The 72089-nt window shown below is 53.3% G+C and overlaps 1 protein-coding gene across 1 annotated transcript; it reads left to right on the forward strand.

Annotated features, from left to right (window-relative positions):
• Positions 1–1437: 1437 nt before the first annotated feature.
• Positions 1438–43109, forward strand: LOC144948630 (uncharacterized). Its single transcript, XM_078878241.1, has 7 exons — positions 1438–1505; positions 3518–3619; positions 10291–10462; positions 27898–28059; positions 30961–31025; positions 37802–37908; positions 41514–43109. The coding sequence occupies exons 2-7, from the start codon at positions 3522–3524 to the stop codon at positions 42188–42190; spliced, it is 1281 nt and encodes a 426-aa protein (XP_078734367.1). The 5' UTR covers positions 1438–1505; positions 3518–3521; the 3' UTR covers positions 42191–43109.
• The last annotated feature ends 28980 nt before the right edge of the window (positions 43110–72089 follow it).

The following is a 72089-nucleotide window of genomic DNA, read 5'->3' on the forward strand; positions in this document are numbered from 1 at the left end:
GTGGTGGGAGAGAGTGGGGGTGGTGTGTGTGGTGGGAGGGAGTGGGGGTGGTGTGTGTGGTGGGAGAGAGTGGGGGTGGTGTGTGTGGTGGGAGGGAGTGGGGGTGGTGTGAGTGGTGGGAGAGAGTCGGGGTGGTGTGTGTGGTGGGAGAGAGTGGGGGTGGTGTGAGTGGTGGGAGAGAGTGGGGGTGGTGTGTGTGGTGGGAGAGAGTCGGGGTGGTGTGTGTGGTGGAGTGGGGGTGGTGTGTGTGGTGGGAGAGAGTGGGGGTGGTGTGTGTGGTGGGAGAGAGTGGGGGTGGTGTGAGTGGTGGGAGAGAGTCGGGGTGGTGTGTGTGGTGGGAGAGAGTGGGGGTGGTGTGTGTCGTGGGAGAGAGTCGGGGTGGTGTGTGTGGTGGGAGAGAGTCGGGGAGGTGTGTGTGGTGGGAGAGAGTGGGGGTGGTGTGTGTGGTGGGAGGGAGTGGGGGTGGTGTGTGTGGTGGGAGAGAGTGGGGGTGGTGTGTGTGGTGGGAGGGAGTGGGGGTGGTGTGTGTGGTGGGAGGGAGTGGGGGTGGTGTGTGTGGTGGGAGGGAGTGGGGGTGGTGTGTGTGGTGGGAGAGAGTGGGGGTGGTGTGTGTGGTGGGAGGGAGTGGGGGTGGTGTGTGTGGTGGGAGGGAGTGGGGGTGGTGTGTGTGGTGGGAGAGAGTCGGGGTGGTGTGTGTGGTGGGAGAGAGTCGGGGTGGTGTGTGTGGTGGGAGGGAGTGGGGGTGGTGTGTGTGGTGGAGTCGGGGTGGTGTGTGTGGTGAGAGAGAGTGGGGGTGGTGTGTGTGGTGGGAGAGAGTGGGGGTGGTGTGTGTGGTGGGAGAGAGTCGGGGTGGTGTGTGTGGTGGGAGAGAGTCGGGGTGGTGTGTGTGGTGGGAGGGAGTGGGGGTGGTGTGTGTGGTGGGAGAGAGTGGGGGTGGTGTGTGTGGTGGGAGGGAGTGGGGGTGGTGTGTGTGGTGGGAGAGAGTGGGGGTGGTGTGTGTGGTGGGAGGGAGTGGGGGTGTTGTGAGTGGTGGGAGAGAGTCGGGGTGGTGTGTGTGGTGGGAGGGAGTGGGGGTGGTGTGTGTGGTGGAGTCGGGGTGGTGTGTGTGGTGGGAGAGAGTGGGGGTGGTGTGTGTGGTGGGAGAGAGTGGGGGTGGTGTGTGTGGTGGGAGAGAGTCGGGGTGGTGTGTGTGGTAGGAGGGAGTCGGGGTAGCTGAGCAGAGGCTGTAGTAGTTCGACAGTGCTGGAGCACACGTGTGTGTGTGTGGGGAGCGGTGGTGCAGCGGTTAGCGTGCTGCGATAAGAACCCGGCCACACGAGTTTGATTCCCGCTCACGGCTTACAACATTGATGATTGTCTTGAATCGCTCCCGAGCCTCGCCTAGGTCGACTCAGCATCAAATGAGAAGCCGGTGTGGGGTGTAAATATCGCCGCTACGGAGACAAAGGCGGCCGGGCATAATGTTGGTCATCCCACCCCCTCGTGCGCCGTGCCGGCCTTCATAGGTGCTCGCTAACAGCACTTGCCCCAACAGTTTTAAAGGCTATACTGGGGATCTTTGTCTTTGTATGCGTGTGGAGAGCGGTAGGGTAGCGTTTAGCGCGTGGCGCTATGAATCCTGGCAACACGAGTTCGATTCCCGTTCACGGCCAACGCCAATGATGATTATATGAACGGGTCCTGGTGATTATCTGAACGTTAGCCAGTCAAACCGGTTAGCGTGTTTTAGAATCGATAACCGGTTTCAAGAGACCGGGGCCGTCTCTAGTAGAAGCTTAGTCATGAATGTAATCGTTTCAGGAATGCGCCCATTTATGCAACTTCCGTGCCAGGAGATGTAATCGAACCGGCTTTACCTCTCTGATGACGTTTCTTCATGTTTTTACGAATGTACATTGAGAGACAAAGATGAACACGTGGATTCGAGAACGTACGAAGGCCCGTGGCATGAGTGTATCTCCGCCACCACTTCTACGAGCGTGGTTACCTGTGCCCATGGGCTTCACTCGTTGGTCCCTCCACCGAGAGCCCGTCCCTAAGGTTCCGTCGAATCAGGGCGAGCGCCCGGGGCCCCGCACTTTGGGGGGCCCGCGCTTTGACGCCACGGTGTCAGATGTAAAAGTTGGGGTTCGGTTTAAAGGCGTGGTGTCCGCAACCCTGCCCCCCCCCCCATGGACGGCCATGCCTTCTATCAGTTACTGACTGATTCATCTCATCCACCACCACCACACTGCAGGTCACAACAACGCACTCACTCACCCACCCACTCACTTTTTCACGCACTCACTTCGTCAACTCACTCACGCAGCCATTCACTCGCTCGCTAACTCAATCGCGCGTTTACTCAATCACTTATTCACACACCCAGTCGCTCACCCACACACGCCCTCACTCACCCACTCACCGATTCTATCACCACGTTGCAGTTCCCAGCGCTTTTTTTCTGTTTTTCCATTCACCGTTCCACGTTGGGAATTGATCTCCTATCAACGTCGTCTCTTCCACCACCCCCCCCCCCCCCCCAAGTTCTGACACCGATAACCTCGCTCAATTCAGGAAACGCGTGATCTCTTACGACTCTTACAACGGTGCTGCTTGTTGCCGGCCGTTGCACGTGCAAGCCTTGGGCAGGACGCGTGGCGAGGAGGGATGATGACGACGATGATGACAGTGATTGGTCGATGGCTAAGAATAATGACGGAGTGGTTTTTAATACAGCAGTGGATTGTTGATGATGAGTCTGAATTTCTCATAGTTTAGTTTGTTAAGAAGAATAAACGGAGTGAAATGGCAATCTCGGAGCCGATGTTGATTCCGGGAGAGCTCGCGTGGAAATGATTTCCACATCTCTGAAATGAATGTTGAGTTTGTGCAATGGGTGTTCATTTTGTGCAACATGTTCGCTCACACACATGCACACACACACATACACACACGCTCACACACATGTACACACACGCTCACACACATGCACACACGCACACACACACATGTACACACACGCTCACACACATGCACACACACACACATCGACACACATGCACACACACATACACATGTACACACACGCTCACACACATGCACACACACACACATCGACACACATGCACACACACATACACATGTACACACACGCTCACACACATGCACACACACACACATCGACACACATGCACACACACATACACACACATGCACACACACACTCCCATGGACACACATGCTCACACACATGCACACACACGCTCACACCCATCGACACACATGCACATACACACATACACACGCACACACGCTCACACACATGCACACGCACAAACGCTCGCACAACTCTACACACATGCGCACACCCATATATACACACACACCCATGTACACACACACCAATATACACACATACAAACATACACACACACACTCACACACCCATGCCTATACATTCACATCCATATCATGTACACTCACACCCATGCACACACACAAACACTCCAATGCACAAACACACACGCACACACAGGCGCATGTTCCCCGCGATTCGCGTGAAGGTGTCGGGGCTGATGCCTCACCAGCACTACCACCTCGCCATGGACATCGTTCCCCTAGACAACAAGAGATACAGGTAACGCAGCGTCCTGCACCCTGCACCATGCACCCAGCATTACCCACCCATCATCCTGCACTCAGCACCCTGCACTCAGCATTACCCACCCAGCACCCTGCACCAAGCGCCCTGCACTCACCATTATCCACCCAGCGCCCTGCACTCAGCACCCTGCACTCACCATTATCGACCCAGCACCCTGCACTCAGCATTACCCACCCAGCACCCTGCACCAAGCGCCCTGCACTCACCATTATCCACCCAGCACCCTGCACCAAGCGCCCTGCACTCACCATTATCCACCCAGCACCCTGCACTCAGCACCCTGCACTCACCATTATCCACCCAGCACCCTGCACTCAGCACCCTGCACTCACCATTATCCAATCAGCACCCTGCACTCAGCACCCTGCACTCCCCATTATCCACCCAGCACCCTGCACTAAGCGCCCTGCACTCACCATTATCCAATCAGCACCCTGCACTCAGCACCCTGCACTCACCATTATCCAATCAGCACCCTGCACTCAGCACCCTGCAGTCCCCATTATCCACCCAGCACCCTGCACTCAGCACCCTGCACTCACCATTATCCACCCAGCACCCTGCACTAAGCGCCCTGCACCCAGCATTATCCACCCAGCACCCTGCACTCCCCATTATCCACACAGCGCCCTGCACTCAGCACCCTGCACTAAGCATTATCCACCCAGCGCCCTGCACTAAGCACCCTGCACTAAGCATTACCCACCCAGCACCCTGCACCAAGCGCCCTGCACTCACCATTATCCACCTAGCACCCTGAACTCAGCACCCTGCACTCACCATTATCCACCCAGCACCCTGCACTAAGCGCCCTGCACCCAGCATTATCCACCCAGCACCCTGCACTCCACATTATCCACACAGCGCCCTGCACTCAGCACCCTGCACTAAGCATTATCCACCCAGCACCCTGAACTCAGCACCCTGCACCCAGCATTATCCACCCAGCACCCTGCACTAAGCGCCCTGCACCCAGCATTATCCACCCAGCACCCTGCACTAAGCGCCCTGCACTCACCATTATCCACCCAGCGCCTTGAACTAAGCGCCCTGCACCCAGCATTATCCACCCAGCGCCCTGCACTCAGCACCCTGCACTCACCATTATCCACCCAGCGCCTTGCACCCAGCATTATCCACCCAGCACCCTGCACTAAGCGCCCTGCACTCACCATTATCCACCCAGCGCCTTGAACTAAGCGCCCTGCACCCAGCATTATCCACCCAGCGCCCTGCACTCAGCACCCTGCACTCACCATTATCCACCCAGCGCCTTGAACTAAGCGCCCTGCACCCAGCATTATCTACCCAGCGCCCTGCACTCAGCACCCTGCACTCACCATTATCCACCCAGCGCCCTGCACTCACCATTATCCACCCAGCACCCTGCACTCAGCACCCTGCACTAAGCGCCCAGCACCCGTGGAATTCCCAGGTAGTTTCCTATCCACGTGCTCCTATCCGGGCTCAAACCCCAGCTCCGCTGCGTGAGGTCCGATGAGATCCAGGCGCTAAATCCGGGGCGGTGTTCTGCCGCGCGGACAGTGATCGACATCCAGCCCCCCAGCAGACGGACAGCATTGTACTCTTAGGTTTTTTCGGTAAAGTCACGTAGGGAAAATAAATAAATAATTAGAATAATTGACATAATAATAGAAATGAAATAATAAATTATTATTTTTTCTATCCACGTGTTCCTAAATAATAAAATAATTTTTTTGTTATAGATAATAGACATAATAATAGAAATTAAATAATTATTTATTTTATTTCTATTATTATGTCTATTATTAGTATTGTATTATTTTATACATGATAATAGAAGTAATTTATGAATATAAATGTATTTAATAAATTCTTTTATTTCTGTTATTACGTATATTGTTTTTATTATTTACTTTTACTTTTACCTACGTGAATTTACCGAAAAAAACCTAAGAGTATGAACCCTTGCAGTCACGAAAGCTTCAAATCTAGAATAAATGGACAGCATTGTCTCTCCCGAGGTCTCTCTCGACATCAGATTTTGGGGGGGCTAGCCACCTTTGTGTGCTCCACCACAGTCAGCCCCCCGCTTTCTTTGCGTCTGCCCAGCCCGCGCAGTCAACGTGACCCCCCCCCTCCCTAATTAGCCTCGTCAATTAGCGGCCCAAGTTAATTACCCAGTCGCTTCTTATAGCTCAAGTACATGGGGGAGGGGAGGGGGTATTAAGGCGACCGTAGATGGCCTCATTTTGTTTTCTGTGCACGAGCAAATGTGAATTTCGCGTGTCTGTCCATCCGTGCGTCTGTGTGTCTGTATGTCAGTGTGTCTGTGTGTCCGTCTGTACGGTGTGTCTGTCCATCCGTGCGTCCGTGTGTCTGTCTGTCTGTGTGTCCATCTGCACGATGTGTCTGTGCATCCATGCGTCCATGTGTCTGTCTGTAAGTGTGTCTGTGTGTCCGTCTGTACGGTGTGTCTGTCGATCCGTGTGTCAGTCTGAATGTCTGCCCGTCTGTCTGTTCCACGTGTTCTAGTCGTCGTCAGTGCTCAGATGAGCGTATCTATTTCTCGGGACAAGTTTCGCCAATAAATATCATCAATAAAGCACCATTATTAACAGTGAAACACCCTGCATCGGGTTTTGACTTGTTCAGTCTCATCAGCAGCGATGTGGCCCATTGAATTGACGTTGCCGGAAAGCATTAGGGCGGGTCCCATAGCCGTACGATAGTCTAGATTGGTCTATTTTATTTTTTAAACGAACTAAAAAAAAACGAAGAGGTGAAGGCGCAGCCCTGCAATTTCTTGACCACGCCACTGCCGGGCGAAGAGCGAGCCTTAGAGAGGCCCCCGGGTCGTGGAGGGTTGTTCTTGAACAGTTAGAGGCCTTTGTCTATCCACTGCTGGACGAATGCCTCCCGACGCCGTGTCGACCATACTTCACCACGCGTTCGGTCAGTGTGAGTCGGTAACGCAGTGGTGGGGGGAGGGGCTAAGGTGGGGGGCGGTGGGCAGAGTCGGGACCGGTCCTAATAGAACCCCTCCGTGGTCCAGAGTCGAACTTATGCTCGCAGCACTTCACAGTACAGCGAGCGCATTGCCGCTACAGCGATGGGAACGCAATGAGACGCTGATAATTCGACATCGGCATTCGGAGAGGAAATGCAACCGCGCAGAGACGTGGTGACTCGGAACCGCAGGCCGCGATGCTACGTAAATAATAAAAACAATAGTTGACCAGGCAAGGTCCTGCTGAGCTATGTAGCTCTTTATTTTAGAAGCGACCCGACTATCAGAAATAATAGCTCAACGAGAAACGGCTTATCATCATCATCATCATTATAATCACGGTGACGTTCATAGCAGCCGAATAGTCCAAACGAGCTTTGTTGCTTCTAAATGTGGAGGGGAAAAACAAAACCGGAGGAGCCGGATCGAGAATCCACGCGACCACGAGGAGAGAGAGAGAGACACGCAAACGCCAAATATACAGCAGCACGCGTCAGGATCGGGAACGAACCCACGACCTCCTGCATACCGGGCGAGGGAGTTAACATCTCACCACCGCGACAATATTTGTATGGTTTATACAAAGTTCTAGAGATATCTACATAGAGGCGTGATTTACACACTACAAAGACAAAGATCCACCCCCCCCGTGTAGTCTGAAGAGACTGTAGGGGCAAGTGCGGTTGGCGAGTAGCACCTATGAAGGTCGGAACGGTCGGAACCACGCCCGACCGCCTTTGTCTTCCCAGTGGCGATGTGTACACGCCGAACCCAAGTGCTCATTAGAGGCTGAGTCGACCTAGGGGACGCCCGGGACCCGCTTCAGATAATCGTCACCGGTGTTGGCCGTGAGCCTGACTCGAACTCGCCACGTCGCCGGGTTGTAGCGCAGCGCGCTACGCACTACGCCACCGCTCCCTCTACACACACGCACATAGTTGACATAACAGAATGACAGTTCGTATATCTGCACACATATATAAATATACACAACGTTTATTTTCTCTACACAATATTTAGCATGTTACGCACGTTGAGCAGGGTTCCGTAATTTTCTTGGTTCTTTTGGTAAAGTCACATAGAAGGGAAATAATAAAATAATAAAAATTAAACATAATAAAATACAATTCTCACGACGTTTCGGTCACAACGCAAGCAGCCGTCCTCAGGTGAAGAACAGGTCTGTCGGAAAGACAGCGTCTGAATGAAAGACAGCGTCATTTCAGACGCTGTCTTTCCGACAGACCTGTTCTTCACCTGAGGACGGCTGCTTGCGTTGTGACCGAAACGTCGTGAGAATTGTATTTTATGATATTTTATTTTTATTATTTTATTATTTCCCTTCTACGTGACTTTACCGAAAGAACCAAGAATATGAATCCCTGCAGTTACGAAAGCTTTAAATCGACATCTACGGGTCCCGTAATGTAGCCGGGAGTGCTTTCAGTTTAACACGTGGGCTTTCGCGACCAATATCATCCATAATCGAGGATCGCGATCTAACACAAAACACCGCTATTATGAAAGGGCACTCGCTAATAACATCTGCTATAGGTCACGCAGCAGCAGCAGCAGCAGCAACATTGTTCAACACGCCTCACTTTGCTGATGAGACCCCAAGTTGTCGATGCCGGACCGGAGGCTTTCTTGGTTGATCAAATCTCCTGCCGCTGGATCACATTTGGTCTGAAAATCCGATGGACTTAAACACATGTTTTATCATTTACGTTTTGCGTATGAGTATATATGTATATGCGGTATATGCAGAGACAGAATTTAAGTGTGCTATAACATGAAACTCAGCATATTCGTCACTAATACTGGGATCTAAGAAGGGGGGGGAAATATATAAAGGACACACGAAGTTTCGGGCCGGACATTCTTTATAGCAAGACGCACGTGCTGTGAAGAAGGGACCTTGTTCGAAACGTCGCATAATATATGTGTGTTTAATTAACGTTTTTTTATTTATAAAAGCCAAGGTGTTATTGATCAATGTGTCAGGCTGCAATGTGGATTGTGTTTATATATATTACGCGCGATATGGCTCAGCATGATCACATTCTCTCCTCTCGTATTGGTATAGCTAATTCGGTTACGGATCATTTATTTTAATTATTCGAAAAAAATATATCAGCAAATCTAAGCAGTGTCGACAGACTTTATTTGAAGATTAAATTGTAAAAATAATATAATCGCGATTGTTAAAAAACACGCGCAGACACGTACACGCGCGCGTACAGTATACATGAACAAAGACAAAGATCCCCCGTATAGCCTCAGCAGACTGTTGGGGCAAGTGCTGTTAGCGAGGAGCCCCTATGAAGGCTAACACAGCACACGACGGGATGGGTGGCCAGCACCACGCTCGACCGCCTTTGTCTCCCCAGTGCAACAACAACAAAGATCCCCCGTATAGCCTTAGCAGACTGTTGGGGCAAGTGCTGTTAGCGAGCACCTAGTAAGACCGACACGGAAAACGAGGGGGTGAGTGGCCAGCACCACGCCCGGCCGCCTTTGTCTCCCCGGTGGCGATGTTTACACACCGCACCAGGTAATCATTAGCGGCTGAGTCGACCTAGGGGAGGCCCAGGACCGGTTCAGATAATCGCCACTGATGTGGAGCGTGAGCGCTACCCACTACACCACCGTTTCCCAGTGCACACACGCACACACACTAACGTTAATACACACATCAGCGCACGCACACACGCACACATATATATAATCTCACGCACACATACACACGTCCATACACACACATGTGCATATCAACGCACGCATATGTATTACGGTCCACGTGTACATCGCTCAAGCCGCTTCATTTAAGAAAAACGCAGTTGACAATGTAACCAAACTTGACTTTAAGCTTTCGTGACTGCAGGAATTCATCCTCTTTGGGTCTTTCGGTAAAGTCACGTAGATAGGTTCAAATAAAATAATAATAATAAATATTTATTTGCTTATTTTATATTCATATATTTTTATTAATTTGAACCTATCTAGGTGACTTTACCGAAAGACCCAGCGAAAATGTAATCTAACGTTACCGAGAAAATCTTTAACTCCAACGACAAGTCCATCTCTTTGAACGTTGCTCTGCTCAGACGAAGGATCATTGTCCGAAACGTCGGCCTGAATGTAAAGCAGCGCTAACGACGACGCGCATGATGGGGATGCATCATTACACAATGCTCGCCAATGCAGCTGGACGTTTTACAATGCACACATTGATAAGATCTACGGATTAAATGCACCACTCTACAAATGTAAATTTAGATTATTACGGTACTGGACTGCATATAGAGCTATAGGAGACGTAACAAAGACACCCCCCACCCCCCCAGTGTAGCCTGAACAGACTGTAGGGGCAAGTGTTGTTAGCGAGTAGCACCTATGAAGGCCGACACGGCACACGATGGGGTGGGTGACCAGCACCACGCCGGGCCGCCTTTGTCTCCCTAGTGGCGATGTTTACACACCGCACTAGCTACTCATTTGCGGCTGAGTCGACCAGCATCGGTTCAAAATAATCGGCGCCGGTGTTGGCCGTGAGCGGGAATCGAACCCGTGTGGTCGCCGGCTTCGTAGCGCAGCACTAACCGCTGCGAAAATCGCTGCTCTCTATCAACACGCGCACACGCACACGCAGGTACGTGTACCACAGCTCCAAGTGGATCGTGGCTGGCAACGCCGACGCGGCACCCCCTCATCGCCTCTACCTCCACCCGGACTCTCCGGCCTCGGGGGACACGTGGGCGCGCGGAGTGGTCAGCTTCGACCGAGCGAAACTCACCAACAACGAGCTGGATGAGAGTGGACACGTAAGTGTCCCGTCGCACGCGCACGGCACGGCCAGAGAGAGCCCACCCCCTCTGCTCCCCCTGCTCCCCCCTGGTCCCCCCCTGCTCCCCCCCCCCTGCTCCCCCCTTGCTCCCTCACCCCCCCTCCCCAAAGAAGGTCCCATCGCACGCGCACGGCACGGCCAGAGAGGGCCCACTCACCCTGCTTCCACCCCCCTGCTCCCCCCCCCTGCTCCCCCTTCTCCCCCCTTCTCCCCCCCCTGCTCCCCCCTGCTCCCCCCTGCTCCCCCCTGCTCCCCCCTGCTCCCCCCTGCTCCCCCCTGCTCCCCCCTGCTCCCCCCTGCCCCCCCCTGCTCCCCCCCTGCCCCCCCCCTGCTCCCCCCCTGCTCCCCCCCTGCCCCCCCCTGCCCCCCCTGCTCCCCCCTGCTCCCCCCTTGCTCCCTTACCCCCCCCCCCGCTCGAAACGGTCTCGTCGGGGTGACGTGATGTTAACTGTCTCGCCTGGTATACTGGAGGGCCGTGGGTTTCGATCTCGACCCTGACGCCTGCTGCTGTATATTTGTAGTGTGCGTGTCTCTCTCTCTCTCTCCCCGTGGTCGCGTGGATTTGTATCCGGCTCCTCCGGTTTTTTCTCTCCACATTTAGAATCAACGTCACACGTTTAAGAGTATTTATTTGGCTGCTATAAATGTCCGCGTGATGAGCCAATTATCGAGGATTCGCTTGTGGCCAGGTCGCTTCAGGAAAAGAGCCATATAGCTCAGTGGGCCTTACCTGGTGAAATAAAATAAAAATTATAAAAAATGTAGTTTATAGATAAGGGGGGGGGGTTACACAAAATAGCTCCCCCCACCCCCCTCCTCAGCCGCCCGCCCCCTTCCCAAAGAGGGCATCCACCACGTGGCATTGAAGCCTCGGGCCCCTGCGGGAACTTCTGGGCTGTGCTTGTGCAGAGCACGGGGCTCGTGCAGCTGCGAGCTCCTTCTTGTTGTTGCAAGTTCCTTGCTCACGCGATCGAGGGGCCTGTTGATGACATCGTCGCTACGTCTACACAGTGGGCAGTCTCTCGGGCGAGCTCTCTTCCCTGCCTCCTCCCCCCCCGACGCCTTCAAAATAAACCGGCAGTATTATATCGGACACCGTGATGTCGAAGCGCGGGGCCCCCCCAAAACGCGGGGCACAGGGCGGTCGCCCCGATTAGCCGTGCACCCTAGGGACGGCTCTGCATTCATTCAGCTACCAGTCTCCCCTTCACCGGTTACCGAGCCCTTCGAGCGACGATGTATCCGTTGCAAGCATCACTTTACGTTTCAACAGTCGGTATGATGATGATGATCTCTCTGGTTTGGAGCGTTCCCTGATCCACGTGTTCCTCTCGTCTGTCGGCCACCCACCCAGCATGCATCTTGCCCTTTTTTCTTTGCACATCTTTAAAAAAAAAATATTCCGCTATCTTTGCCCGTTATCCACGCTTCTTAATCCATACGCTCGTGGCAGATATTAGTGACTGAAAACTTTCCTCACCGGATACGTGATAGAATTTCTTCACTTTCAAATAATACAATTTTCTTCCCAAAAGGCGCGCCGTTATTAACTCACTCTGCCCATCCATCATCCCTCCGGGGTCGACACAACGAGCACCAATTTGTGTGGAAGTTACACAGCGGTTCATCCTATTTATCCGACGGATAAACTTGCCCGCGGCTCCAACGGAGACCCGCGGAATTTCCACCACGCCTAGCCGAGGGCTATAAAGAGGGGATGACTGTAGCCTCCACATCTCAGTTAAGCAAGATTTCATGTTGGCTGTGTGTGTTTTTTTAATGTCTTCGGTGACTGGTGCTAATTAGTGCTGTCGACGCCACGGCTTGCCAATATCAGCGCAACAAGTGTAATCATACACACGCGTGTGTACGTGTGTGTACGTGTGTGTACACAAGACCAGTGGGGAGCGGTGGCGCAGTGGTTAGCGCGCGCTGCCTTTACGAAACTCCTGGCGACCCGCGTTCGATTCCCGCTCACGGCCAACACCGGTGACGATTATCTGAACCGATCCTGGGCCTCCCCTAGGTCGACTCAGCCTCAAATTATTAACCACTATGGAGACGAACGCGGGTGGTGCTACTCGCTAGCAGCACTTGCCCCGACAATTCGTTAAGGCTATACGGGGGGTCTTTGTCTTTGTGTACACGGGGTCTATGCAACACCGTGCCACCTTAATTACCTCCCTAATATTAGCTGCAGACGTAAGGCTAGCCCTGACATTAAACCGTCGCCATGAATCACACGAACGCCGGCCTCTCCCGTCTCTAATCATAGTCCAGCGTCCCACGCTCACAATAACTCAGCCCTAACCCTCGAGTTGACAGTTCATCCTATTTCTAACCTCACTGGTGCCCAAGTGCAATTAACAAACAAATGCACACGCACACACGTGGCCTATCATCGCATTCGTCAATAACACCACGTGGCCATAACGTTGTGAATGCAATTAGCGACGTTTCGGGCAATGCCCCATCTTCAAAGCAGATCCATAGCACATACGTCGATTGCTCGCTAACAGCACTTGCCCCTACAGTCTATGAAGGCTACACGGGGGGTCTTTGAAGGCTTCTCACGCGGCGCAAAGGGGTGGGAGAGACGCGATTGAGTCACGCGATGGGCAACTGTTAAAGCGATTCGTTTAACACGTGAGATTTCGCGACGTCTATCCCTCCTATTTAAGGAACGAAACGGGACGATGTATCCACAAGTTTGGCTATCCGGCCATTGATGCCGGTTGTAATTACTGGCGAAACGTCGTGCTCGGATTGCAAATGTTGCGGATGTACTCTCCGACACACCGGTGTAGTGCTGTACTAGTAACGAATTGGCATGTTCTGTTTACGTGAAAATCTTCGCTAATTGGCTGTGTCGGGTTTATATTTACGCGATCTAACCCCCCCCCCCCCCCAAAAAAAAAACCCGAAATGATGGATGATATTGCTCGTGGAAGTCTCCGACATGTGCAACCTTGGCTCTCTGTGCGCGTCGTGAGTGCTCACGTGGAGTCATTGATTTACCCCTCCCCCCCAACACTATTTATTTGACCTTTTAGGCGGGCATACATTTCACGTCTGTCAACAGGTGTGTGTTGTTGTATATGTGTGTGTGTGTGCTGTATATGTGTGGAGCGTCAGTGGAGCGGGCGGCGCGCTGCGCTACGAATCCGGCGTCCCGAGTTCGAATACGGCTCGTGGCCAACACCTGTGACGATTGTCTAAACCGGTCCTGGGTCTCCCCTAGGTCGACTCAGCCTCAAATGAGTACCTCGTGCGGTGTGTGAACAGCGCCGCTAGGGAGACAAAGGCGGCCGGGCGTGGTGCTGGCCACCCATCCACCCTCTCGTGTGCCGTGCCGGCCTTCATAGGTGCTGCTCGCTCACAACACTTGACCCACTTCCGGCCGCCTTTGTCTCCCCAGTGGCGATGTTTTTACACACCGCACCAGGTATTCATTTGAGGCTGAGTCGACCTAGGGGATGGCCCAGGATCGGTTAAGATAATCGTCACTGGTGTCGGCCGTGAGCGGGAATCGATACGTACACACAGACATGCATGCATACACACATATACCATACACACATATACCATTCATACACACAGACACACCTCTACATAAACATCGCGATACACACAGAGATACAACATTGTGTACTGTGTGTGTGTTCTGTGTGTGTGTACTGTGTGTGTATTGTGTGTGTACTATCTATGTACTGTGTGTACTGTGTGTGTACTGTGCTTGTGTGTGCACTTCAAGGCCGTAATTATAATATTCATATATGCTCAAAATGTCCCCCCAATATATAGCTATCAAAAATATTAAAAAATAATAATTGTTATGCTATGTAAATAAAAATAACAATTTGCTAAACCTTGGCCACAATATCTGGAATTGCCTTCATATAAATCGATGCATAGATATCTGTTTATACGATTGTGGTTATGGTTGTACTTTATTAATCCCTAATCTCTGCCATTACATATGTAGTGGTGGTATTGACGTGCGCCGACTGTGACAGTGATGGATCACGGGGCGGCGCGGGGTGCGGGGTTGGGCACGCGTTGTGGGCGTGGTGTGGACGCGCGCGCCGGGAGTGACAGATGACGAGGCGGCGCGGAGTGAGTGGTGGGGCACGATGAGATGTGGGAAAAGAGGATCGTAGCCGGCACCCGGTGATTGGTCGAATAAGTGGGTGCTCGCAGCGACGTCCGCAGGTGGGGTATAAAGGGGGACGCGCGAGAGCACTCGGGGAGAGTTACCCAGTTGAAGACCCGAAGACGGAGCTGAAGACCTAGTGAAGCCGAGTAGCTAAGTGGCGTTAGTCGCCGAGTAGCTAAGTGGATGTTGGTCATCCGAGTAGCTCAGTGGCGTTAGTCGCCGAGTAGCTAAGTGGATGTTGGTCATCCGAGTAGCTCAGTGGGCGTTAGTCGCCAAGTAGCTAAGTGGGTGTTTGTCACCCGAGTACTAAGTGGATGTTGGTCATCCGAGTAGCTCAGTGGCGTTAGTCGCCAAGTAGCTAAGAGGATGTGGGTCATCCGAGTAGCTCAGTGGGCGTTAGTCGCCAAGTAGCTAAGTGGGTGTTTGTCACCCGAGTACTAAGTGGATGTTGGTCATCCGAGTAACTCAGTGGGCGTTAGTCGCCAAGTAGCTAAGTGGGTGTTTGTCACCCGAGTACTAAGTGGATGTGGGTCATCCAAGTAACTCAGTGGGCGTTAGTCGCCAAGTAGCGAAGTGGGTGTTTGTCACCCGAGATACAAAGTAGGTGTTAGTCACCTGTAACCAAGTTTGATAAAATAAAGAGTGTGTTACCCGTGAAGTCGTCTCCCGTGGAGTTACTACATTACAACTGGCGTCAGAAGTAAACCTGTCTTCAAGAAGTATGGACACAAGGAAGACTACCCGTACCCACGAGCGAGGTCGGGATGACGACTGCGTACCGGGGACACCGACCTCGGGAGTAGAGGACGAGGAGTTGCCGCCGATGCAGCACTTCGCGGTGATGGCCGACGCTCCGCTTGCCTCCGACACCGGCCTCCAGGACGCGCACGCCCGCTTGGCGGAGTTGCTACTCGCCGCCGCCGCTGTCTTGGCCGACATCTCCGTTCCGGCGAGCGGAAAAACGGCTGCGGGGGTCGTGGAGGAAGCGACGGTGGAGGATTCCCGCCAAAGGGCGCTTCGCGCCAAAAGCCTGGAAGTTGCCGCCGTTTTTGGGGGGCCGCCACCGATTGGCGGGAAAGACGGACGCCACGTGGCCGGACACCTCCGCGCAGCGCAGCCCACGTCATCGGCGCGCGCCGGAGCCCTCCATTTTGCGCCTGACAACCGAGCCGACATTTTACACAACTCCAGCGGAGCGCGGGAAAATCTCTCCGACGTCGACGACGATCGGGTCCTCCAGCAAAGATTGCCCGCGCTGTCGGCGTTCAAGGCGGATGGGGGCGACTGGGGAGCCTTCCAACGAAGGTTCCTCGCTCATCAGGAGATGTCGGGGTGGTCCGACACCACTGCCCTGCGTGCGTTGCCAGCGATGCTTGACGACGACGCGCTTGCAGCCTTCACATCTGCTGCAAGGTCGTCCCGCTCTACGCTCCAGGCCGCACTACACCTGATGGCGAAGGTGTTCGGGCCGCCCTCCACGTGCCGCCACCAGTTCTACGATCGGCGGAAGGTGGCTGGGGAAACGACGCTAGCCTACCGCACGGCACTGCTCGCCTTGGCGGACGCGGCTTTTCCCCGCATGGATAAGGAGGGGAAGGACGCCATGGTGACGGAGCAGCTGCTGGTGTTGGCCCACGAGTTGGGGGTCCCCATCAACGTGGCAGACGAGATGGAGATCTGCTCCCTGGCGATCGCCACGAGCATTCACGCGTACGAGGTCCTCAAACGCAAGCCGGGGGTCGTCTGCAAATGGCCGGGGAATGCGGCACTGGCCGCCACGATCGCCGAACCTCAGCCAGCTGCGGTGCAGGAGCGGGCCTTCGCTGCACCGTGTCCGGGGGAGTGGAGAACGGGAGGTCGTTCGCCCACACGTTCGCCCCGCAAGCTGGAGCAACCGAAACCTACGACGTCCGTCGTCTGCTACAACTGCGGCCTTCGGGGTCACGTCGCAGCCGGGTGCCGGGCCCCGCGTCCGCGCATCGCAGGACCACGTCGGGACGACGACCAGGGCCACAAGTCGTCCCAACAAAACCCGGCAAGTCGCGGCACCTCACACGTTCGGTCCACAAACACGGCACATTCGGGTCGCCGCTTCGCGGTGGGGGGTTCGCGGCTGGGTGCCGGGGGTTCAATTCGGCGGGGGGGGTCCGTACGCGGCCCGCAAGCAGTCGAGTGGTCCGAATTGGCCCACAGGATCGTGGCTGCGTCAGCCGGGTCGTCCGTGGTAACGGGGTTCATTGACGGGGTTGAGGTCCGGGTGCTTGTTGACACGGGTGCGTCGGCCACCATCATCTCGGACCTTATTTATAACATCCTTCCCGTCCAAAGTAGACCCCTTCTGCCGGTAGATGTGCCATTTTATGCGGCGAATGGGGGATCCCTGGGGATCATCGGCCAGATTCGGGCGACTATTTGCATTGGGGACATTAAATTAGCGGGCCCTATTTTTGTATCATCATCGCTGGCCGTTCCCTGTTTGCTAGGTACGGACTTTTTGTCAAAAATGCCCATCAAAATTCTTATTGATCAGGCCTGCATAGAGCTTCCGTCAGGTCGGCGGGTTGCCTTCTTGTCAAGCCCTATCAAAGTGCGCACGGTTTGTGCGACGGTGCAGGCGCTGGCGACTCACACTGTACGGGTACCCCCGGGATCGCAAATGTTAGTACCCCTTCGGTTCAGGAAGCCACTCGAGGTGGGTGCGGAGGCACAGGGGGTGCTGTTGGGGCCGTCAAACAGAGCCAGTAAGGGCCTCGACTTAGCGGTTGCTCAAACCATGGTGAGAGGGGACAGTGAGCCGTTCGTAATGGTCCTGAATACGGGGTCGCGGCCGGCCGTAATTGCGCAGGGAACGGTGCTGGCTCACGCCGCGCCGCTGCCCGTTGAGGAACGGCTCGTGACTCAAGCAGATTTTACTGTCGAGTCGCATCCTCAAAGTGATGAGGGGACTGAGTGGTTGGACTCGCTGTGTGCGGGTTCTGCTAACTTGTCCGGGGTGCAATTGGGAGCATTGAGGGGTTTGCTCATCGAGTTTGCTGACGTGTTCAGCAAACATAAGTACGATATCGGCTGCACTGACCTGTTGCGCCACCACATAGCTACAGGGGACGTGGCCCCTATTCGTCAGAATCCTTTCCGGCTCAGCCCGGCCGAGAAGGAACATGTGCAATCGGCGGTTAATGATATGTTGGCGGCCGATATCATTTCGCCCTCTTCTAGTCCGTGGGGTGCTCCTATTGTCCTAGTAAAGAAACAGGACGGGTCCTTGCGATTTTGTGTCGATTTCCGCCGCTTAAACAAAATCTCGATGGCGGATGCGTATCCGCTCCCCAGGATGGATGAGTCGCTGGATGCCTTGGCGGGAGCGCAGTTTTTTTCCACACTCGATCTGCTTTCTGGATTTTGGCAATTGCCACTCGATAACGAGTCTAAACCTAAAACTGCTTTCCGCACACCTGGGGGCCTTTTTGAATTCAACCGTTTGCCCATGGGCTTACATTCCGCCCCCGCCACGTTCCAGAGACTCATGGAATTGGTTTTGTCAGGCCTCCAATGGGATACCTGTTTGATTTATCTTGACGATATTATCGTCTTTAGTCGGACTTTCGAGGAGCACCTCCAGCGACTGAGAGCGGTGTTCCTCAGGATGCGTTCCGCTAAGCTAAAATTTAAACCGGCTAAATGTTTTCTGCTTCGGGAATCTGTCAGGTATTTGGGCCATATCGTGAGTCGTTCAGGGATCTCGACGGACCCTGCTAAGACGCATTGCGTCAGCTCATGGCCAACGCCAACCTCGGTCACGGAGGTTCGTAGTTTCATTGGTTTTGCCTCCTATTACCGTCGTTTTGTCAAGCAATTTGCCACCATAGCCAAGCCCCTGCACGCTTTGACGGCTAAGGGTGTGAGGTTTCACTGGGGGGCAGAGGAGGAGGATGCGTTCTGCTCCCTCCGTGACGCTTTGGTGCAGGCTCCCCCCTTGTGTTACCCCGATTTCACACAACCGTTTTTGCTTGACACGGATGCCAGCAATACGGGTATCGGGGGGGTGCTCTCACAGTTGGTCGGGGGGGTTGAACGGGTGGTCGCCTACGGTAGTAGGGTTCTTTCCCCCGCAGAACAACGCTATTGCGTAACTCGTCGTGAATTGTTAGCCATTGTGTTTTTTACACAGCAATTCAGGCCGTATCTTTACGGCCGTCATTTTACGGTCCGGACGGACCATGCGGCTCTACAATACGCTATGCGCGTGGCGCAGCCATCGGGCCAATTGTCCCGATGGTTGGAGGTCCTTCAAGACTACCAATTCACGACGATTTACCGAAAAGGGTTGCGGCACTCAAACGCGGACGCCTTGTCGCGGTTGCCGCCGTGCACGGACTGCACATGTTTGTTGGGATCAGCGCGGTGCAAACCCCCGGTCGCCGGCGCCCCGGGAGTTGCGCTCGCCGCCACTGACACCCCGGGAGAGGACGCCCCCACGGGGAGGGATTCGCTGTTGTCGTTGCCCCTCATTGAGTGGGGCCGCCTCCAGATGTCCGACAGCTCCCTACTTACGCTGCGTCGGAAAGTTGGCGCTCCCGAACAAGGGGAGGCGCGGGTCGGTTCCTGGGTGTGCAGACAGGGCCTGTTGATGAGGTGGGACAACATGTCCCGGCGTCACGTGCTCGTGGTGCCTGTTGCTATGCGGGGTAGGATTGTTCTGGCAGCTCATGAACGGCTCATGCATCTGGGTTTTCACAAAACGCTCGCCCTAATCCAGCGAGACTATTATTGGCCGGGGATGGGTAACGACGTGGCGAATATTCTTAAGGGATGCGTAGAGTGCGCCAAAAGGAAACCGCCACCATTGGCGGCTAATCCACCGCTGCAATCCATTCAGGTTTCGCGTATAAACGAATTGGTAGCGTTGGACATCTTGGGGCCCTTTCCGGTTACACCAAGGGGAAATAGGTTCCTGCTGGTTGGCGTGGAATACTTCACCCGATGGCCTATGGCATGGCCGCTCGCCAACCAGTCGGCTGCGGCGGTGGCGGACGCCTTTGTCCAGGGTTATGTGTTGGACAAGGGCGCCCCCGAACGCTTGCTGACGGATCAAGGGAAGAATTTTTCGAGCGTTTTGTTGCGCGAGGTGTGCGACCTGTTGGGTACAAAGAAAGTGCGTACTTCCCCCTACCACCCGCAGACTGACGGGATGGTTGAGCGTCTGAACAGAACGATTACGTCTATGTTGTGCCAACAGGTCTGCGACGATCAGGTTGATTGGGACTTACAGGTGCCGGGGGTACTCGCGGCCTATCGAATGGCCCCTCATGCGGCGACAGGGTTTTCCCCATTTTTTCTTATGTATGGGCGGGAGGCCGATCCGGCCATGGACGTCCAACTGGGGATTTCCCAGCCACGTGCAAAATCTAAATTGGCAGACCACATCAAATTTAATATCGCCAAATTGACTGAAGCGCGGGAGGGGGCAAGGTTGAATTCGCGGTCGCGGCAAATTGCAAACGAGAAATTGCATGAGCGGAGGGTGCATACGCATGATTGGAAACCAGGCGATAAGGCCTGGCTGCATTGTCCACACGCACCGTTGGCTACGTCCCCCAAGTTGTTGAGACCTTGGAGGGGACCGGTGGAAATTGTGCGGGTTGCACGGCCCCAGAGTATACAGATTAAATGGGGGAAACGCCGTTGGTATGTGCACCCCTCCCGACTGAAGCCCTATGCGGCACCGTGTGACCCCATTCTGTGCCGTGACGACCGGGCGTGTGATGTGACCGTCGACTCGGGGAGGGAGGTGTCGCAGGCTGATCCTCACTTGTCTCCACCTGACCCACCCCCAGGTGCCTCGGGCTTGACGGCTGCTGACCATCGAGAGCCTGAACCCCGGGGCACGCACGAGTCCTCGATGCCTGGCCGATGTCTTCCTGAACCGCCGGCACCACCGGACGTTCAACCGCGTCTGGTGCCGTACGACGGACCGGCAAGGCGGACTCGGGCTAGGTCTCAACAATTTTCATGAGGACGGGTTTTGTTTGTGCTCTACACCGAGCTCGCCCGGTGTTCCCCTCTGCCGGGATAATGTCCCGTTGTAGGGACGCTCGGAAGAAAAGGGGACACTGCACGAGTCGAAAAAAAAAAAAAATTCCATTTATTTTTTTTTGTATACACATTGCTATTGTCACTCGCCGGTTTGTATATATTGTTCTGTTGTCGCGGTGGCATTGGTTGAGGGTTGCGGATGGTGGTGTTCGCGTCGTGTTGTGTTGTTAGCTTAGTTGTTGTTCTTGTTGTTGTGTTGTGTTACGGGGCACACAGGGAGGGTTTGTAATTTTTGTAGCAGCCGGGGCGGCTGCGAGCTATGTGGTAGGGGGTGATGTAGTGGTGGTATTGACGTGCGCCGACTGTGACAGTGATGGATCACGGGGCGGCGCGGGGTGCGGGGTTGGGCACGCGTTGTGGGCGTGGTGTGGACGCGCGCGCCGGGAGTGACAGATGACGAGGCGGCGCGGAGTGAGTGGTGGGGCACGATGAGATGTGGGAAAAGAGGATCGTAGCCGGCACCCGGTGATTGGTCGAATAAGTGGGTGCTCGCAGCGACGTCCGCAGGTGGGGTATAAAGGGGGACGCGCGAGAGCACTCGGGGAGAGTTACCCAGTTGAAGACCCGAAGACGGAGCTGAAGACCTAGTGAAGCCGAGTAGCTAAGTGGCGTTAGTCGCCGAGTAGCTAAGTGGATGTTGGTCATCCGAGTAGCTCAGTGGCGTTAGTCGCCGAGTAGCTAAGTGGATGTTGGTCATCCGAGTAGCTCAGTGGGCGTTAGTCGCCAAGTAGCTAAGTGGGTGTTTGTCACCCGAGTACTAAGTGGATGTTGGTCATCCGAGTAGCTCAGTGGCGTTAGTCGCCAAGTAGCTAAGAGGATGTGGGTCATCCGAGTAGCTCAGTGGGCGTTAGTCGCCAAGTAGCTAAGTGGGTGTTTGTCACCCGAGTACTAAGTGGATGTTGGTCATCCGAGTAACTCAGTGGGCGTTAGTCGCCAAGTAGCTAAGTGGGTGTTTGTCACCCGAGTACTAAGTGGATGTGGGTCATCCGAGTAACTCAGTGGGCGTTAGTCGCCAAGTAGCGAAGTGGGTGTTTGTCACCCGAGATACAAAGTAGGTGTTAGTCACCTGTAACCAAGTTTGATAAAATAAAGAGTGTGTTACCCGTGAAGTCGTCTCCCGTGGAGTTACTACATTACACATACAATGAAACAAGAAAAGGTTAAAAAGAAAAAAACAGAGCAATGTAATACAATACACTATTAGACATTATTGTAAAAAAATAATGAAAAGTCCATCCAATATGTTAGTGAATTTTTTAATATTTTAGGCAGGAAATGAGTTATCAAAATTATATTTTTTTCTGGGGGGGGGGACCCCCAGACCCCCAGACCCCCTAGAATATTTGGTCCCCACCAATGTTGACTCCATGGCTACGGCCTTGGTGCACTGTGTGTACTGTGTGTGTGCACTTTGTGTGTGTACTGTGTGTGTACTGTGTGTGCACTTTGTGTGTGTATTGTGTTTGTACTGTGTGTTTATACTGTGTATATGCTGTGTGTAATGTGTGCACTCTGTGTGTACTGTGTGTGTTCTGTGTGTATTGTGTGTTTGTACTGTGTTATGCTGTGTGTACTGTGTGTGTGCGCCATGTGTGTGTACTGTGTGTGTGCTGTTTGAACTGTGTGTTTATACTGTGTATATGGTGTGTGTAATGTGTGCACTGTGTGTGTGCTGTGTGTACTGTGTGTTTGTACTGTGTTATGATGTGTGTACTGTGTGTGTGCTGTGTGTACTGTGTGTGTGCGCACTGTGTGTACTGTGTGTGTGCTGCTTGTACTGTGTGTTTATACTGTGTATATGGTGTGTGTACTGTGTGTGTGTACTGTGTGTGTGCTGTTTGTACTGTGTGTTTATACTGTGTATATGGTGTGTGTGTAATGGGTGTATGTGCACTCTGTGTGTACTGTGTGCGTACTGTGTGTGTGTGCGCCTGTGTGTGTACTGTGTGTACTGTGTGTGTGCTGTTTGTACTGTGTGTTTATACTGTGTATATGGTGTGTGTGTGTAATGGGTGTATGTGCACTCTGTGTGTACTGTGTGTGTACTATGTGTGCTGTTTGTGTGTGTACTGTGTGTGTGATGTGTGTACTGTGTGTGTGCTGTGTGTACTGTGTGTGTGTGTGTGCGCACTGTGTGTGTACTGTGTGTACTGTGTGTGTGCTGTTTGTACTGTGTGTTTATACTGTGTATATGGTGTGTGTGTGTGTAATGGGTGTATGTGTACTGTGTGTGTACTGTGTGTGTACTGTGTGTGCTGTTTGTGTGTGTACTGTGTGTGTGATGTGTGTACTGTGTGTGTGATGTGTGTACTGTGTGTGTGCTGTGTGTACTGTGTGTGTGTGCGCACTGTGTGTGTACTGTGTGTACTGTGTGTGTGCTGTTTGTACTGTGTTTATACTGTGTATATGGTGTGTGTGTATGTGTACTGTGTGTGTACTGTGTGCGTGTCAGGCAGCTGCCTCCAAGCGCGATTCGCTTTGTGCGCATTTAATTTTTTGGAACGCATCCACTAGCGCCGCATAGAGCGAGGCGGGGACACCTCCAACCGGTTCCACACCGCGGGATCGAGGGAGCGCAGCAAATGGAGAGCGCTCGCGTTCGCGTTCGCCAACACTGAAGAATGCGGACTTGTGCTGCGTGTTAGACCTTTAAAAGGGTTCTCTTGTGTTGCCTCGCAAAGCGATAAATTCAAGGCTTCAACGCACGGCGTATACCGTGCCCCCCCCCTCACCTCTACCCCCCCCCCCCCATTTCACGTTGTTATTAATATTGTTATTAATAATAATATTACGCGCACCGAGCGAGAGTATATATTACTGTGATTGTAGGATATTAATTGTTGCGCAAATAAACTTTGCACGTGGGTTTGAGCCGCGGCTAAGGAGTGTGTTCTCAAAGCCCGGCTTGAAATGAAATGTCTCGTTCGGCCTTGGCAGTTGTTTGTTTATTTCATTATTTTGGAATCCCGGCTAACCATAAATCAAACCCGCAAGTTTTAAAACGCGCCGCATTGCGCCGTGCGAGCGATATTAGCGCGTATAATGTCTTAAGTATGTTTCATTGCGGTGTCATTTTTCCATCCACTGCTGGATGAAGGTCACGATAAGAATTTAAAACTGCGAAAATCAGACGAGTGTTTACAATTGTAATTCTTGCTATAGTCATATACTGTAAGGCCAACCCTCGGATCGCGGATGGCTGAATAGAAGACATATCGATACCCAATATGTATTAATCACACGTTGTAGGTAGGTGTGTGCGTGTGTGTGCGTTACGAGTGATAGTGCAGCGGTTAGCGCGCTGCGCTATGAACCCGGCGACACGGGTTCGATTCCCGCTCACGGCCAACACCAGTGACGATTATCTGAACCGGTCCCGGGCCTCCCCTAGGTCGACTCAGCCTCAAATGAGTACCTGCTGCGGACGGGCGGGGTGCTGGCCCCACCCACCCCCCTCGTGTGCCATGCCGGCCTTCATAGGTGCTCGCTAACAGCACTTGCCCCTACAGTCTGTTAAGACTATATGGGGGATCTTTGTTGTGCGTTACGAACCTGGCGACCAGAGTTCGATTCCCGCTCACGGCCATCACCAGTGACGATGATCTGAACTCCCCTAGGTTGATTCAACCTTAAAATAATTACCTGTTGTGATGGGAAGACAAAGGCTGCCTGGAGTGTTACCCGCTACCCACGCCCTCGTGTGCCGTGCCGGCTTTCATAGGTGCTGCTTCCTAGCAGCACTTGCCCCAACATCCTGCTAAAGGCTATACGGGGGGGGGGGGGATCTTTATCTTTGTGTATCTGTATTCGCGTATGTGTTTGAGAATATGTGTGCATACGAGTTGTCTGTGTACATGAACACACACACACGCACGTAAGATACAATTTTTGACAGTCAATAATCAATCAACTGCTGTGTATATGCGTATCCGTATTAATATTTAGACGTGAGCACATTTATACATCAGTAGCCTGATGGGACCTGAACCGTGACATTTCACGGCCGCGCTGTAGCTCGGTGCCACCACCACCAACAACAACAATAACAACAACAATAACAACAACAATAATACTCATAACAGCAGCAGATGTGTGAGAAACGAATAACTCTCACTTGACTCTCTCTCTCGCTTTAGACGAATAACTCTCACCACCGGGGCACTCGTGCGTGACCTCTCGGGCGAGAACGTCTCTCATAATGACCGTGTAATTGTTCTCAGAAGGCGGCGCGTGTACGTGCGTACCCGCACACGTGTGCGAGTGCTGTGTGCTGTGTACGTGCGTAACCGCACACGTGTGCGAGTGCTGTGTGCTGTGTACGTGCGCGTCACACACGTGTGTGTGTGTGCTGTAATACGTGCGTACCCGCACACGTGTGCGAGTGCTGTGTGCTGTGTGCGTACGCGTCACACACGTGTGTGTGTGTGTGTGCTGTGTACGTGCGTAACCGCACACGTGTGCGAGTGCTGTGTGCTGTGTACGTGCGTTCCATACACGTGTGTGTGTGTGTGCTGTGTACGTGCGTGCGTGCAACACGTGTGTAAGTGTGCGCTCGCTAACACAGCACTTGCCCCAACAGTCCGTTGAGGCTATTCGGGTATTCGGGGGATCTTTGTCTTTGTTTGTATAGGTGTGGGGAGCGGTGGTGTAGCGGTTAGCGCGCTACGCTACGAACCCGGCGACCCGAGTTCGATGCCCGCTCACGGCCAACACCGGTTACGAATGATCTGAACCGGTCCTGGGCCTCCCCTAGGTCGACTCAGCCTCAAATGAGTACCTGGTGCGGTGTGTCAAGGCGGCCCGGCGTGGTGCTGGCCACCCACCTCATTCGTGTGCCGTGCCGGCCTTCATAGGCGCTCGCTAACAGCACTTGCCTCATCAGTAAGCGCGGGTTATACGGGGGATCTTTGTCTTTGTTTCGTGTATGTGTAAGCGTGCGAGAGAAATGGAGAGGGTTAGATGGGGGGGGTAGCTAATGGCCAATGACCCCGAGGCTCAATTAGCGGCACCGCTTTGCGTGTTTTGCGTGTGAGGTGTGCGCGTGAGAGTTCATAAACGTGGGAATCGGAGGCCCTGGGTCAAAATTCCCCCGCACTGCGCCCCCCCAACCCCTCCCCCCCCGGAATAACCCCCCACTACCCTCCTCCACCCCCTCCCCACCACCAATACCGACCCAGTTCCCCCCCCCATCCCCTACTCACCCACCTACCCCACCATCGTACCGCTGATGATCACCGTGCGTGCGCGTGGCTGTGGCGCTTTGTCCGATGCGGCGTTCGCGTCGTTAGCACCCACGCGCCGTTCCAGGAACGCTGTCCGACGTTTCGCTGCACGTTCCGGTCGGCGTCTTCAGTTCGACCGAATCTTGCTCGGCTCGTCAGATAGTGGATGCTAAGCAGGCGTTGAGCCTGGCTAGCGCCTGCTCGGGTGCTCACCGTGCGAAAACGAGCTTGTTAAAGAAATGCTGAGCTACGTGATGGGCAGTGGAGGACACAATCCAACGTTGTACTGCACTACGCTCCAACGTCTATGCTCCCCCCACCTCCCCATTCACCGATCCGCACTTGACACCAGCGTAGTAAAATTTTGATTTAAAGCTTTCGTGACTGCAGGGATTCATCTTCTTGGTTCTTTCGGTAAAGTCACGTAGAATGGAAATAATAAAATAATAAGAATTAAACATAATAAAATAATTCTCACGAAGTTTCGGCCACAACGCAAGCATCCGTCCTCAGGTGAAGAACAGGTCTGTCGAGAAGACAGAGTCTGAATGACTCTGCCTTCTCGTTGTGGCCGAAACGTCGTGAGAATTATTTTATTATGTTTTATTTTTATTATTTTATTATTTCCATTCTACGTGACTTTACCGAAAGAACCAAGAAGATGACCAGCGTAGTAGTGAAGTGTGGTGGTATCACGCACGCGACCCCCACCCCGTGAAACGTTCATGGATCACCTTCATCCAGCAGTGGATCGAGCACGTCCGATGATGAATGCTGCGCGCTACTCTCTCAAGGGGGTGGAGGACAAGGATTTGCATTTCACAGTGGCCCTTGCTTAAATCTCGTCTCGAGCAAAACGTCGAGTTCCCCTGCTGCAGTTGTCGCCTAGGGGACCACCTCGTGGCAGCTGTCTCTGGTACGGCACAAAGTGAAAGCAGCAATCCAGATGTGACGTCAGGCACAGAGTGCATCGACTTGCTGAAGGGGAATTACGTTTGCAATATTTTCAGTGCCTCGTCACTTGATAAAGGAGTTCCCTTGGTTTGTGTGCGGTTTTTATCATTTTTGTTTTGCTGTTGTCATTTTGGTGAGCTGGTCGCTTGAGTTCAGACCTGGGTAAATAAAATAAACTTGAAATATGAACTCACTCCCCCACCATCTCACCAACCCACTCACTCATTCACTCACCCACCATATCACCCAACCACTCATTCACTCACTCATTCACTCACCCACTCACTCACTCTTTCAATCACTCTGCCATCATCTCACTCACCCATCATCTCACCCACCCACTCTTTCAATCACTCTCCCACCATCTCACTCACTCACCCATCATCTCACGCACTCTTTCAATCAATTTCCCACCATCTCACTCACCCATCAATCATCTCCCCCACTCTTTCCATCACTCTTCCACCATCTCACTCACTCACCCATCATCTCACGCACTCTTTCAATCACTCTCCCACCATCTCACTCACTCACTTACTCACCCATCACCCACTCACTCTTTCAATCACTCTCCCACCATCTCCCTCACTCCCCCATCATCTCACCCATTCTTTCAATCAATCTCCCACCATCTCACTCACTCACTCATCCACCATCTCACTCACTCACCAATCATCTCGCCCACCCACTCACCCACTCTTTCAATCACTCTCCCACCATCTCACTCACTCACTCACCCATCCACCATCTCACTCACTCACCAATCATCTCGCCCACCCACTCACCCACTCTTTCAATCACTCTCCCACCATCTCCCTCACTCACCCACCATCTCACTCACTCACCCACCCACCCATCCACCCCCCCCTCTCGCAAAGGACACTCGTCCTCTCCTCTCGCGTTCTCCCACCTCGCCTTGGCGACGCGAATTCGCCCTTGAACCTGACTCACGGCACCGTCCGCCTGCCCTCCCCGTGCCCCGCGCAGATCATCCTCCACTCGATGCACCGCTACCTCCCGCGTGTCCACGTGGTGCGCAAGGAGGCGGGCGGAGCGCACGCGGTGCCGTGCCCCACGGCGGACAACAGTCGCGCCTTCTCCTTCCCCGAGACGGTGTTCACCACCGTGACGGCCTACCAGAACCAGCAGGTGGGGCAGCAGCAGCAGCGGCAATACAAACACCAACAACAACACAGTCAACAACAACACTACCACCAACAACATCAACAGCAGCAACAACAACAATACCAGCAACAACAACACCGGCAACAACAACACTACCACCACTAACAAGAACACCAACAACAACACCACCACCAACAACAACACCACCAACAACAACACCGTCAACAACAACACTACCACCACCAACATCAACAGCAGCAACAACAACAATACCAGCAACAACAACACCGGCAACAACAACACTACCACCACCAACAAGAACACCAACAACAACAACACCAACAACAACAATAACACCACCATCAACAACATCACCAACAACACTACCAACAACAACACCACTACCACCACCAACAACTTCACCAATACCAACAAAATCACCAACAACGCTACCAACAACAACACCACTACCACCACCAACAATATTACCAATACCAACAACATCACCACTACCAACAACAACACTACCACCACCACCAACATCACCACCAACAACATTACCAACAACACTACCAACAACAACAATATCACCAATATCAACAACATCACCAATATCAACAACAACACTGCCACCACCAACACCAACATCACCACCAACAACACCACACACAACACCACCAACATTACCACCAACAGCAACATCACCACCAACAACAGCACCACCACCAACAACAGCACCACCACCAACAACATCATCACCACCACCAACAACATCATCACCACCACCAACAACATCATCACCAACAACAAGAACATCACCAATGCTGCCAACACCACCACCAGCACCAACAACACCAACAACACAAACGCCTCCTTCCACGCCTATGCTCGCACCACCAAATCCACTATCAACAACAAAAGCACCACCACCAACGAGATCACATCCGCCACCACCGTCTCCACCACCACCACACCACCACCACCCCACCACTACACCACCACCAACCACACCACCACCACACAGGGACGATGGGCTGAGCCTCCAGCATTCTAACTCGCAAACCCGTGGCATTGCGAGCCGCTCGCAGCTCGAACACTGAGCCACTGGTACACACACACAAACACTATATATATACTATATACACACTATAGGGGCCGTCCATAAATGACGTCACGCACCTGGGGGGGGGGGGGAGGTCAGACATTTGTGACGATGTGTGACGAGGGGGGGGAGTGTTTGAGAAATGTGACGTCACATCAAAATGCGCAACTTTAAATTAATATAGACAACACGTTCTACTTAATCAAATTTACTTTTTAATAGATGTTTTCTCCTACAACATCAGAGTGCAGCGCCACATGAAATACGCACTACAATGACAATAGTTTAAAGCGATCTGAAGCATGTTTTATTTGGGGGGGGGGGCAGAGCTTTGTGACGTCATATTTAAGGAGGGGGGTCTGACTTTTTGTGACGCCGTGTGACGAGGGGGGGGGGGTCAAAAATCGTCAAAAATCGCGTGACGTCATTTATGGACGGCCCCATATACATTATAAATACACTATATATATACCGACTATATACTGGACATCTGCATTCCCGCAGTATAAATACGAATTATGATTAGCACGCTTGGCTACTTACAGCGCGAAATAAATTCTACATTCATATACATGCAATATCTACACACCGCACACATACACACACTACATACACACACTCTATATGCACACTAAATATATACACACACACACACACGAAATAAATTCTACATTCATACACATGCAATATCTACACACCGCATACATACACACACTACATACACACACTCAATATGCACACTATATATACACACACACACGGCCACACATGTATCCGTGTATTTCATTACGAGACCTCCTTTGCCAGTAGCAAGATATAGTAATAGGTTTTTACCCTTTTATCTGGCAACAAAAGTGACACCTTTATACAAGGGATCATTTACACCATTGGAACCTCATTTGCCAGTAACAAATATTAGAATTGTTTTTTTACCCTTCTATCTGGCAATAAAACTGACACTTTTTTTTTTACAAGGAGTCATGTTTGCATATAGCACAATACCTGCAGAAGGGTAAAGGCGCAAAAAAAGGTGTCAGTTTTGTTGCCAGATAGAAGGGTAAAAAACCAATTATCATATTTTTTACTGGCAAATGAGGTTCCAATGGTGTAAATGTTTACCCGAGCTCTCATACTCTGATGGTGCATTGTCTTTGAGTTGTGCGCCTTTTGGCGTCATCTGGTCCAACCCATGTGAGACTAGGCTCTAAGGAAATCTGTCTCGGGTGTGGACCAATCAACTTCAAGGACAGTGCATATATTATCAGAGTTATATTTTTTGTTTGTATTATGGCTGCAGGTATTGTGGTCTATGCAAACATGACTCCTTGTAAAAAAGGTGTCAGTTTTGTTTCCAGATAGACGGGTAAAAAAACAATTATCACAAGGGATCATGTTTGCAATAACCACAACACTTGCAGTCAAAATGCAAACAAAAAAAGACAACTCTGATAATGATATGCACTGTCCTTGAAATTGATTGGTCCGCACCCGAGACTGCTTTTCTTAGAGCCCAGTCTCACATGGTGTTGGACCAGATGACGCCAAAAGGCGCACAACTCAAAAACAGCGCACTACCAGAGTATTGAGAGCTCGGGTTAAGCATTTTCATTATGAGACCTCCTTTGCCAGTAGCGAGATATAGTAATAGGTTTTTACCCTTTTATCTGGCAACAAAACTGACACCTTTATACAAGGGATCATGTTACTATACCCGTGTATTGTTCATGAACGCGGCGGCGTGGAAACGCCCGCGCTCGAAGCGACGTCCACAATCGGCGCGTCTCACTCGCCCCTTCCTCCCCCCCTCCCTCCCGCGATGTCAGATCACGCGACTCAAGATCGACCGCAACCCGTTCGCCAAAGGATTCCGTGAGTCCGGACGGAATCGGTAAGGACTTCTGCCATGGATCGGTTCCATCTCTCTTCCACCCCTCCCTTCGACCCCCCCTCCTCTCTCTACGCAAACACTCCGCACGCCACCCCCCCTCCCCTCCCTAAAATAGAAGGCTGAAGGCGCAGCCCTGCAATGTCTTGCCCACTCTACCGCCGGCAGAAGGGGTCTCCTCTCGATTGGCCGGACGTATTGGAGAACGTGAACATACACACATCTTACCCCACCAGCCGTGCCCTGCACCACCGACTAATTCGCAAACTTGCTGACCCATGCCTCCCATGAACAGTCTCTCTCCACTGTACAGTAGATATCCACGGTCATTTTGTTCATCCGCTGCTGGATGAAGGGCGCCCTACGACACGGCGTCGATCTTGGAGGGGGAGGAGTTGTTTGACCATACTTCACCGCGGCTGGCGCGGTGCGGGTTCGTGAAGGATTTAGGAAGGGGGTTGCCCAGCACCGATCAAGAAGATATCAGTCGACGATGATTTCAGCCTCGGGGCCGTGAAATTGAACGTGGGCTAAGGCATCGTTCGTAGTGGATGCTAGAGTTGAAGCTTTCATGACTGCAAGGATCCATACTCTTTGTTTTTTTTTCGGTAAAAGTCACGTGGGTGAAAAAATAAAACTAATCAATTAAATCACGACGTTTCGGTGGCAACACAAGCCTCCGTCTTCAGTTGGAACCGTCACAGCAATATTACTGTATCAAGATGATATAGCAATTGATACAGTAATTTTGCTGTGACGGTTCCACCTGAAGACGGATGCTTGTGTTGCCTCCGAAACGTCGTGATTTAATTTATTTGTTTTCTTTTTAAACCTCCGTGTCTTTACCGAAAAAACCAAAGAGTTCGTAGTGCAATTGTGCTAATCACTGCGCCACCGCTCCACCATCCACCACCACCCGTTTAACACTCGAGAGAAGTATTATCATAATTCTTATTGTTATCGTAATCCTGGCCATCATTAAGGGAGGGTGAAGAGTGCAATGGGGATGACGTCGCTCCCCAGCTGTTGTTATCAGCTCTCGTCAGCTCTTACCCTGATCCCCGCTTTGACAACAGATCGCAAGCGTGCCCTTATCGAGCCGACAGCCTTGAAACCAAAGGTGGCACAGTCGGGTTTTTTTTACAATCGGGTTTAATTGTCTTTTGATATTAAACCCGATCATCTGAGATTGGGAGAAATCCGGTTTAATTGGTTCTAATTGTAGAACTGCACTTCGCCAACTTCTCAACGATGAGCTTCATCCATTCCAAGCTCAGGAACTCACTGGCGCCCACGATTGTGGAGACGAAGCTCGTGTTCCTCACGACCAACCTGCCCGCCGCATTCTACGACTACCTCGTGCCCGATGGCCCCGAGTACGATAGCAGCACCGACGAGGAAGCAGCCAAAGCCTTGGATCAGAGTTTCGTATTTATTTAACCAGCTTTTAATTCCCCGAAATCGGGTTTAATTGCATTAAAGAAAAAACCCGATGCCTGCCGCTGGAAAAATCGGGTTTTTTTTTCCACCCATGGCTTGAAACGGCCGGCGGCTCTGCGAGCGTTGCGCTTGAAGCGGGGCTGCTGATGAGACAGCGGATGTCGAAACTGCTCCAAATGTTTGCTCGTGTTAGAACGAGTGCCGCTTTGGCGGTGTCGCGCCGGGTTGAGAACTAAATTTCGATTTGAAGCTTTCGTGACTGCAGGGATTCATCTTCTTGGTTCTTTCGGTAAAGTCACGTAGAAGGGAAATAATAAAAATAAAACATAATAAAATACAATTCTCACGACGTTTCGGCGGACGCTGTCTTTCCGACAGCCCTGTTCTTCACCTGAGGACGGCTGCTTGCGTTGTGGCCGAAACGTCGTGAGAATTTCATTTTATTATGTTTTATTTTTATTATTTTATTATTTCCCTTCCACGTGACTTTACCGAAAGAACCAAGAAGAAGGGTCGAGAACTGGCCACGAGTCCGACGCAGGATAAGAAATGCTGTCATTGGCGAAATGTCATCGCTGCAGAAGGAGTAACTGTTGTAACCTGAACTGGTCCCAAAGAGTTACCACCGTAGCAGTAAGAAAGAGGTTGCAGGTAGAAGAAGACGATCTGATGATGATGGTGAAGCGGGCAGTGCCGAGAAGGGAACTGGGTACGATTTGGACACCTGTGTGTAGGATGGACAGCGACAGGAAGATGTCACGTTTGTTGTTCGGAAAAAATGTAAGGAAGGTTAATGATTGGAAGACCTTTGCAGAGATTGGTGCCACAAAGACGTGGCCACGACTTGAGCATTATGGGCATAAGGCAGAGAGGAAAGTGTAAATAAATGATTAAATGTGTAGGAGATACCTATGGGATATCTGCCCATGGATCGTGATGATGATGATGAAGTCTGTGGTGGCTGATGGAATGTAGGGGAACAAAAGTGCCTTAAATTTGTCACGTGGAGGGACAGATGCAGGCGAATTACTTTTGGTGTGGCCGACACATATCAGACACAAATCCAGACTGTTGGGGCAAGTGCTGTTCGCGAATGCCAGGGCACACAAGGATATGGGTGGCGAGTACCACACCAGGCCGTCTTTGTATCCCCAGTGCCGATGTTGTATACACACCGTTAATGTCGAGGAAACGCAGGACCGGCTAGAATGTTGGCCGTGAACGGGAATCGAACTCGGGTGGGCGGGGATTCGTAGCGCAGTGCGTTAAACACTGCACGACCACTCCACACACATACACATAGTCACACATATACTCATACACAAGCAGCGTACTTAGTATATTTGTATATAGCAGTGTATATACCAGACGGTTATCACTTACGCTCACGTACACTTATAAATATACTCGTATAGGCATAGATATATATACAAAAGTGGATTGACAAATTACTGTAAGCATATATGGGTATTCATATATTCACTCATATACACACGTGCCCGCATATTATCGTACATATATACATACACACACACAGATACACAAAGATCAAGACAAAGTTCCCCAGAATGCCGTGAGCAGACTATTGGGGCAAGTGCTGTTAGCGAGCACCTATGAAGGCCGAAAGGGCACACGAAGGGATGGTGTTGCCAGGACCACGCCCGGCCACCTTTGTATCTCTCGCGAAGATGTATCCACATCGCAACGAGGTACTCGTTCGAGGCTGAGTCGACATAGGGGAGGCCCGGAACTGGTTCGGATAATCGTCACCGATGCTGGTGGCCATGAGCGGGAATCGAACTCGGGTGGCCGGGATCGTGATCGTGGCTGAGCGAGCGCGAACCGCTGCGCCACCACTCCACGACTATCGTATGAAATAAAAAAGTATTGTTATAAAATAGTAAATAATTATATAATGTGCGATTCTACATTCTCACACAGGGGGGTGGGTGGGCGGGGGGAGACGAAACACGCTTCCTCGAGCCCAATTAAGGGCTAATTAACATTGTTCTAAGCTCCCCGAGTTATGAGTTCATAAGTTCATATTGTTACACTCAGACTACGCGGCCGCCTTTCAACCGAAGCGCACAGACACTTAGGCAATGCTCGGGCCTCTAGGAATTTCATCATCGCCATCGCAATAATCATCATCACCATCATCACCAGCCACGGGATATTCACATATCCGACCGTGACCAATTAACGAATTTTGTACGCGTTTGAAATCGTTATTATTTTTTTTTATTGCGGTGCAAACTGTGATTATCTCAAGTCTAATTTGCTATAGAAGGTTCACAAATGCAGTTGATAATGATGGCAATGCAGTTGAAGTTGTTGATTTTATTGATTCATGTAGGAGTTGATGATTCATCGGATAATGATGGTGATGATAGTGGTGATGATGATGGTGCTGATGACGACGACTATGAAATGTATTATGTTGATGATATTGTTAATGATGACGGTGATAACATTGAAGATGATACTGACGATGATGCAATTGTTGATGAAAATCAACAACCGATCATTAAGATGATGATGTTCATGAGTCGATAATGATTACATTGTTCATAATCAGAAGTTTATTTCTCCAGTAATGCCCGTTGAGCTAAGCAGCTCATTCTCAAGGGCAACTCGGACGACCGATGATGACAATCACGTTAGAGGTCGCTGCCAATTCAACAACTCATGCACGTTGCTGCTGCTGCTGACATAGACGATCGACGGATATCCGATTTGAACAATGAGACCACGGCGATCCGTTCGCGAGAGACACGTCGAGAGCCCAGTCGCTTCGAATCGCTCCCCCCCCCAGCCAGCACGCCAACTCCATAACCCCGACAGAGCCACAGCCGTTCGAACTCTCTGCAACTCGACTCCGTCTCTCCGCATTCCACCACCCCGCAGACTCCGTCTCGTGTTTTCGCAGCGCGCGCGCCACCCTGAGCCCGGGTTTATCGATCTGTGCGGCCCACCGCCTCGGATTTGGTGTAACTCGCCGCGGCATTCCATCAACTTTAAAGAAGCCCGCTTAGGCGAGGAGGCAACTGCCGAGTGTTTTTGCCGCCGCCGCCGCTAACTAATTGGGTATAAGTATGACTTGTAAAGGGGCTGAAAACTAACCCCGCACTGCCCCCGAGTCGCTCTCTCCTACTCGCTCCCCTCCGCACACACACACATACCCCCCCCCCACCCTACCCTACTCACTCACCCACTCACCACCCCCCCATCACCCCACCACTAGCCCACAACACGCACTCGCAGAGCTGCTCCACAGCCACCCACTCACCCACCCACCAGGACCTAGAGACAAAGATCCCCTGTATAGCATTTAACCGACTTTCGGGGCAAGTGCTGTGAGCGTGAACTCCGTGATGGACGTACGTTGGGGCCAGGGGTGGACAGCGCTACTTGCCGGCCGCCTTTGTCTCCCCAGTGGTGATGTTTTACGCATCGCACCGGGTACACATTTGAGGCTGAGGCCCGACCACCGGTTCAGACAATCGTCGATGGTTGATCGTGACCGCGAATTGGGTTCGATCTCGAGCGGCTGACTTCGTAGCCTGCCACTGGACTCCCACTGCCCATTCATCACATCGACAAGGACACAAAATGACACGTAGCAGGCGACGTTTCAGGCAACGGTCCCTTCTCGTGTAAGCGCGTGACTCATCGCCAAGCTGTTCGTTGAGTACGGTTCATTGATTATCACGTGCATGTCGAACGATTTGTGATCGACTCGTGTACATTCTCAAGTTCGTTTTGGAAGGGATGGAGAAGCCGCGGTTCGGACCAAAATTACGCGTCGAAGAATCAGAGGGCTCGGATGTTTTGTGAGCGCAAATGACGCAACAGTCAACGCGTTCGTCAGAACACGAGCACCGTTACTCGAAACGTCGCCTATTACGCAGTGGCATCTTTCTAAGGCCACAGTGGTGATATTGGCGAGCGTGTTGTTGAAGTTGTTGTTGTTGTTGTTGTTCTTAATTGTGGTTGTGCGCCACTCTGCCAATGCAGCAGCAGCGTTGGCAGAGATCCACGCAGCTGCTCGGAGTCTCGCACACACAAAGACAAATACAAAGAGCCCCCGTATAGCCTTAACAGACTGTTGGGACAAGTGCTGTTAGCGAGCGCTAACCGCTACACTACCGCTCCCCACACGCACACGCACACACACACTGACTCACACACTGACACACACACTGACACACACACACTGACACACACACACTGACACACTGACACACACACACACTGACACACACACTGACACACACACGCACATCGTCAGTTGACCGGGTAAATTCGCCTCCCGTGAGTGTGACGCTGAAGCCAATAAAAAGTTGGACCAAGCTCTCTCTCGGTTGGCGCTATAATTAATACAATATACCGCAGACGTAGAGAGTTTTCCGAGACGAAACTCCTTCGTCGGGGGGGGGGGGTTAGTATCACTCGGTGGTTAATTTTACGCGTAAAACCAAAATTAAATGTCGTGGAAACCCTCCACCACCCGACTAGACTGTCACGTTCACTACAACGATATGCTCGTGAAAATGTACAAGTGCCAATCCAATGCATGGAGTCAAACTTCTGATCGATAAAGTTCAAATCTGCGCACCGATGGCCCATTAGACAAGGGGGTCGGCCAACAGACATATGAAGAGGAGACGAGTTTATTTTTCGAATTCGGTAGTAAACCAAAATTAAAAACAACAACAACAACAACAACAACAACAACTCAAACTCAAAATATTTCAAGAGCCGCAATGCAACTGTGGTGAATACGAGGCGTTGGTGGTGGGTCCCCTAATAACACAAATGTCACGATTGCAGTCACCTTAAAGAGCTGCATGCGGTTCTGAAGTTTCAGGTTCGCTGACTCCCCCCCCTGTCCTAAGACTTTTCATCAATGGATTGAACGCCGATTAAGCGTCAACATTCGACATTGGTGTGAATTAATTTGGGCCCAAATCTATTCGCTAATACGTGTATTGGATCACTGTAATATATGATGTACATTTATATATATGTGTGTATGTGTATATTATGTATACATGGGTAGCGGTTACCGCGATTGTGCTACGAACCCGGTGACCCACGGCCAACGCCAGTGACAATTATCTGAACCGGTCCTGGGCCTCGCCTAGGTCGACTCAGCCTCAAGCGAGTACCTGGTGCGCCTTGTAAACATCGCCACTGGGGAGACAAAGGCGGCCGGGCGCGGTATTGACCAGCCACCCCCTCGTGCGCCATGCCGGCCTTCATAGGTGCTCGCTAACAGCACTTGCCCCTACAGTCTGTTGAGGCTACACGGGGGATCTTTGTCTCTGTGTGTGCAGCACGGGTCTCGAGGCGCTGATGGACAGCTACACGCTGTGGCGACCCCCCGGGCGAGCGCTCTCCCTCGAGGAAGCGGCGGCGGGCGGGCGCCTCCACGCCACTCAAGGTGGGGTGGGAGCAGCCCCCCTCCCCTCCTAGCCCCTCCCCTCCCCTCCTAGCCCCTCCCCTCCTACCCCCTCCCCTCCTAGCCCCTCCCCTCCTACTCCCTCCCCTCCTACCCCCTCCCCTCCTACCCCCTCCCCTCCTACCCCCTCCTCTCCTACCCCCTCCCCTCCTACCCCCTCCCCTCCTACGCCCTCCCCACTTACCCCCTCCCCTCTCCACTACCCCCTCCCCTACCCACTACCCCGTTACCCTTCCCCTCGGCAGAACAACCCATCCGCAACAATCCAAAGCGACCACGATCACCACCACCTAGCACCACTAACTCACGCCACGAGCTGCCCTAGCACGCACTCCCCCCCTCTCCTTCCCCCCACCATGCCCCATCCCCCTTTGCCCCCCCCCACCACCATCATAGCCTTTCACCCCTCCCTCATCTCCCTTTGCTCCCCCGCCCCCCCAATGCCACCACCAACCACAATCAATTCTCACCACCAACACCACCACTCTTCCCCATCCTTTAGCCAAATCACCAGACCCCCATGTCGAACTTGCTGCCAGTTAACCAGCGACAGTTCGTGACCTTCACTGCAGCAATTGCACCCCCCCCCCACCTTTGGTTCGCAATCGTTAAACAATGTAGGGGTTTGATGACACAAAGTAACACCATTGGAACCTCCTTTGCCAGTACGCCTTTTGGCGTCAAGTGGTCCAACACCATGTGAGACTAGGCTCTAAGGAAAGCTGTCTCGGCTGTGGACCAATCACTTTCAAGGACAGTGCATACATTATCAGAGTTATGTTTTTTGTTTGCATTCCGACTGCAGGTATTGTGGTCAATGCAAGCATGACTCCTTGTAAATAAGGTTTCAGTTAAAAGGGTAAAAAAACTATTATTATATGACACAAAATAAGTTGTAACTTACGTGACCGTGCTTAATTTGTTTATTATTCACCTTCTATAAAAATCTGGCCATGTCCCGCACCCCCAGAAAGGGCTTCTCGCTCCCCCCAGGGAGTGCGTGCAGCCCGGGTTAAGAACCGCTGGTTTAGGGACACGCTTGATGAGGCACCTCCCCTTGCAAGCACCACGCTCACCACCTCCCCACCCACCCACTCTCCCCACCGCCCCACCCACCAACTCTCTCCATCTCTCCACCCACCAACTCTCCCCACCTCCCCACCCACCCACCCACCCACTTTCACCACCTCCCCACCCACCAACTCTCCCCATCTCCCCACCCACCAACTCTCCCCACCTCCCCACCCACCCACCCACTCTCACCACCTCCCCACCCACCAACTCTCCCCATCTCCCCACCCACCAACTCTCCCCACCTCCCCACCCACCAACTCTCACCACCTCCGCATCCACCCACCCACCACCTCCCCACCTACCAACTCTCCCCATCTCCCCACCCACCCACTCTCACCACCTCCCCACCCACCCACTCTCACCACCTCCCCACCCACCAACTCTCCCCATCTCCCCACCGACCCACTCTCACCACCTCCCCACCCACCCACTCTCACCATCTCCCCACTCACCAACTCTCTCCACCCACCCACCCACTCTCACCACCTCCCCACCCATAACTCTCCCCATCTCCCCACCCACTAACTCTCACCACCTCCCCACCCACCCACCCACTCTCCCCATCTCCCCACCCACCAATTCTCCGCACCTCCCCACCCACCAACTCTCACCACCTCCCCACCCACCCACCCACTCTCACCATCTTCCCACTCACCAACTCTCCCCACCTCCCCACCCACCCACTCTCACCACCTCCCCACCCACCAACTCTCCCCACCTCCCCACCCACTCACCAACTCTCCCCACCTCCCCACCCACCCACTCTCACCACCTCCCCACCCACCAACTCTCCCCACCTCCCCACCCACCCACCCGCCCACCCACTCTCACCACCTCCCCACCCACCCACTCACCCACCCACCAACTCTCACCACCTCCCCTAGCAAAGCACCACTCTCCTCCCAAAATCCTCAGGCAGCCAAAACAACTCTAGTCCCACGGCCACTCTTATCTGGGGGCCTTTGAAGAGGGAATCATAAACAATGGAGTCCTCGCGTGTGTGGGTCTGTGCGTGCGTGGGTCTGTGCGCGCGTGTGCCTCTGTGCGCGTGCCTGCGAGTGAGTTGTCCGCCCTAACGCCATCCAGAGGCTTCAGTTGTCGCCAAGTGACGACTTCATTTCGGCGGAGCGGTCGTGGAGTGGTCAGCGCACCGCGCTTAGTACCGCTGTGTAATCATCAGAACTGGGAAGACAAAGGCGGCCGGGCGTAGTGCTTGACGGCACTACCCGCTCGTGTGATGTGGTGGCCCATATCACAGGCGCTCCCTAAAAGCACTTGTCCCAACAGGCCGTTGAAGGCTATACGGGGGATCTTTGTCTTTGTGTGTGTGTGAATTGCAATGCATTGTGCGGAGCGGTGGCGCCGTGGTTTGCACGTCACACAACGAACCCTGCGGTTGTAAGTTCGATTCACGGTCATGGCTAACATTCAGTAGCCGGTGATATCCTCATCGTCATGATGTTTCTGTTAATGATGCTGATTATACACTTTGTAACACAATTTTTGTTCATGGGTACTAAGTGTTATATTTTTTATTGCGTATGCCTAACAAGTATAGATAATGGCTATTATTCCCCACAAACTTTGCTTCTGTGACCAGGGCTTTATGTGAAGGAATGACACAAATGCACACCACGTTTTCTCATTGAAAATAGGTAAATTTCAAAATATCAATGTCCTGGTCACAAAAGCAAAGTTTGTGAGCAATAATAGACATATTCTATACCATTGAGGCATAAGAAATTAGGAAATAACACTTATTACCCAGGAAAACACTTTATTTATTATACAGTGATTAATCGTAGTTATAATAGAAATGTTGACAATAATATTGCTGCTGCTGCTGTCACAGTTGTTGCTGATAACGATAATGGTGATGATGGTTCTTTAGAAAGTGTTGATTTTGTGGATCGGGATAATGATTTTGGCTCATCACAAATCTGTTGCTGCTGCTGATGGTGGTGGTGGTAATTATGGTGATTATACTATGATTTATGATGGATAATATTATATTGGAAGTGTTTTTGTTGATGATGATTCTATAGATGATTGATGCTGGCTGTAACTGCCAGCGAAACGTTTTCGCTCTCCAACACCGCACGGGTGCTGCTGCCGATTCTGCTGCCGCGGCAATAATTTGGCCACGTTTGTTCATCACGTGGCCACTTTGTTATTTTGCTGTTCCGGGTGGCTGAGGGTGGACGACACGCATCCACACTTGAAAAATAGCTGGAACGGCTCAATGGGTTCATTACTCGGATAATACATTTCTGATTCTAAGCATTTTACTCACGCAGCGATCTGACCCAAAATCAATCAGTATATTGTTTACGATGCTGCTGATGATAATTCTGTCAATGATGGAAATAATGACACTGATGACGATGATAACCAAGATACTGCTGCTACTGATGATGTTGTTGTTGATTATGTTGTTGTTGTTGTTGATTATGTTGTTGTTGTTGATGATGTTGTTGTTGATTATGTTGTTGTTGTTGTGCCGACGTGAGCAGCCAGCCTCCTGGACGCCTCCCTCATGGCCTCCGGCTTTGGAGCAGCACCACCACCGGGCCACCACCACCACCACCACATGTTCTTGCCCACGATGGGACCTGTGCACATGGCTGGCTCTCCACACCCGCACGCCCACCACCACCACCATCACCACGCCGCCGCCGCCGCGGCTGCCGCCGCCCAACATCACCACCACCAGCAACAGCAGCAGCAACAGCAGCAGCAGCATCAACAGCAGCAGCAGCAGCAACAGCAGCAGCACCAAGCTCTGCTCGCCGCCCACCACCATCACCACCACCACCACGCGCACCAGCACGGTCCATCTCACGGCGAACAGCAACCTCGTTTTTCCAGCCTGGCTTCTTGCTGCGCAGGAGGGGCAGGAGTAGGAGGAGGTGGCTCGGTCGGAGGGCAGACAGCAGCAGCAGCTGCAGCAGCAGCAGGAGGATGCACGGACAGTTTTGCGAGCGCGCTAGCCCTGCACGGGTCACGTGCCGGACTGCAGCACCTGGGGCTGCCCCGCTTGGGTCTTGCCTGCAGCATCAGCCGCAAGGACGTGGCGCAAGCAGACGACGGCGCCCCCATGTCGTCGTTCCAGCCGGCGCTGCCGTGTCTCATGGCCCAGCATGCAGCGCACGGGGCTGCCCTCAAAGACTTCTGCTCCTTCTTCCCGTGAACTCGTCAAGCAGAATTAGCACACCGCCTCCTTCTCTGCACCCCCCCCACCACCACCGGCTACCATCGCCCTATGTCTCCTCTAGCCCCACACCTACCCGGCGCGTGAGACCCATCGGCCGCACGCACGGCCTTCTGTTGGGGTGCGGGGTGCATGTCATCACCAGCGTCGATACGGGCAGAACTCTGAACCCCGGCGTCGACACTCAGTTGTCTCATCAGCAGGATGATTATTTCGTGTCGCGTGAAGCGGTTTTGTTTAATTTGATTTCTGTTGAAAACAATTTTGGGGTCGGAGTGTGGCTGCGAGCGAAATGAAATTGTAATGAGTGTAAAGATAATTGCGATTGTGTCACGTTTTGTGGACGCTGTTTGCTTTCATTTTTTTCCTCCCACTGGCACAACCAAGCCCGGCACGGTTCGGGTGAGGCTAGGTTGCTTTTTTTCCCACTGCTAATGACGTCACGCGCAATGAGCGAATCGAGATGCATGTGGACGACGTGAGAGTGACGCCGTGTCCTCACGACGTACTGACAATGAAAAGTATTAACCCCGCCCCCTGGCCCTGCTCGGCCCCGAGCTAGATTCAGATGTCTTCTTGTGAGGCCAGCGTAGCACGGTTTGGTTCCGGCTCGTAATCACCAACCGCCACCACCAACCATGAGTTCCGCCCCCCGTGCTGGCTTGGCTCAGATGTGCCAGTGGAAAAACCACCACCTGTACCGTGCTGGCCACGTACTGGCTCGGTTCAGATGTGCTAGTGGAAAAGGGGTTGCTGTCATACTTGCCAACGCCACCAATTTACGCAGTAGGCTGCCGATGGAAAAAATATATATATACATATTTTTTAAACCGTATACTGATTTTCAAAGCTAATCAGACCATTTCATACATTGTTTGAAAAACGTACGTCTAATCAATTTTTGCTTTGAAAATCGATATGCGGTATAACGGACGAGTTTCAGGATTTTAACATTTCGGATTTAAATAAAAGAATATTGTAGGATCAAAATAAAATTTGATATTTTTTTTACATTTCCCCAATGTGCGAAAAGTAAAAAAAATACGCGTCTGCACTCACGATAGTGACCTCACCCCATCCATTGTGACGGCACCTTTAGGCAAGAAAGCACGTGTTTGCCAAGCTAGTGACGTCACTTCCGTTTTTTTTGACAAATCAGAAACACTATGGGAACCTCATTTGCCAGTAAAAATATGATAATTGGTTCTTTACCCTTCTATCTGGCAACAAAACTGACACCTTTTTTACAAGGAGTCATGTTTGCATAGACCGCAATACCTGCAGTCATAATACAAACAAAAGAACATAACTCTGATAATGTGCACTGTCCTTAAAGTTGATTGATCCACACCCGAGACAGCTTTCCTTAGAGCCTAGTCTCATATGGGTTGGACCAGATGACGCCAAAAGGCGCACAACTCAAAGACAATGCACCATTGTCTTTGGTGTCAGTTTTGTTGCCAGATAGAAGGGTAAAGAACCAATTATCATATTTTTACTGGCAAATGAGGTTCCCATAGTGTAGATGCTTGCCCCGAGCTCTCATACTCTGATGGTGCATTGTCTTTGAGTTGTGCGCCTTTTGGCGTCATCTGGTCCAACCCATATGAGACTAGGCTCTAAGGAAAGCTGTCTCGGGTGTGGATCAATCAACTTTAAGGACAGTGCACATTATCAGAGTTATGTTCTTTTGTTTGTATTATGACTGCAGGTATTGCGGTCTATGCAAACATGACTCCTTGTAAAAAAGGTGTCAGTTTTGTTGCCAGATAGAAGGGTAAAGAACCAATTATCAAATCAGAAACAAGCAAAATAATAAAACAGTTATAATGGATCTAAATTGCACTTATGGGCCCGATAAAAAAAAATAGATTTCGAACCGATACGAAAATGTGGAACACGTCTCTAGCAAGCGGTGAAATGGGCCTCAAATGTTTGGCATCGGACCCCTTGCGTCATCGGAGGAGTTGACGAGTCGGGGACTCTTCGGCACAAAGACTCGCTCAGAATTGACGAGCGACATGCGGCGCTGTCAAGTTACCAAACATATGGGGGGAGGGGAGGTGGGGGAGGAGGGGGTGCTGGTTGACTGGTGTGGTTACGGTTAGAGGGTTAGAGGTAAGGATAGTTGGCGAGTGTGGTTAGGGTTAGGGCTAGTGACTGATTGGCTAATCTGGTTAGGGTCAGGGCTAGTGACTGATTGGCTAGTGTGGTTAGGGGTAGGGCTCGTGTCTGATTGGCTAGTGTGGCTAGGGGTAGGGCTCGTGACTGATGGGCTAGTGTGGTTAGGGGTAGGGCACGTGACTGATGGGCTAGTGTGGTTAGGGTCAGGGCTCGTGACTGATGGGCTAGTGTGGTTAGGGTCAGGGCTCGTGACTGATGGGCTAGTGTGGTTAGGGGTAGGGCTCGTGTCTGATTGGCTAGTGTGGATAGGGGAAGGGCTAGGGACTGATTGGCTAGTGTGGTTAGGGGTAGGGCACGTGACTGATTGGATAGTTTGCTCTGCCTCCTGTTCGCAATGTGCCCCTCCCCCAATACCAACGATGCAGTTTTGAATTTTCATTCTCTAAATTTTGTGAGTGGCCAATCACGGTGGCGCGAATTCCATTCGCCCGCAACAAACACGTGTAATTTGAAAAACAAAACCGATATTGAAAAATAATGAAGACACTTGTATAGGAAAGTAAAATCCACAATAACAACAACGTCATCGTCACCAATGATTGTCAGCGCATGTGTAAAAAAATGTTTTTGGAACTTTGTCTTTTTTTTTAAAACGAACTTATGCCACAAGGGGCGTGGGGAGAGATCCGATGCGATCGGGCAGAGATAATTTTGCATGAACCTGACCTGGATATCCCCCCAGGAGGTCACCGCTAGCATCCTCACAAAGGCCCCGAGCTGTCGCGACCATGGTTAGGCCACAACCACAACACGACCAACAACGACACCAACAACAACGACACCAACAACCACGACACGACCAACAACGACACCAACAACAACGACACCAACAACAACGACACCAACCGTCTTCTTCTCACGCTGCGTTGATCACGAGGGTGGGGCTTTGTTAAGAGTGGTGTTTTGTTGATTGAGCCAGGTGTTTGACCAGGTGTTTAACCAGGTGTGTAACCAGGTGCTTAGCCAGGTATTTAAGAAGGTGCTTAGCCAGATCACTGCGGGTCGGTGGAGGTGAGGGGCTCAGTTGTCGGTACTTAGGACCCATCCACGTTGAGTAGGGCTCGTGTCTGGTGTGCTAGGTGTTGATACGTCAACTGAGTACGTAAACTGAGTACAGTAACTGATACATTAAGACCTAAAGCCAGACGGATGATGATGATGATGGAGACCTTGAAGCGTTATGTGCTTGTCCGCGCAACATTTTTACTGTCTGGCATAGGGAAGGAAGCGATGGCGAATAGGTGATGATGGTATCAATCAAAGCAATATATTGACAACAACAATGGCTTCAACAACATAAACAACAAGAACGATACAAAAACAATGGCAATCAACAACAATAACGATCAATAACAATGGCAATCAACAACAATAGCGATGAACAACAATGACAATCAACAACAATAGCGATGAACAACAATGACAATCAACAACAATAGCGATAAACAACAATGACAATCAACAACAATAGAGATAAACAACAATGACGATGAACAACAACAACAGTGAACAGTAGCAATGACATCACCAGCATCAACAACGCACACTGAACTCGCTTGGAGCCGTTACGAGAGTGGAGCGCCGTTTAATTGTAACGAGTTTATCGATATTAATTATTGTTTAGTTTTGCAATTTCTGCGCCCCCCCCCCCCATCCACGTCCCCGTCTTCCCCTCCACCTCCTGTTTCGTTTTTTTTGTATATTTAATGATTTAATCACAATAAATAACTGAACGTGGTTTTCAGGGGCCCGTCTGATGGGTGATTGATCCCGCTTGAACATCTTGGAGGCGAAGCATGCTTGAGCCTGCTTAAGAGTACTGCACCTACCTGGATTCGACTACTGGCTGTGCGTACCAGGTGGCGTATGCGTGTACTGCAACAGGGGGGGGGGGGGGGCACGGCAAGAGATGGAAGTACAGCAGAGGATTATTGAAGCTATCTGTGTGGATCTTTGAGCGTCACGCACCTCGTGTGCCACCGGGCAGTGCTGGGGTTTCCCCCCGGATCGTCCGGTGTTCTGTTCCCACGCAAAGCTTCATGGGATTCCTGGCCCAAACATCCCAATGGTAGCAGGGCCCTCCTTGAAAGGGAGTGCTGAGACTCAGCGAGGCATCTTCATCGCTCTGTCATCTCACTGGTCTGTATGTTAGCAGCTATCTCGCTCTCATCGAAATGTATTGTTCATGTAAATAATCTGTATATCTTGTATCCAACCCTCCCAGCTTTATCTCTCGTGTTTCTCTATTCCATATAAGGTCACACACAGAGACCCACAGAGTAGAGACCCACAGAGTCACACAGCAGAGACCCACAGACTCACACAGCAGGAACTCACAAACTCACACAGAGATCCAGACTCACACAGAGACCCACAAACTCACGCAGCAGAGACACACAGACTCACACAGAGATCCACAGACTCACACAACAGAGATCCACAGACTCACACAGAGATCCACAGACTCACACAGCAGAAACCCACAGACCCACGCAGCAGAGACCCACGAAGCAGAGACCCACAAACTCACGCAGAGACCCACAGACTCACACAGCAGAGACCCACAGACTCACACAGAGACCCACAGACTCACACAGCAGAGACCCACAGACTCACGCAGCAGAGACCCACAGACTCACGCAGCAGAGACCCACATAATCACACAGAGACCCACAGACTCACACAGCAGAGATCCACAGACTCACACAGAGACCCACAGACTCACACAGCAGATACCCACAGACTCACGCAGCAGAGACCCATAGCCTCACGCAGCAGAGACCCACAGACTCACACTAATCTATTCCTGTGTATGGCAGCAATATGTTCAAGGGCTACACGCCACTGTGGAGGCCTGCTAGCAACGACTAGAGCGCTTCGCGAGAGAGTGGAGTTTTTGCTTTTCCTCATATGAACCGGTCCTGGGCCTCCCCGAGGTCGACTCAGCCTGAAATGAGTACATGGTGCGATGTGCAAATATCAGCGTTGGGGAGACAATGTGGCCGGGCGTAGTGTTGGCCTCCCACCCCCCCCCCCCCCTCATGTGCCGTGCCGGCCTTTAAATAAGCTCTCTAACATAACTTTACTGAACATCTGTGAAAAAAGACAGATTTGTAGGTCATTCGATTCCTCCAGGATAAATACAAGATTTTGATTCTGGCTTACCGCAAAAAGTCTATTAAGGCTTTAGGGGCCGTCAATAAATGACGTCACGCACCTAGGGGGGGGGGGGTCAAAAATCGTCCAAAATCACGTGACGTCATTTATGGACTGCCCCTTACGGAGAATCTGTGCCTTGTCTTATATAGGTGTATATATATATATTTTGGAGAAGTGGTGCGGTGGTTAGCGCGTCCTGAATACCTAACCAGCGTGCTGGAAAGTGTATTACCGCACCCGGCACACCACGTTCAGTCTACCGCCTTTCACGACGGCTGTGCCCTCTATTGTCACCACCACCGCCACCGCCACCACCACCACCGCCACCGCCACCACCACCACCGCCACCACCACCACCGCCACCGCCACCACCACCACCGCCACCGCCACCACCACCACAACGCGCGTCTCCAGAGTCCTCGGCACGACGCGCGCGTGTGCCTCTCGCTCAACTCTGAACCCGGCGCGCAAATTCAGCTGTCAGCTACCACCAGCCGCAAGCATCTCAGCCACCCACCCCATCTACCCCGACACCCGGCCGCCTCCATCACCCCCCCCCCACCCCCCCCCCGAAACCAGAGGCGCAAACGCGCTGAGCTTTGCCGCAGTAGCGGTGACTGTGCCCGATTTCGGAACATTTTGGGGGGGGGGGGGGGTGGAGAAAGGTGGCAACCGGGCCCAGCAATCACTCGGGAAGCGTTCGTCGAGTTGGAATGGCAAACGCTGCAGCTTGCACAGTGCGGGCTGCGTGCCCTTCCAATAACTCACTCACCCCCATCTCATGCTCTACCCCCAACCCTGACCCACACACTCCACCCCCATCTCAAGCTCTACCGCCAACCCTGACCCACACACTCTACCCCCATCTCAAGCTCTACCGCCAACCCTGACCCACACACTCTACCCCCAACCCACCCACTCTACCCCTAACCCACCCACTCTACCATAACCCACCCACTCTACCCCTAACCCACTTTACCCCTAACCCACCCACTCTACCCCCAACCCTAACCCATTCTACCCCTAACCCACCCACTCTACCCCTAACCCACCCACTCTACCCTAATCCACCCACTCTACCCCTAACCCACCCACCCACTCCACCCCTAACCCACTCTACCCCTAAGCCACCCACTCTACCCCTAACCCACCCACTCTACCATAACCCACCCACTCTACCCCCAACCCTAACCCACTCTACCCCTAACCCACCCACCCACTCCACCCCTAACCCACCCACTCTACCCTAACCGACCCACTCTACCCCTAACCCACCCACTCTACCCCGAACCCTAACCCACTCTACCCCCAACCCTAACCCACCCACTCCACCCCTAACCCTAACCCACTTTACCCCAACCCTAACCCACCCACTCTACCCCTAACCCACCCACTCTACCCTACCCCTATCCACCCACTCTACCCCTAACCCACTCAACCCCTATCCACCCACTCTACCCCTAACCCACTCTACCCCTAACCCACCCACTCTACCCTACCCCTATCCACCCACTCTACCCCTATCCACCCACTCTACCCCTAACCCACTCTATCCCCAACCCTAACCCACCCACTCTACCCCTAACCAACTCTACCCCCAACCCACCCACTCTACCCCTAAGCCACCCACTCTACTCCTAACCTCTTCTCTAGCTTCCTCCACGTAGCACAGCCCCAAACCTCAACAACTGCAGCAGCAGCGGCGGCGGCGTCAGCCCCATCACCCGCACACAATCCCTTTACCCCCCCCCCCATCCCCCGCTCTCTCTGCCACCCTCCCCACGAAGCGGACCTAGGGGAGCGCCGCAATTGCATGCCTGAGCGGAGAGAGCACGTGTCACGGACAGTCACGAGTCCCTGTTGCTCTATTAATGGGACGGACGAGGCGCGGGTGGGAGGAGGAGGGGGGGGTGGAGGTCACGCAAGGGTCAAACAGGACTGTCGGAATCCCTCTGGGAGCCGGCTGCAAGCAAGCCTGTGTACGTGTGTGTGTACGTACGTGTGTGTGTGTACGTGTGAACGTACGTGTGTGTACGTGTGTGTGTGTACGTATGTGTGTACGTGTGTGTGTGTACGTGTGTGTGTATGTACGTACGTGTGTGTATGTGTACGTTTGTGTGTACGTACATGTGTGTGTACGTGTGTGTATGTACGTGTGTGTGTGTACGTGTGTACGTACGCGTGTGTGTGTACGTATGTGTATGTACGTGTGTGTGTACGTACGTGTGTACGTACGTGTGTGTACGTGTGTGTACGTGTGTGTGTACGTGTGTGTACGTGTGTGTGTGTACGTGTGTACGTACGTGTGTGTACGTGTGTGTACGTGTGTGTGTACGTGTGTGTACGTGTGTGTGTGTACGTGTGTGTGCGTCTGCGTACGTACGTGTGTGTACGTGTGTGTGTACGTGTGTGTGTTCGTGTGTGTACGTGTGTGTGTTCGTGTGTGTACGTGTGTGTGTGTACGTGTGTGTGCGTCTGTGTACGTACGTGTGTGTACGTGTGTGTGTACGTGTGTGTGTACGTGTGTGTACGTGTGTGTGTGTACGTGTGTGTGCGTCTGTGTACGTACGTGTGTGTACGTGTGTGTGTGTACGTGTGTGTGCGTGTGTGTACGTACGTGTGTGTGTGTACGTGTGTGTGCGTGTGTGTACGTATGTGTGTGTGTACGTGTGTACGTGTGTGTGTGTACGCGTGTGTGTGTACGTGTGTGTGTACGTACGTGTGTGTCTACGTGTGTGTGTACGTAGGTGTGTGTACGTGTGTGTGTACATGTGTGTATGTCTACGTGTGTGTGTGTACGGACTTGTGTGTGTATGTACGTGTATGTGTACGGACTTGTGTGTGTGCGTACGTGTGCGTGTGTGAGCGCGCACGGGGAGCGGTGGCGCAGTGGTTAGCGCTACGCTGAGCTACGAAACCCGGCTAACCCTAGTTCGATTCCCGCTCACGGCCAACACCAGTGGCGATTATGTGGACCGCACATGAGCCTCCCCTAGATTGACTCAGCCTCAAATGAGTACCCGGTGTGAAGTGTAAAAACATCACCACTGGGGAGACAAAGGCGGCCGGGCGTGATGTTGGCCAACCACCTCCTCGTGCGCCGTCCCGGCCTTCATAGGTGCTCGCTCACAGCACTTGCCCCAACAGTCTGTTCACACTACCCGGGGGAATCTTTGTCTTTGCTTTGTGCGCGGGGAGCGGTGGCGCAGTGGTTAGCGCGCTGTGCTACGAACTGGGCTGCCACGAAATTGATTCCCAGGCACGGCTGACGTGTGGCGAGTGCTACCTGGGCCTTAGACCATTCCCTGGGGATGCAAATGCGCGTCCGTGAGTGGTTTTGGCGTGTTACGTTCCGGCTTGGATAGCACGGGTTGCTGGCGGACAGCACTTGTCCCAACGGTCTGCGAGGGTTATATGGGGGACCTTTGTCTTCGTTATGCATTTGAGCGTGCGCAGTAATTGTGTAATTGTGTTAATGAATGTACGCCTGAGTGTATGTGTGTACGTGATCATGTATACGTGCAAGTGTCGGAATGTCTGTGTATGTAAGTGTCAAAGCATGTGTGTGTGTTTATGTATATACGCATTCGCATGTATGTGTAATTATTAATGCACGTGTATAGCTTAATGTATCTATATGCAGGTCGTATGCGTAATTGTTCATGTATTTTAATGTCCGAATGTATATATGTATATCTACATGTGCAAGCGTTAATGTACGTGTGTTTGTATGTATGTATCTAAGTATATCTGCACGTGTAAGTGTTCACTTATGTGTGGAAGTGCGTATGTAGATGTGTATGTCTGTATCTATAATTGTATGTCTGCAAGTGTTAATGTATGTAAGTGTGTAAGTGTTAATGTACGCGTGTGTACGTGCGTGTGTGTACGCCTGTGTATGTGTTGGTCCCTAATGGACCGGCCTGCTGATGTAACAGCTTTATCGCCCGCTCATCCCCGAGTTTCACCACTCACCCTGCCCACTCCTTCCTCCCTCCCTCCTCTCCCGCCCACTCACCAAGCCACGCGCACTGCTCAATCATCATCAGCAGCACTTTCATCATCATCAGCAGCAGCAGCACTTTCATCATCATCATCATCAGCAGCAGCACTTTCATCATCATCAGCAGCAGCAGCAGCACTTTCATCATCATCATCAGCAGCAGCAGCACTTTCATCATCATCATCAGCAGCAGCAGCACTTTCATCATCATCAGCAGCAGCACTTTCATCATCATCATCAGCAGCAGCAGCACTTTCATCATCATCATCAGCAGCAGCACTTTGATCATCAGCAACAGCAGCAGCAGCAGCAGCACTATACCCTCATGATCGTCATCACCGCTACCAACGTTATCACTACCATCATCATCACGAACGAACATCAGGAAAATCACCAGCATGGTCGTCATCATCATCAGCACCACCACCACAATCACCAACACATCATCAATACCACCATCATCATCAGTACCACCATCACCACAGTCATCATAATCATCACCACTACCACAATCACCAACACATCATCAATACCACTACCACCACCATCAGCATCATCAGTACCATCATCACCACAATCATTATAATCATCACCACCACCACCACAATCACCAACACATCATCAATACCATCATCATCAGTACCACCATCATCACAGTCATCATAATCATCACCAACACCACAATCATAATCATCATCACCGACAAATCACCACCACCATCATCAGTATGAAGAAAGACAAAGATCCCCTGTATAGCCTTCACAGACTGTTGGGGCAAGTGCTGCTCGTGAGCATGACCCATGAAGGTCGGAACGACACGCGAGGGGGTGGTGTGGCCAGATCGACACCCGGCCGCCTTTGTCTCCTTATTAGTGATTTTTACCACACATTTGAAGGCCGAGTCGCCCTGAACCGGTTCAAAACGATTCGTCACTTGCGTGAGCCGGTGACAGGAATCGAACTCGGGTGGCGCGTGCTGCTACCCGCTACACTACCGCTGCTACCACCCACATCGTTACCGTCAGCAACACCGCCACCACAATCATCATCAACTACGACTACCATCATCATCATCATTATACTATCAACATCACCAGCACATCGTCGTCATCATCATCAACCACGGTTGATTGGGCCCCGCGCGTCATGGCCACGGCAGGGTGACGCGCCCGTTGGCCGAGTGTTTTTGTAGCGAGAAGTTCACTCCTCGCTCCTCGCTCTCTCCGAGAGTCCGTGGCCAAACAGAGGAGCGTGGTCAGGACTTGCCCCCCCCCCTCAACTCCCCCAAACCCCCCCCCCCTCCCGCCACCCTACCCCCCACATGCCCCCCACCATCACCCCCCCCGTGTGCGTGGTGTGGTGTTGAGTGACATAGCAAAGCAGACCGAGTTCTCGATATTTGCTCTGACCACCGCCGTACTCGCGCCGTGCACCCCGCGAACACAGGCGTGATCCATTTATAGATCATAATCATCAGCAGCAGCATCAGTAGCCAGGAGCCATGATCAGTCCACTGCTGGATGAATTCCTCCCACAATGCTGCCGACAAACCCGAACACGACACCCTTTCTCTCGCTCCGCGCGCGTCAGGGACATGTAAATTCAGAAACTGCAACCTCTACCCCAGCCCTCGGAGCGAAACGTCGAACTTCAGGGCCTGAACAAAAACAACAAACAAGAATAACAACGCTCATCGAATACAGCCGCACGACTCCTCACTCACCCACTCACTCACCCACTCACTCACTCAACCACTCACCCACCCACTCACCCACTCACTCACTCACTCACCCACCCACCCACCCACTCACCCACCCACCCACCCACTCAGTCACTCAATCACTCACCCACCCACTCACTCACCCACTCACTCACTCAACCACTCACCCACCCACTCACCCACTCACTCACCCACTCAGTCACTCAATCACTCACCCACCCACTCACTCACTCACTCACCCACTCAGTCACTCAATCACTCACCCACCCACTCACTCACCCACTCACTCACTCAACCACTCACCCACCCACTCACCCACTCACTCACTCACTCACGCACTCACTCACCCACCAACTCACTCACCAACTCACTCACTCACTCACCCACTCACTCACCCACTCACTCACTCAACCACTCACCCACCCACTCACTCAACCACTCACCCACCCACTCACTCACCCACTCACCCACTCACTCACTCACCCACCCACCCACCCACTCACTCACCAAATCTTTCACTCACCCACCCACCCACTCACTCACCCACCCATCCACTCACTCACCCACTCACTCACTCAGCCACCCACTCACTCACCCACTCACTCACTCAACCACTCACACACCCACTCACCCAACCACTCACTCACTCACTCACCCACTCAGTCATCCACCCACCCACCCGCTCACTCACCCACCAACTCACACACCCCTCACTCACTCACCCACCCACTCACTCACCCACTTACTCACTCACTCAACCACTCACTCACCCACCCACTCACTCACCCACCCACCCACTCACCCACTCACTCACCCACCCATTCACTCACTCACTCAGTCACCCACTCACTCACCCATCCACTCACTCACCCCTCACTCACTCACCCCTCACTCACTCATCCACTCACCCACCCACCCACTCACTCACCCACTCACTCACTCAACCACTCACACACCCACTCACCCAACCACTCACTCACTCACTCACTCACACTCAGTCATCCACCCACCCGCTCACTCACCCACCCACTCACACACCCCTCACTCACTCACCCACCCACTCACTCACCCACTTACTCACTCACTCAACCACTCACTCACCCACTCACTCACCCACCTACTCAACCACCCACTCACTCAATCACCCACCCACTCACCCAATCTTTCACTCACCCACCCACTCACCCACTCACTCACCCACCCATTCACTCACTCACTCAGCCACCCACTCACTCACCCATCCACTCACTCACCCCTCACTCACTCACCCCTCACTCACTCACCCACTCACCCACCCACCCACCCACTCACTCACCCCTCACTCACTCACCCACCCACCCACCCACTCACTCACCCACCCACCCACTGACTCACTCACCCACCCACCCACTCGCATCGTGAGGTGTGAGTGAGGGTTCCATTGGGGTGCACTTTGAGAAAGCGTCACCCGACACGCATCGCCCCCCCCTTTCTAGTAACCCCCCCGCCCCCCGAACCCTAACAGCCCCTCCCCTCCAGCCCCCCAGCAGCCCGTCCCCCCGCCGTGCCGATTTTGGCGGGGTATTGCCTTTCGCGCACCTTTTTTAAATGACATTGCGTGTGTCATCGTATCACGGCGCCGCATAGATTAATACCCTCCCGAAAAACTCTCCCCTCTGAGCTTGGCAAATTCCTGAGTGGGGAGCGGGTGATGGTGGTGGGGGGGGTGGGGGGGGGTAGTGGGGGGGCTAAGTTCTCCGATGTCGCTTCTGTCTGCGTCAAACCACCACCCCCCACCACCACTCAGTCCCCCTACCCCACTCCCTCTCCACAACTCCTCACCACAACCTCTCCCCTCACTCCCCACTCCCCTCACCCCTCACCACAACCCCTCACTGCCCGATCCCCTCACCCTCACCACAACTCCTCACCACAACCCCTTACTCCCCTCACCCTCACCACAACTCCTCACCACAACCTCTTCCCTCACCCCCACCACATCTCCTCACTCCCCACTCCGCTCACCACAACCCCTCACTACCCCCTTCCCTCACCACAAACCCTCACTACCCCTAACCATGGCCACTCACTCCCCCATTCTCTCACCCTCACCACAACCCCTTACTCCCCTCACCCTCACCACGACTCCTCACCACAACACCTTACTCCCCTCACCCTCACCCTCACCACGACTCCTCACTGCTCACCACAACCTCTTACTCCCCTCACCCTCACCACGACTCCTCACCACAACACAGCCTCACCCCCCCGCTTCCCCTCGCGACATTTGCTGGAACATAGAGGAACGACGCGAATGATTGAGGGCGCATGATGGGCGGTTGAATATGAAGGCGACACGGCATGTTCCATGTGCCGTGAAAAGGCACGCGATCTGATTTGCTTTCATACAAATCCGCTTTAGGGGCCGTCCATAAATGACGTCACGCACCTGGGGGGGGTCAGATATTTGTGACGATGTGTGACGAGGGGGGGGGGGGTTGAAAAATGTGACGTAACATCAAAATGCGCAACTTTAAATAGATATAGACAACACGTTCTACTTAATTAAATAGACTTTTTAATAAATGTTTTCTCCTACAACATCAGAGTGAAGCGCCACATTAAATACGCACTACAATGACAATAGTTTAAAGCGATTTGAAGCATGTTTTTTTTGGGGGGGCGGGGGGGGGGCAGAGCTTAGTGGCGTCATATTTGAGGGGGGGTCAAAAATCGTCCAAAATTGCGTGACGTCATTTATGGACGGCCCCTTATGCCTGTGTGTGTGCGCGTGTTTGTGTGCGTGTCTTGGTTTGTCTTTGGAGGAGCGGTGGTGTAGCGATTAGCGTGCTGCACTACCAAACCAGCAACCAGAGTTCGTCTCCGGCTCAGTAAACCGTCGTTGCTGGTGCCTCCCCTAGGTCGACTCAGCCTCAAATGAGTACTTGGTTTGGTGGTGTAAGCGTCGCCACCGGGGAGACAAAGGCGGCCGGGCGTGGTGTTGGCCACCCACCCCCTCGTGTCTCAGTGTGCCTGTGGATGTATGCACGCAATAATCATGAGCGTCGTTGTGGAGAAAGTAAATAACCACGGAGTCAAACGTACGGAGACGCTTTGTCTGATTGTCTATTTTGCAACGTTTCTTCTCCACAGTGACACTTTGGTGGTTATCTCGCCTTATGCTTTATAGAGATTTCTTTTATTTTACATAGAACCGGGACCGCCCCCCCCGTATCTAACGGAGAGAGCGGCCATGGCCATAACCCAACAATTAATGTTGAAACTCGATCGATCGATCGACCATTCCTGAAGCTCACGATACTCGCATCGAACCGCGTGCGCAAAAGAAATCCACGTAGGTCGTGGCTTTTCTTCTTCTCGATTCGTACATGTTGTATGTAATGGGCAGGGAGAACTCGCGACTCCTCCAGCCACAAGAGGCCGCTACATTGACCGAGCACCGAGCCAGCCCGAGGTTTTGGTCGTGGGGGACCTTTGAAGTGGGGACGTTTCATCTCTTGATTTCTCGTCTTGCGAACGATGGCAAGATGTGCTCGCCACTCCGAGAGGACTTCAGCAAGAGAGAGAGAGAGATAAAAAGTTCCCGTGGCCTTCCTGCGCCTCCTCTTCCGTTGAAGGAGCGTTCACCACGGTGGGTTTACTACCACGGCCCATAGTTTTGGTTGTGTGGCCACAAATATATTTAATTCACCGTTCATGGACGAGACGAGTGTGGACCGGCCTATGGATGTTCCAATGCGGTTGCGCCTTTTGGCGTCATCTGGTCCAACAGCATGTGAGACTAGGCTCTAAGAAAATCTGTCTCGGGTGTGGACCAATCAATTTTAAGGACAGTGCATATCATTATCAGAGTTGTGTTTTTGTTTGCATTCCGACCGCAGGTATTGTGGTCAATGCAAACAGGACTCCTTGTAAAAAATCGGTGTCAGTTTTGTTGCCAGATAAAAGGGTAAAACAACCAATTATCATCTTTTGCTACTGGCAAAGGAGGTTCCAATGGTGATGCTTCGCGTCGGTGTCTTCGACAAGGAGGAGGAGGTGCTATGATCTTTTTTGTTCCATCTGGAATGAGGAGGTGTATATTCTGGACGTGCCGAGTTCTTCCACTGCGGTCACCAGCGGCGTTCTGCCGCGGATCCGGGCGGCGAGACTCTAGGAGGGTGACGGAGGACCGATGGGATCCGGGACTTGTCGAGTCAGTGGCGAGGTTACATTTGAGTTCGCGGGACAGACACAATGGGTGACTGGCTGGGGGGGGGGGGGTAGAAGGCGGGGGCGGGGGAAGGAGGAGGGGGGGTTAGGGGTCTCTACGCGGCCCCGCGAGTCGCGAGCTCTGGAGCGCGAGGCTTGAGGGAGGGGGGCGGGTGGCATAGTGAACATTGCTGCGCACTGACGCACGTGGCGCGCGTGTGCGCGACAAGGGCACCGTGGGGTCGCCCAGAGGTTGCGTGCTGGGGCCGCTGTGGGTGCAGCTGATGAGTGGTGAGGGCTACTGGCCCGCGGTGGAGTGCTGGGATTTGCTGGGCGCTGAGGTTGATGAGCGGCGCGGGGGTTGCGAGGTTGTTGAAGCGGTTGGAGTGATGGAGAGGTTTGGCGCGCCGAGGCTAGCGAGTGGTTGCGTGGCGGAGTCGATGAGTGGTGGAGGAGTGAGGATGTTGGATGGTGGAGGGCTTCAATGGTGTGGGGTGGTTGCTTGCTTGTGGGGTGGTGGAGTGGTTCGCCGGTGATGGGGTTGGATGGTTGGGTTGTTGGGTGGTTGGGTTGTTCCGTGGTGGAGTGGTTGGATGGGCTTGTATTGTTGGTGGTTGGGTGATGGAGTGGTTTGGCTGTTGCGTCGTGGGATTCTTGGGCAGGTTTGGTTTTGGTTGGTAGAGCGGACAGATTGATGAGGTGCTGTTATTGTTGAGTGGTGGCATGGGTTGATGATTGGGTGGTGGAGTGGATGGGCATTGAGGGATTTTAGTCGTCGTGAGCCGCGCCACCCCCTACCCCCTGACCCCGCCCGCCCCTACCCCCTGACCCCGCCCACCCCTACCCTCTGACGCCGCCCACCCCTACTCCCTGGCCCCGCCCACCCCTACCCCCTGACCCCGCCCACCCCTACCCCCTGACCCCGCCCACCCCTACCCCATAACCCCGCCCACCCCTACCCACTGACCCCGCCCACCCCTACCCCCTGACCCCGCCCACCCCTAACCCCTGACCCCGCCCACCCCTACCCCATAACCCCACCCACCCCTACCACCTTCTGCAAGTGCACAGTCCCAACCCTCTATTCACACGATCCCCACCTACCACCACCTCCACCACTCAAGCCAGCCCCGCCCCTGTATCTAGCGCAAGGGGCGGTGCCCAAGCAGAAAGAGTCGGGGCCTAAAGACGAAGCAGGGGGCGGTCCGACAAAAGGAAAGGCGCAGAGCAGCCGAGAGAGGGAGGAGGTGCGGCCTCATCGGGAAGGGACGGCGGGGTGGGGGCTGTGGAATCAGGGTCCAGGACCTAAAGCAGAAGGGGGCGGGTCATAGAAGCAAAGGTCATAGACGCACAGAATCCGGCAGCAGCAGCAGCAGCACAGCTCGAGTGCCATTGACGCAGTTGCTTTGTTCCACCAAGCCCACGCCAATGGGAAGCCTCGTGGCGCGGTGACGCGGCACAGCGCGGACGCGTTTGTCGATCGGCGCGGGCGGTCGCAGGGGTCGCAGGCGTCCGCGTGTCGAGCCCGGCGGCCACCCTGGTGAATACCGCGGTGAGCGCATCAACCACGGAATTTCCTCCGCGCCGTCTGACTTACGAGCGGACGTTAAAGACCCCCTCCGACGTCTTTCTGCGAGAGAGTCGGCCCATTGTGTTCCGGCGTCGTCACGGCCACAAATGCGCCACGTTTTGTAAGATGTTACAGCGCCAATGACTCAACAAGTGAATAACCACGTAGCAGCATCGCCTCCTCCGGCCCTCCTACCGTGAATCTACTGCAGAGGATACCTGCCTGTAAAAATGACGCGAATATCCCAACGTGTTGCTCATGATCATGATGATTCTATTTCGTTATTTCGTCTCAAGATTCTCTTTCATGATGGGTCATGCACTGGCGGAAGGAGGAGCAGGCAAGGAGGTTTTGCCTATCTCTAGGATCTATATCTAACAGAGAGCGAGAGGGTCCTTGCCCAGAACCATTTTGGCAGCTAACCAGCAGTGGTTCGAAAGCAAGCCTCACACCGCTGATGAGAAGCTGAATGGCGAAACCGGCGCAGAGTCTGCTTGTTTTGAACCAATGCTGTTGATTAGATCCCACTGATAAGATGCAACATTGCGCGGAGAGACAAATATTCAGGGAAGGAGACGCCGTCGCATTTGCGTTTCTTCCCCGAGCGGTGTCTGTACACACGTGGGACTTAAGCCTGGAGGAAACCCAACCACGCGAGCGAAGGGATTGCTGGAGGTAGAAGCAGAGCGTTGTCTTTTGTAAATGTGTGTGGGCGATCTTCCTCCCACCTCCACCCCCCTCCTCCTCCACCATCCCCCCCACCCCTACCAGATTTTTTTCCTTCCTTTTTTTTGCGAAATTCTCGCAACATAAAAAAAAGAGAGAGGGAGACCCCCAACCCACAAACGCCGTGACCCCGAGCACCTTCCCTGGCTCACAGGGTGAGAAGATCAAGCGTGCAGAAAGCTCTTCCGGAAGGAAAATTAATTTAGCCCGACCATCCTTACCCCCCCACCGCCACCACACGAGCCCAAGCCCCCACCCGAGCCCAAGCCCCCACTCACACAACCCATCTCCCCACCCCTCCCCCCACCCCTCCCCCCACCCCTCCCCCCACCCCTCCCCACACCCCTCCCCACACCCCTCCCCACACCCCTCCCCACCCCTCCCCACACCCCTCCCCCACACCCCCACCTCCTTCCCTTTACCGTTAAACTTTCATTTACTCACTCCACTATTATTGCCCGACAGTCACTCGCTCGCCCGCTCGCCCACTTACACACGTATTCATTCACTCACTCATTGACCCAATCGAGCCAAGCTCTCGCTCACTTCGCTTAACCACCTCCTCACTCACGCACTCATTCACTCGCTCACTCAAATAATAAAACATTCTCACCCATCAATTCGATTATCCACCCATTCATTCACTCACTCGCCTAATCATTCACTCACCTGATCACCCAAGAGACTCACCACTCACCGAAGGACAAACTTAAACCCACTCATCCATCTACTTGCTCACCCACATACTTATTACCCACTCATCAACTCGCTCACCGACCCACCCACACATTCATCCACCCACTCACACATCTACCCACTCACTCATACACTTACCCACCCACTCACTCATCCACTTATCCACCCACTCATACAACCACTCACTCATTCACCCATCCATTCACCTACTCATTTACCCACTCACTCACTCTTCCACCCATCCACCGACTCACCCGCTCATCCACCCACCCACCCCCAGACACTAATTCATCCATCCACCCACCACTCATACGCCCACCCATCCACCCACCCACCCACCTCCAGACACTAATTCATCCATCCACCCACCATTCATACGCCCACCCACCCATCCAACATTCATACGCCCACCCACCCATCCACACATCCACACACCATTCACCCATTCACCCACCCACCCATCCACCCATCCACCCACCCATTCACCCACCCACGCATCCACCCACCCACCCACCCGGCGGGGCTCTGCATCGCCCGTGGAAAATCCGCGTGGAGTCGGATCAGCCTTGCGCACGAGGATCAGGGATAATCCTTGACGGAAGCGTGGCTGTGCCGGGACCCCCTTTGCCCCCCGCCCCCCCCCCCGCCCCCCCGCCCCCCCCACGCTTCCCCCGTAGAGACGGGAGCAGGGATGTAGAGGGAGGGAGAAAGAGAGAGTTGTGTGTGACCCTGGGCAACGTATCTAATTTCGCCCCTTTCTTCTGTAATTGTATTGGAGTTTTCATTCCATTTGTCCCCGCCTCGTGTGGCGATGCGGTGTGATGTGATGCAAGTCATCTCAGTCAGTCGACCCGTGGCACCTGGGACTGTTCCATAACCTCCTGCCAGCGGGCCTTCGACACTTTCACGTGGCCTCAAAGTGCACCTAGCCTGGCACAAGCGCCGTGGTGACATCACCGCCACCACTTAGCGCTATAACGGGCGGGTGTTGTTTTTGGGGAGCGGCGGTGCAGTGGTTAGCGCGCTGCGCTAGGAACCCCCGGCGATCCGAAGCTATAGCAGATACAGCAGCAGTGACAACTACAGCTGCAGATACAGCAGCTGTAGTAGCCGCAGCAGCACTACAGCTGCAGATACATCAGCTGTTGCAATTACAACAGGAGCTATAGCAGATACAGCAGCGACAACTATAGCTGCAGATACAGCAGCAGCAGCAACTACAGCAGCTGTAGTAGCCGCAGCAGCTGCAGCAGCTACAGCAGCAGCTACAGCTACATCAGCAGAAACAGCTACAGCAGAAGCAGCCACAGCTGCAGCAGCAGCATCTACAGGAGCAACAACAGCAGCTGCAGCAGCAGCAGCATATACAGCAGCAGCAGCTACAGCAGCAGCTACAGCAGCAGCTGCAGCTATAGCAGCTGCAGCAACAACAGCAGCAGCAACATCAACAGCTGCAGTAGCATCATCTTCAGCAGCATATACAGCAGCAGCAGCAGCTACAGCAGCAGCTCCAGCAGGAAGCGATGAAATTCTCCAAAAAACAATGTCAACCTCTCAAGCCGGATCGCATTTCCCGGCCTATTTAGCCGAAATTGCGGGGTTCCGAGGGTGGAGACGCGACCTCGGCTCATGACCGCCGTGCAATAGAGAAGATGTTGCGAGGTGTTGGTGCTGAGTGGTAACGTCGACCGGTTACCGCATTCTCCCGATTGCAAGTCGAAGAAGACGCACAAACCCACCCCGCGGTGTTCGACAAAGTTGAGACATCAGCTGGAGACAAGGGCTGGAGACCTGTGTTCAAGAGCTTCGGAGCTTCTCCGATTCCTCCAGCGTCAATCAAATGTCTGTGATTGGTTTAACGCGCACACATATGCCGGACTATAAGAGGCACCCCCAAGTTTTGAATTAAAATACACTGGATGTTTAAAATAACATATCAACGCCTTAAAATGAGAACACGCATATATAATAGGCGACGTTTCGGGCAATAGCCCTTCTTTTTAGCATATAAATAAGGGCCCTGTGCGAGGAAGAAGGGCCGTTACCTGAAACGTCGGATATTATAACGTTGTTCTTACGGCTAATTGTGCCTGGTGCACCAATGCCAACGCAGCAGCCGCAGCGGCATCATATGCTGTCTCGAATTGGGGAGAAAAGGTGCGACTTATATTCCGGATTGTACACTGGTTTTTTGCTGTTGTTGTTGAGAACTCTGACGACCGACGGTGGAGGTGACGTGATGAAGGGGACGCAAAAGGCGATGCAGAGGCGTAGACTTTCAATCTACCCATATGATCTGCATTGATACCAGTCGATACAAAAATCTCCCGTTGTGGCCTCTTACCTGCAGACCTGTTGGGGCAAGCGCCGTTCGCGAGCACTTATAAAGGCCGGAACGGCACATGAAGGGGGGGGGGGGGGGTGAGTGGCCAGCACCACGCCCGGCCGCCTTTGTCTCCCCCAGTAGCGATGTTTACACGCCTGCACCAGATACTCATTTGGGGCTGAGTCGACCTAGGCCAGGCCCAGGACCTGTTCAGAGAATCGTCACTGGGTGTTGGTAGCCGTGAGCGGGAATCGAACTCGGGTCGTCGGGTTTGTGCGCAAAGCACTGCGCCACCGCTCCAACAACAACCACCGTTCACCACCAAGTTGCGGTGACATCACCACGACGCTTGTGCCATGCTAGGTGCACTTTTGAGAGCCACGTGACGTGTCGAATGCTCATTGGCAGGAAGTCACTAACAGGCCCAGGAACCACCGCTGCCGATGCACGCGCGCGCACATGTGACTAGCCACAAATATGAACACACACATTTACACGCGCGCAATTAAAACAAGCAGACGGACTTCACACACACACACACCGCTCGGTAATTAAAAATCGCTCATTCATCACTCCGACACCGTCATTAGTCCGCGCAGTTTTCGCAGATTAATTCATAAAAAACCGTTCACACATGTGTGAAGAATACGACTCGACACATCAGTCAAGAACACTGCGGGCCTTGGAAGTAAAACGTGTATGTAATAGGCGACGTCTCGGGAAATGGCCCTTCATCACAGTACATAGGCCGGAGAGGTATAGAGTGGGTGATACGATTTGGAGACTGCACGGGGACCTGATGGGAATTACATAAAAACAAAAAAATATTATGGCCAGTTGTTTTCTTCTTCTAGAAATGGCAAATGCATGATTGACCCAACAGTTTGTTCCGTATCGCCATCGTATGACCACGTCGCAGCCGCGAGTTGAGTTGTGAGTTTCTAAAATCTGTGCGTGATCCACCAACCCTTGCCTCCAAAGCGCCAGATCACCACAACCCGATACAACAACGACAACAACAACAAACTGTCCACCAAAAACAAATACGCAACAAAATGGTAACGCGGTGAGAGTGTAAAAGATTCGCGAATCTGGGGCTGTCTGCAAGCCCGGGACCACCCCGTGTCTCCACAGCACGGCGGGCCGCAGACCTCGACGGGTCTAGGTTCGATCCCAGGGTGGAATCGACACTCGCCCTAGGCTCGATACCTCGTGTGCGCGCACACCGACCCGTGACGACAGAAATCACCTCCACTTTGTCACGGGGGCGGAGGTGGCCGGGGAAGAGGGTGGAGGGTTGTGGGGCTTGTGGGGAAGGCGGGAGGAATTGCGAGGTTTCGCAGGGGGTTGTTGTCTGGTGAACTCATTAGCGCTGCAAATGAACGCGCGTCGACACGTGGACCGCACCTGGGCAACGTGGACCCGGGTTTTGCTACTCAATAGATTGTAGTTCTGTAGTGCGACCTATCAGGCGTAACGGGACGTGTGTGTGTGTCTATGTGTACACATGCGTGCGCGTGTGTATGCGTGTGTCTATCTGGGGAGCGGTAGTGTAGCGTTTAGCGCGCTGCGCTATGAACCTGGCGACACGAGTTCGATTCCCGCTCACAGCCAACACCAGTGACGATTATCTGAACCGGTCCTGGGCCTCCCCTAGGTCGACTCAGCCTCAAATGAGTACCTGGTGCGGTGTGTAAAAATCGCCACTGGGGAGACAAAGGCGGTCGGGCGTGGTGCTGGCCACCCACCCCCTCGTGTACCGTTCCGGCCTTCATAGGTGCTCGCTAACAGCACTTGCCCCTACAGTCTGTTAAGGCTATACGGGGGATCTTTGTCTTTTGTGTGTGTGTGGGGGGGGGAGCTGTGGCGTAGTGGTTACCGGTTTTGCGCTGCGAACCCGGCTCACTCGGCTGGTGGCGGAGGTGGTGGTGGTTGGGGGGGGGGGTCAATTCCTGACCACGGCTAACATCAGTGGCGAATGATATCTGAACCGGTCCTCGCATAAATCGATTCAGTTTCATATGAATACCTGGTGCGGTGTGTAACTAAAGCGGTATTGAAGAAACAAAGACGGCCGGGCGTGTTGCTGACCGCTCACTCCCTCGTATGCCCTGCCGGCCCTTCATAGGGGCTCCAGCACTTGCCGCAACAAGTCTGTTAAGCCTATCGGGGGGATCTTTGCCTTGTGTGCATATGGCAGCGGTCGTGTCGTGGTTACCGCACTGCGCTACGAACCCGGCGATCCGAGTCGGATTCCCGCTCACGGCAAACTATCGGCGTGCGCGATCTTAAACTGGTCCTTGAGCCTAACTCAAGGACCAGTTGGTGCGCTGTTGTTAAACACAAGCGCTGGGGAGACGAAGGGTCGGGCGTGGTGTTTATCACCCACCTCCTCGCTCACCGTGCGGCCCTTCGTAGGTGCCACTCGCCAGCAGCTCTCTCGCCCCACCGGTGGGGCGAGAAGGCGACGCGGAAACACCCTTTGCGTACGGGTTCTGCGTGCATTGCGTACGCCTCGTCCTGCGCGTGGTGAGTGCGCGTGGTGCGTGCGCGTGGTGCGTGCGCGTGGTGCGTGCGCGTGGTGCGTGCGCGTGAGGAGTGCGCGTGGGGAGTGCGCGTGGTGCGTGCGCGTGGTGCGTGCGCGTGGTGAGTGCGCGTGAGGAGTGCGCGTGGGGAGTGCGCGTGGTGCGTGCGCGTGGTGCGTGCGCGTTGGGAGTGCGCGTGGTGCGTGCGCGTGGGGAGCGCGCGTGGTGCGTGCGCGTGGTGCGTGCGCGTGGGGAGTGCGCGTGGTGCGTGCGCGTGGTGCGTGCGCGTGGTGCGTGCGCGTGGTGAGTGCGCGTGGTGAGTGCGCGTGGTGCGTGCGCGTGGTGAGTGCGCGTGGTGAGTGCGCGTGGTGCGTGCGCGTGGTGCGTGCGCGTGGTGAGTGCGCGTGGTGAGTGCGCGTGGTGCGTGCGCGTGGTGAGTGCGCGTGGTGAGTGCGCGTGGTGAGTGCGCGTGGTGAGTGCGCGTGGTGAGTGCGCGCGGGGAGTGCGCGTGGTGAGTGCGCGTGGTGAGTGCGCGTGGTGAGTGCGCGTGGTGAGTGTGCGCGGGGAGTGCGCGTGGTGAGTGCGCGTGGTGAGTGCGCGTGGTGAGTGCGCGCGGGGAGTGCGCGTGGTGAGTGCGCGTGGTGAGTGCGCGTGGTGCGTGCGCGTGGTGAGTGCGCGTGGGGAGTTCGCGTGGTGAGTGCGCGTGGTGAGTGCGCGTGGTGAGTGTGCGCGTGCATGTGCGCGTGGTGAGTGCGCGTGGTGAGTGTGCGTGGTGAGTGTGCGCGTGCATGTGCGCGTGGTGAGTGCGCGTGGTGAGTGCGCGTGGGGCGTGCGCGTGGTGCGTGCGCGTGGTGAGTGCGCGTGGTGAGTGCGCGTGGTGAGTGCGCGTGCATGTGCGCGTGGTGAGTGCGCGTGGTGAGTGCGCGTGGTGAGTGTGCGCGTGCATGTGCGCGTGGTGAGTGCGCGTGGTGCGTGCGCGTGGGGAGTGCGCGTGGTGAGTGCGCGTGGTGAGTGCGCGTGGTGAGTGTGCGTGGTGAGTGTGCGCGTGCATGTGCGCGTGGTGAGTGCGCGTGGTGAGTGTGCGCGTGCATGTGCGCGTGGTGAGTGCGCGTGGTGCGTGCGCGTGGGGAGTGCACGCGTGCATGTGCGCGCACGCAGAGAGCACATAACTCATCCGCGAAAGCATTTCGCCGCGGGCATCACGCACACGCACGCACGCTCGCGATACACAAGAGGGAGAATTAACAGACTGAAAGCATCGCTTGACTTCGGCTCGCTAATGGGGAAACAAGCAAACCCCCAAAAAATCTCTCCTTTGACCCTCGAGCGGTGCCGATAAAATATGAACGCTTTCACGCCAGCGGAAGGAGAGTTGAAGGAGAGCTAAGGTGAGACCCCCAACACTCTACACTGCCCCCCCCCCCCCCACTACCCACCACTCCATCTCCATCTAGTGCCGCCCTCCCTGCCCCCCTTGCGAGCGAAGGGCCGGTGGAGGTATTGGAGCGGCAGGAGGAGGTGGAGGAGGAGGGGTGGGTGGGTGGAGGAGGTAATGTGTCGGACAGGTGTGTGCGAGTGAGTGATGGCTGCAGGAAGTGAAGATTGCATGAGGTTAGCCAAACTAAAGCCCCCATCAGACCGGGGAGAGTACACCGTGGAGAACAGAGAGACGAGAGTGTGCGCGCGTGTGTCTGTGTTGGGGGGGGGGAGGGGGCAAGAGAGCATTGGTGGGAACAGAGAGCACGAAGATTACAGCGAGAAAACAATTATGCAGGGACAGAGCGCACACGGAGAAACGAGAGAGTCACATTAGGAGGGTGGTTGCAGACGAGGGAGGGGGGCTCTGGGGGGGGGTGCACGTGTGAGTGTTTAGCGTGAGGCTTAGAGCGGCGGCGGCGACGTTGGAACTCGAGGCTGAGCTCCTGTGAGCGACGGCAATCGTTGTAAATTGTAGGGGAGGGCGGGAGGAGGTGGGGTGGGGTCCACATTGGAAGACGTTAATAGGTTTTATTTTTCACTACGAAACCCTTTGTGTCACTGTAAATATGTGGGCCGTAATTATCGGTATATCATAATAATAATACTGGTAGGAACCACCTGGTTCCACCAGCCCACAGGGGATTATTGTGTCCGGCCGTCCGTCGTGCATCCAAAAATGTGAGGGGTTGGGCTGGGTGGAGAGGGGAGGGTGGGGAGGGGCTGAGTGGGGAGGATGGGGAGGGGCTGGGTGGGGAGGGTGGGGTTGGGTGGGGGGTGGGTGGGTGGGGAGGGGCTGGTCACCCCGTGGTGCCCTTATAAAACTCAACGTTTAACCTACTCACGCCGGCTTGTGCCCGCCCTCACAGTCGGCCATATTTGCGGAATACACCACGCCGCCGTTGACCCTGGCCATTGACCGAGCAACCCAACGTTCCTACCAGCTCCCTCCGCAGGAATGTGTTAATAACGGCGTTGGCGGTTTCACTTGGCCGTGTCGCGTGGTTTGTCACTCGGTGAAGACTTCCGTGATTGAGATGGACATCCAATTTGTCCACCCGCAACCCCGCCTCGATGAGTAGGCGAGAATGCCGCTCGCAAAAACAACCGCGCGGGCGTCCGGTGGACGCGTTCATCAACGCCGGCACGGACGCAGGAGCGTAACTAGCATAACCAGCATAACTAGCATAACTAGCATAACCAGCATAACCAGCATAACCAGCTTAACCAGCATAACCAGCATAACTAGCATAACTAGCATAACTAGCATAACTATCTTAACCAGCTTAACTAGCGTAACTTGTGTTGGGGGGCAGCGGGTGCTTTGCCACTGCACTGATGGCAGTCATAATAATAATAGTTCAATTTGTAACGCGCGCAAATTTGCAGACGTAGTGGCCGCAACTCAGAGGCGCGGAGCCAAGCTCAGAGTCGCTCGAAAGCACGTGGTTGTAGTTGTGAGTTTTTAAGTGTCTCTTGAAGGAGGCGATTGAGGTGATGCTGCGAATGTGCAGAGGGATATCATTCCAGACTGTTGGGGCTGCCACCGAGAAGCGGCGCATAGACGTGACCATCCTGGATCTTGGTATCAAGAGGTCGTGAGTCGCGCTGCGCAGGCATCTGCCGTGTGCCGAGCTGCAAGTTGTCAATAATGAAGAGAGGTACGGCGGGCAGGCGGATGTGAAGGCATTGTGGCAGAGGCAGGCGGTCTTGTATGTGACCCTACTGGCGATGGGTAGCCAGTTAAGAGCATGAGACATGTTTCTTGTGTGCGTGGGAATCAATGCCCACTGACAATCATGCAACTCAGAATCGGAATCTTTATTTGGACTGGAGAAATCCGATGAGGTATGAAGCTCGTTTTCACAGATGTCCAGCCGGGGAGGGTACAGCAAGTAAAATAATAATGAAAACACGACAGCAGTGGAAAGTATAGGAAAGGTAACCAAATCACTGTGAAATAAATACATATACTAAACTATTTCATTTATTTATTAGAGCTGATCAAGCCGACTCAGTTATATGTTCTCTTTCAGAAGCGACCTGTCCACGAATTATAGCTCAACGAAGTCGCCTTGTCGTTGCTTTCTTTTTTTTACGTGCAGAGCGACATGGATATATGAAGGAGACTCGTGGTCCCGACTCACGATGTCAACATCATTGAGCAGCGACGCATTTGTTAAAAGCAAGCAGACTCTGCACCCGGTTTCGGCCTTGCACGTTCCCACCAGCAGAGTCAGGTTCCAGCGAACTGTGGCAGCGGGCGGATATTTTTCCCATCAGGAGGGTGGCTCGCGTGTTGCTGACTCGTCTAATGAATGCACGTACGTATGCTGAACTTCTTTCGCACCGTGCGTTGCCAATTTCTGTGCGTGCGGTGGCGACCCCTGAAGCACCACCACCACCACCATCGTCATCTCTCTCCTCTTCCCACTCCACCGCGGCCGCCTGCTCACGGCGCGTTATCTTCCGCTGCACTCGCCCAGCGAGAAGTTGCGTGTCTTGTATCGCCTCGCCGCTTATCTCATCTCGTCGCCTCTCTCTCTCTCTCTCATCCCCCGCCCCGCCACCAACTCCCCGGCTACCATCCACAAAACACAAAGGCGCACACAATACACACTTGAACACTTGCACACTTGCGTACCTTTTAACAGACTATTGGTGCAAGTGCTGCCAGCGAGCACCGATTGACCTATGAAGGATGGAACGGCACACGAGGCGGGGCGTGGTGGTGGGTGGCCAGCACCACGCCCGGTCGCCTTTGTCTCCCGAGCGGCGATGCTCACTGTAGACCGTACCAGGTACTCATTTGAGGCTGAGTCGACCTAACGGAGGCCCAAGACCGGTTCCGATAATCGTCACCGGTGTTGGCCGTGAGCGGGAATCGAACTCGGGTCGACGGCTCAGCTGTCGAGCGAGCGGAACCACATCGCAAGGTTGCAAAATTAAAACTCCTGGGTCGATAAAACGAGTACAACTTTATCATGGGAACTCTTTTGCCAGTACTAAAATATGAGCATAGGTTTTCCACTTTTTTCTGGCAACAAAACAGGTTTTAAGATGTTAAGACACCAAACTGGAACATTTCACAAGGAATCCTGTCTGCATTAACCCCAATACTTGTGGTCAGAAAGCAAACAAAAAACACACTCTGATAATATATGCATTGTCTTTGAAACCGATTGGTCCACATCAGAGACAGCTTTCTTTTGAGCCAAGTATTGTGGTTAATGCAGACATTATTCCTTGTGAAAGGTTTCAGTTTGGTGTTTAAAACATCTTACCACCTGTTTTGTTGCAGGAAAAAAGGAAAAACCTATTCTCATAGTACAACTTTGTGAGGACGTCAACAGAAGTTGCCCTGTGGATATACTCGCCCCCCCCGCCCCCACCATAGTAATGTGGAATTTCCACCATTGGCCCAGGGCTGTAATCTGCAGATGAGCACAGTCACAATGCACATTTTGAGCAGCAAATCGCTTTAGCTTTGTACTTGCACAGACCTCATGCATTCACACACGCGTACATTGACAACGTTCCTCTGTGTAGCCTACACGTGGTGATTGGGCAAAGTGCTGCTAGCGAGCACCTATCGAGGCCAGAATGGCACACGAGGTGCTGGGTGGGTGTGGGCTGCACCACGTCCCGGTCACCTTTGTCTTCCCATCGTTGACGTTTAAACACCGAACCGGGTACCCATTTATGGCTGAGTCGACCTCGGGGTAATGTCGGGATAGCTACGTGGTGCTGGCTACCCAACGCCTTCATCTATGAGTGCCCCAGTGCCGGCCTTCATAGCAGCCGCTCGCTACGAACAGCAACTTGCTGATGATTTCATAGCGCGGCACGAAAATCACTCCACCACCGCTCCCCATTCATTCATTCACCCCTCCCATCACCCCCCCCCCCTCCTCCCTTAGCACAGCCCCCACCCCACCACCACCATCATCCACTATCGCCATCACCACCACCACCTCCTCCACCGCCATCACAGTCTTTGATCACGCGTCGCGTTATCCGCCGCCGATCGTGAAGACGGCGACGCCAGCACACGGCCCGCATGCGGACGCAGCGTCGCTTCTCTGGAGTCGAGACTGGGGGGGAGGGGGGCGGGGGGCGGGGGGGGGGGATAGGGGAGGGGTTTGCGGTGGCTGGGTCTGTGAGGGTTAGAGGAGGACGAATGTGAGCGGCTGACGACGACCTGAAATCTCTTGCCCATAGCTCATTGCATGAGAAGAGCTTCAGTTGTAGTCGTGGGGTGGCGGGGGGAGGGAGGAATGAGGGGTAGGTGATGTCTTCTTGGTTCTTTCGGTAAAGTCACGTAGAAGGGAAGTAATAAAATAATAAAAATTAAACATAATAAAATAATTCTCACGACGTTTCGGCCACAACGCAAGCAGCCGTCCTCAGGTGCTGCTTGCGTTGTGGCCGAAACGTCGTCACGAAAGCTTTAAATCGAAGGGTAGGTGATGGTTGAGTGTGCAGGCGGTGCAACTGCAACACCGCTCAACGGGTCGGATGGGGTCCAAGGGCTGGGCTACGCAGAGTAAGGGGCAGGGGGGGGGGTAAATGATTCCTTGCACCAGAGCCCGTGCCACTGCACCAACAGGGCCCATGCCACTACACCAACAGGACCCACGCACTGTCTTCTCTGCACGTGGATTCCACGTGTGCCGCTATCGGTGTCACGCCACGAGACGAAGCGTCGTTCATTCTGAAACTGGCGCACAGTCAGTGGGCAGTGCGTCGCCACGTGTTACGAGAACGTCCCGCGGAAGCAGACATCGCAGAACCTTATACTGAACGCCTTTCATTCAAAAGCGCTCTTGTGTCGCCGCAGCCGTCACGTGAGAGGGAGAGAGAGAGATTACGTTGGATGTTGTGTGCCGGGTTCACGAACATATATTTATTTGTTCGCGCACCTGGACAGGCACGGCTGAAATTCGGCACTGGGCTTGATGATTAGAGACAGGGTTAGAATGAGTTAGGCATGGAGATAGGGTTAGAGATATGGCTATTGGAAGCGATATGATCGTGATTCGAGCTGAGCTATAGGGTACAGACTTGAATGAGTTAGGGTTACGGTTAGAGACGGGTTTCCGGTGAGAATGAGTTCGGGTTAGCGTTAGAGATATTTTAAACGTTGGTGGGAAGGGTGGGGGAAGGGGCTTAACACGCGAAGTGCTTCCTCATCCCCACGTTCACAGCGAGAATATATTCAGATATATATAGAGAAGAGTGAGATGACAGAGAACATAGGGAACGTTCAGAACATCGAGGACACATCGAGGATCTAAACAAG

Source organism: Lampetra fluviatilis, chromosome 50, assembly GCF_964198595.1.
Source record: "Lampetra fluviatilis chromosome 50, kcLamFluv1.1, whole genome shotgun sequence".
Lineage (NCBI taxonomy): Eukaryota > Metazoa > Chordata > Hyperoartia > Petromyzontiformes > Petromyzontidae > Lampetra > Lampetra fluviatilis.

What these genes read in the sequence shown, in the direction of transcription:
- LOC144948630 (XM_078878241.1), top strand. Translation starts at nt 3,522, where the DNA reads ATGTTCCCCGCGATTCGCGTGAAGGTGTCGGGGCTGATGCCTCACCAG. An exon ending in CGGCCTACCAGAACCAGCAG is followed by an intron (nt 28,060 to 30,960) that starts GTGGGGCAGCAG and finishes CCGCGATGTCAG; the next exon opens with ATCACGCGACTCAAGATCGA. An exon ending in GCGCCTCCACGCCACTCAAG is followed by an intron (nt 37,909 to 41,513) that starts GTGGGGTGGGAG and finishes CGACGTGAGCAG; the next exon opens with CCAGCCTCCTGGACGCCTCC.